Below are 72,089 nucleotides of genomic sequence, written 5' to 3'. Positions count from 1 at the left end.
ATGCAGGATATCAGTGCCTGATCTCAGTTGGTTGGTAATGCTCGTTTAAAGAAGACATTCTGATGCCTTGTGTGATAGAGAGACCCAAATACCGCGATGCAGGACTACCTCCATATCAGGCAGCTCTCTGCTGCACTGCATCAGAAATGAGTCCTGGCTGTAGGATGATTGACAGGAGAGAGAGTGTGGAACATGTGTCACTGACGAAGGGGAGAGAAGCCATAGCGTCACTCGAGTAGGATGTGAAAGTGACTGGGATTTTTTATTTAAATCTTCTTTTGGGATGATTACCGCCCCTGGAAAATCTGCCATGGAAACACTGGTTAGCACCTTCTGTCACTTTCCCTGAGCTGTGACATGAGTCACAGGCTGAGAGCATGCATGTTGAACATTTTGCATCTTCTGTGTCTTAACTGTGACTGGCTCTTCTGGTCAAGGTCTTGATCAAACTGAGTTATGGTCTACTATGGTAGTGATGTCGTATTATTGGTCATTGCTATTATTACTAGAAATAAGAGGATAAAACTAAGACATGTAGCTGCAAGCCATCATTATGGGGAAAAGCCTAAAGCACAAATAAGTATTTGGTATTTTACACTTGCTAATAAAGTTACATGGAAGGTGAGTGCTTTCATTCGAAACAATTAAAGAGTAAAATGCTGCACACAAACACATATTTCTGACTGAAGGATCTTACAGATACAGTAAAAGCTTCAGAATAAAGGAAGAGAGGGCTGATTAATGCTGTATACGTGGTAGACATTACATTATTGGCATTTGGCAGACGCTCTTATCCTGAGCAACATACAGTTGATTAGACTAAGCAGGAGACAATCCTCCCCTGGAGCAATGCAGGGTTAAGAACCTTGCTCAAGGGCCCAACGGCTGTGCGGATCTTATTGTGACTTCACCGGGATTAGAACCACCAACGTTGGGTGTCCCGGTCCTTTACCTTAACCACTACGCTACAGGCCGCTACAGGCCGTAGTCCCTCAGACCTACATATTACCCAAACTAATGTAATTCCTCTGACTAGACTGAAGGACTGAGGGTGACCTAGTTTTTGGCATAACCTCTCTGAGGAAATAAAGCTGGCTAGCTAATTGACCTTAGCTCTTTTAAATCTCTTTAAAAAACTCATAAGGTAAACCTTGTTTTACCTGATGATCAGAGGTGAATTGTATTGAACTTCCTTTTGTATTTTATTAATCTTTCATCATCTTTTAAATGTGTGAATTAAGAGTTTGTAAATAGGACTGATTTAATTTGTCAAATATTTGTTAATCATAGAAATGACAGCACTTTTCATACGATTAAAATGACTAATTAAAAGATTCAACCCTTTCCACTTTGCCAGCCCAGCCCCCCAAGCTGTCCAAAGTGCTGAAAAAGCTCTCCAAGAAGGATTACTCAATGCTAACAAATCTGTGTCACATTTAAAATGGAATTTTATTTAAAAATTAGGTTATCCAGAGCCTCCTTAGCCAGAACAATTGCAGGTTTACATCTATAGCAAGTCCAAATCCTGTAAATACGTATGTCTGTACATTAATTCTGCTATGCAAAGACAGCGATATTCCTAAACTGTCTGTCGCCTGAATATGACACATTATACCTTGTTGAAAAGGGTAGGAAACCCCATCCAAGAAGTGTGCCATGTTTTACATTAGGTTGGTATTGAAATAACCTAACAATGCATTACGCAACAAGTCAAAATGGCATTTGCTTATCTATAGTCCCAGGATTTATCTAGAAAATGGCTGAGCAGATTACAAAATGAACTTCAACATTAGTCAGAAAACAGTGGTTGCCTCATAACCAGGTGGGATATGTGGTTCCATAAATATGTCTATATTGAATAATTAGCAAATAAACCTGTATTTCTACCAAATGTTGGCCGGATGTGGAATAAAAGTGAGCTAAGAAAAATGTTTATTCATGCAACTTCTTGTAGTTTTTATTTTGGAACATGATTCATGACTTAGAGATATGGTATCAAGGATTGTTAGAATATGCCTTTTATTGTCTGAGTCTGTGACTAGGTCAGGGTTGTAAACCGTTAGTGTGGGGGAGCCTGCTGTTTTATTGCCCTGCATGGCAAATAAAAAACTGATAATAATCTAGACTACTGTTCTTGCTAGCGGAGAGTCTTTTTAACAATCTGGCATCATTGTTTTGTGTTTTTATAACACCACAATTATTTGCATGATGAGTGTACTTATACTTGCATTTCAATGACGCAACACAAGGGGGCAGAGTGGATGGGGTTAAATCAGCTTGATAGCTTGCTTCACCCTGGGGAACAGGGATTGATATTTCCCCTGAAGCTTGCAGACTCCAGATACTGGAGGTAGCTTATTAAGCCTCTGGTGCCAAAAAGCACATTTTCCAATTTATGTCCATTCAAAACTTTCAAAATTCACCCTGGTGAAATTAACAGTACTTTCAAATTCAAAAATTTCTTCACACTGAATTAATTTCTTTCCAGGGACCATTTTCTCCTCTGGTAGACACTATTTTCATTCCTATTTATCATGCTGGTTGGGTAACATTTCCATAAGAAATTAATGAGCTCAATTCATTTTCAGTGGAAATGTTTTCATTTGAATTGCTAATAAAATTAACCATAATAAGTATGAGTATGTTTCTGAATATATCTGTACATACAATAGAATAATATGGCATGCATTTTTGTATGGATAGTATGAAAACATTAGGACTAGATAGTGTTTATAAAATGGGAAAGCAACAACAATGTTCCTGAGAAAGAACACAAGTTTGCATGTTCAACTGTAATAATGGCTTATGTTGGACTTCACCATGCAGTGCCACATTATCATTTCAGCATTGATATGCAGGTTAACCACTGGAGGGCAGTGTAGCACACATTTAAAGAAGATAATGTGGCTTCTTCTGTGTTTAACTGCTTTATTCTGCACTACTGACCTATTTCTGCACACCTGGAGAAACTTGTGGTTACTTGTGGTTAATCCAGACTGGTTTTAACAGGTAGGCCACAGGTAACAGGTGAAATTTATCCATACTGGTTACAGCAGGTAGGCCACATGTGACAGGTGAGATTTATCTGGACTGATGTTAGCACATAGTTTACAGGTAATGAAAGTTCTGTCAGCGAACAAGTTCTACCCAGGAATAGAGCAAGAAATTGAGTGTACTGTATTACATTTGCATGGATCTTCATGTTGCCATTTGTATTGAAGATAAGAATAAAATAATCTTCAATACAATTGGCCTTGTGACCTTAATGTGTTCTATGTTCTTTAAATATTTTTGTAAATAGCACTTGCACTTTGTATAATACACCGTTTTTCACTATAATTCTTGTGTGGCCCTCATTATTTTCACTGAACAGGCTCAACTCATTTTCACTGAACACGCTCAACACCCCTCAAAATATATGTTTACGCACTCCCTCCTACCCTAGACACCTGAAGGACATAACACAGAAAACAGCACCGAAAACATGGGAGAAGAGTCTATTTAGGTACTCTCAAACATGGGAGAGTATCTAAAGAATCACTGGAGCAGGGTTATTCCAACTGACAAAAGATAACCCAAAGTAATTAACTAAATCTAGCTCCTCACAAACAGGAGGGTGTTAGAAAGAGGTGAGAGAGAATTTTTTCGGGAACCGATATGGCTACCCGAATATGGGGCAACACGCCTTCAAAATATAAAGAAATGCAGTCTTCCAGGCTCTAACTGGCTCGGTGTCTGTAGCAAAATGCAACACTCAAGCATAGAATGGAGGGACAATGAGCCTTAAATAGTGTAGAGCCCGCCTACCAATAATAGATCATTGGTTTAGTAATTAGACTGCACCAATACTAATAAACCAAGGCAGCAATCTGCACACGTGAGGCAAAAAAAAGTGCCTTGAAAATGAGTTGAGAAACCCTGACAGTCACGCTTTTTTCAGTTGAATTTATTTGGATTAAATGCTTAAATTATGAGTGTAGGCATTTTCTAAATCACTGTCAGTGTAGCCGTTTCCTAAATATGGGGGAAAACTTCTCAAAACAAACACCTACACTGATGGTGATTTTAAAAATGACTACGCACATAATGTAGGCATTTAATCCAAATAAGCTCAACTGAAAAAAAAGCTGAGCCACCTCCATTGGCAGCAAGGGAATGAAAAAAAGAGGGCATTGCTATACTTTGACCATTAGGGGCAGTGTGGTGGCATTGCTCAACAAAGTGGAATACATGGCGGTCAATGGCGCTAAAGGCTATAAAATGTTCATCACATGTGTTTATCAGTCTGTTTGAATTATTTCCGAGTAACTGGGGTGTCGTCATTGGTACACAACCAAATGTTTATATATATTTAAAAAAAAACATAATTATAAGCTTAAATGCAATCAATGGTTGTTTCATGATCTCACTCTCAAAGCATTTACACTCTCATTGAGAGAATGGGCCCATCCCATTTGGCAAAGGCACCTAGCTAGCATTAGCTAGCTGCCTAGTATTACTGTCAAGCCTTAGTGGTTGAAAATTTCATGAATGAAAGTGCACAGACAATTGTATCTTGTTATCCGAAGTCTGCTCATTTTTTCTAGTTGACAATAAAAAATGATCATCTCTGACAGACCAACAGATTCTACCACCCTCAGCAGACTTCCAATGCTTCTTTCCCATAGGGACTTCAGGCCAAAATAAGTTCTGTGGTTAAAGTAACCTTAAGAGATTTTCACATTTTGTTCTATGATTTAACTCACATCCATTAATATCATTAATATTAGCCATGTATTTCTATACTGTTATGTGCTTTTAAAAAGAAAGTTGCTAACATGTTCCTAACACATTGCTACATTGAAACTACAACAGTTGTAATCCAGCCATCACCAGTATATATAGTTGTAGTTTCAATATAGCAACTTGTTAGCAACTTATTTTTGAAAACTTTTCTAAATTCACAATTGCAGTATTAATGAATCGTAGAACAAAATGCTAAAATCTCTGTGTACGTTAGTGTTCGTTAACCAGACTTTATATTCATGAGAAATCGAAATCCTGTGGGGAAAAACCATGGGGAATCTATAGAGGGAACCCATGACTGAAACATGTTAACTCTCTTCTGGGATTTAGGACGACAGAATGTAACACTATTGATACTCCTTGGTAGAATATCTGCCTTCTTATTTCGGCTGGATTAAATTTAAGATGTTACATTTTTCTACTGTCCTCTGGGAAATGGCATTGTGTGTATCATTGAATAATAAATCATTAAGGCTCAGGACACTTTATTGCAATGTTTTTATTTTTTTATTAATAAATAGTAAGAATAGTCCATAAGAATAATTAAAAAAAAAAAATACATAAAGAATTTTGTATAATGATACAAACATTGTATTTCTCATTATGAGATAACCTTTTTTTTTTTCACTGAGTTTAACTGGAGGCACACAAAGCTTGTTAAAACCATTTTGGACAGTTTGCTGATTTGCATCTCAGCAATCCAAAAAAGGTTAGTTTGTGCATCTCTGAAATAAATACACAAATAAATAGCATCAATAATAAATAAAATGACTAATGAGTGAGTGCATAAATTACATGAGTTGCAGACCAATTATGAGCTAACTGGACATGTCCATAGGTGGCGCTGAAGGAAAGGTTTTCAGAAGAGTCAGCTGTGGTTAACCCTGTGAATGCCTCACATTGTCCCAGAACAGTCATTTGCTAGGTTTGACTGTGCAGAGACAAAAAGACACTGTTCTATACCTATACAGATTTAGTTTAACAAAAATGACAGTATGATTCAGGTAATTGGAGTTCTATGCCGATACACTGATACAACATATTGAGAAAATAAGTGGCAGACATTTTAGCTTCAGGGAAGACATTCCCTCTGTACATCATTTTCAGACAGAAATCACACATAAATTATTATGTTATAAAATAATATCCTGCTCTGTAAAAAACATAACCTGCTTGTTCAACATCAATGTATAGATAAATAATGAATAAATATGAGTGGAGTACAGCTGAATGGACACAGAAGAGGTGGTTCCCAGTCCCCGCGCAGAGCCTGTGAACAGCGGCGTGTAAATGAGCCATGCCACGGAGGAAACGTCTCCCGTGTCGCAGAGGAAGCGTCTCCAGGGACCGGGCTGGTGAAGTAGTGTGTCGGGCTGATTCAGACATCACCGTCTGTACCCCACTTTGGCAGTGCACTGCAAAACAGGGTTTAAAGTGTTAATATTATACGTATGCTGCCATTATGTATTTAAATACTGTATGTGCTAGCATGGCTTCTCTGCACTATGCAGAACTCACCTGCTGAAGTAGTGTTTTGAGCGCTTGGACAAATGTTCTGCTGTCTCTCAGGGGGTAGGAGTCACATGCAGGGCAGTTCGCACTCTGTAAAACAGCAGAAACGTGGCTTAATAGCGCATAAATACTGAGAGTGATTAAGTACAAGCATGAAGAGTGTCTAAATACTGAAAGTGATTAGGTACAAGCGTTATTCAGGACTAACATGCCAGCTTACACCTGACGACAAGATACGGCCTGCAGTGTGACTCAATCAATCAGATCTTTCATTATTCCGTATCTAGGATATGAAAATGTTTCTGTTAGTGGCACAAATGCTCTCACCTTTGTGTCATCTTCACTGCAATCGTTGACACTCTCTCGCTAAAATGTCCAAAAAAAGAATTGGGCTTTGATTAATTCCAGAAAAGTGTAGTTTGACACACATATACATCAATTGATACTGATAACACAAATGCATGATTTCTTTTCAATAAAGAAAGGACTTACAATGATTCGTTTCTGTAAGCTCCTGCCAAGTAGTTTTTTGGTACTCTTTTGGCTGTCCAGCGCATCCAGTTTCTCACCGAAGCACAGCATTGCATGACCAGTGCAGCACTCCTATCAGGAGAAAAACACAAATTAATCAACACTGAAGAGAATATGTTACACAGCCATCAGCATTCCTCTGGGTCCTGCATTCAAGGTGCAGCTATGTCGCAAGGCTACAATCGTAAACAATCCACAACAATCCCCAACAATCACTTATTAAGCCAGCATAGCGAATGGCATGTTTCCCGTCCAAGCAGGGGCTGTTGTGAAGGAAGTGATGTCATAAAGTTGTACAGTATAAAGGTGTTTAAGTATAAGGTATAAGTATAAGGTCTGCTGGTCTAAAAGACAAGTCAAACAGGAACCAATACTGCACATTGAAATTGTTTTTTGAGAATTATTTTGGTACCAGAAATTACAATGACTTTGACTATACATGATGATATAATAGCTTATATCTACAGCCTAGTGACTCATGCTAGAGTGAGTTAATTCAGTCCTTTTTTGGGAGAACCGGTGCATCATCATTCCAGTCAGAGAAAAGTGCCAGTTTTCCTTTTAACGCTTGATCTTTCATGAAGAGTGTGTGGTGTGTGCATCTCTGCCCCTTCTCTACAATAACCATTCCGTTCAGAGCACCTGCATGTGTCTCACTAACCACTCGCCAGACTTTAAGAAGAGCGCAGGGTGTGGACGATTCTTTGCCCTGAGGAAATGCCCACGGTTACCCATGGCCTGCCTGTCCCTAATTATGTTTCCACATCAGTTAACGATGTCCTATGTACATGGAAATTTCACTGACTAACTAAAAGCACCTATGTTTCCACATCTGTGTATGTACTCTAATATACACACATTTCACTGAGAAACTATCTACATTTCTGGAAAGAGCTTTTAAAGTAGTTCCATCAGATATCAATGATGAAGATTTTAAGGATCGCATTCAGTGCTTTATAAAATCATGCTTTATAAAATTAACAGTGTTAGTTAGTATACACATACATAGGTCCTCTCTGTAAATGGTTAGTATTTTCAATACAATACTTATATTGTATAAAAGACCATATTTACTTTCCCACATTGCATCTAACACTTAAAGTTCCTCTGGGGTTTTTCATCAGCAGTGATTCCTCCCTAAATGTGTTTACTCACTGTTGAGGCTGTTTTTCCCTTCACTGTTTATGACTTCTGAAGCTGTTATTGTTTTAAAAGAAAAGACTGAGGTGTTTTTTAGAAAGAGAAGTGTTTTTTTTGTTTTGTACACCCACAGCACGCAAAGTGGGACAGAAGTTTGCTGTGACTCAGTGACTCTAAAGCATCAGTCACTCACTTCTACATTCCCACCTGTTTACATCTGCCTGTGTGCTACAAGATCACATCTGCATAATGTACAGAGCTAATGAAAGATTCTTGGAGAAAAAGAACAACCTACCTTTATATCCTCTGTCTGGGGTGTGTTCAGCATCAGGCCATGGTGCTGTAGAAAGAAGATTTTACACATTTAATAACAGCATTAAAGACATGCACTAGCATCAATCTCACAAACACAATGCACATAAAATCAAGAAAGTCAGTAAAGAAAACTGACCTGCACACTTTTGTTTAGGTTCTCCAAATCTTTCTGCATTTCTTCCAGTTTGAGCTGAATTTGCTTGAGTGGGACGCCCATCGCCATGTGTCCCAAAATTACTAGAAGGCAAAAGTTGAGCAGCTGCATTGTCATTGTTGAAGTGCGCGTAAGTGACAGAAATCTTTCTGAAGGTTTGAGAAAGGCTTTGATGATACTGCGTACAGGTGCATGTCTTACCTTTTATATATATGTGTGTATGTATGTTTGTACCAATTCCTCTGGACTCAGGAAAACCACTCCGTCAAGCTTGGAAAACTGTAAACTATGAATGACTAATTAATTTTTCTTTTCCACTGGCCAACTCTACGTTAGTTGAGAGGTGTGTCTGTGTGTACGCACGCACAGGCATGTGTGTGTGGGGGAGTGGGGTTGTAACGGTGTGAATGCAGGCAGAATTTGCACAGCAGGCAGGAAAGCAGAAAGATGAGAGAATTTCATTCTGAATCAGCAGCGGGTGCTGATTAAGGAATCAGACCTCAGATGTATCTAAACAAAACAAGGTAGTGCTCAGCCACCCACGCGCTGTACCTGAGGCAGCGAAAGCACACACTCATTTACAGAGTATCGTGATGACTGCAGTATGGCTGGCTCAGATACTCTCCCCTGCCTCTCTGTGTCTCTGTGTACAGACACACTGATGTAATCACCTATGTTTCCATGCTAAGGCATGCTTTAGCCATGAAATCATGGTCTGTAAAACACAAACACAACATACACACACATGCATACTCACACACAATTACACACAAACACACATGCATGCACACGTACACACAATTTCTGTGGTACAATTTCTGTTCTTTTGGCTTCACACTCCAGCACATTGGATTTGAAATGAAAGAATGAAATGTTGTATAATGTAAAATAGAAAGTATAATGTGGTTAAAGTGCAGACTGTTAATTTGAGAGTATTTATACATCCATATCAGGTGATCAGTGTAGGAATTACATCCCTTTATATACATCCATTTTAAGGGACCAAAAGTAATTGGACAGTTGACAGTTCTGAGCTGTTTCTGATTAGTCAGGTATATTCAATCGGCAATGACAGCCAAGGAAGCCATTATGAGGCTGAGAAAAAAAGAAAAAAAGTGTCAATTTAACTGGTTTGGACTGTGCCGTTTCCCTGGGTTTATGCAGCAGTTTAAACTACAGCTCTGCGTGCTCTCCTCTGTCAGTCACTGGGATTTAAACTCTACAGCTCTGCGTGCTCTCCTCTGTCAGTCCCTGGGATTTAAACTCTACAGCTCTGTGTGCTCTCCTCTGTCAGTCACTGGGATTTAAACTCTACAGATCTGTGTGTACTCCTCTGTCAGTCACTGGGATTTAAACTCTACAGCTCTGCGTGCTCTCTTCTGTTAGCCCCTGGGATTTAAACTCTACAGCTCTGTGTGGTCTCCTCTGTCAGTCACTGGGATTTAAACTCTACAGATCTGCGTGCTCTCCTCTGTCAGTCACTTGGATTTAAACTCTACAGATCTGTGTGCTCTCCTCTGTCAGTCACTGGGATTTAAACTCTACAGATCTGTGTGCTCTCCTCTGTCAGTCACTGGGGTTTAAACTCTACAGATCTGTGTGCTCTCCTCTGTCAGTCACTGGGATTTAAACTCTACATATCTGTGTGCTCTCCTCTGTCAGTCACTGGGATTTAAACTCTACAGATCTGTGTGCTCTCCTCTGTCAGTCACTGGGATTTAAACTCTACATATCTGTGTGCTCTCCTCTGTCAGTCACTGGGATTTAAACTCTACAGATCTGTGTGCTCTCCTCTGTCAGTCACTGGTGATGTGTTTATATAATAAAGTTTATAAAATCATGTTCTAAAAGCAGAACCCTGCACACAACCAGTTTAGATGAAAATGAAGTGTAATTAGACTTCTTTAATGCAGAAGAAGAAAAAAAAAAGCTCCAGAGACCATACTGCATCCTGTCCTTAGAGTCCTCTGTCAGCCTTTTACACACAGGCCCATATTCTAATCACTCTTTCTCTGGAAACAGAACTTGGTGGTGTCACTGCAAAAAAAGTACCTTTTTCCTCTGCCACTGTGATGCTGACATCAAAAGGTGAATATTAGTATTAAATCTGGCTATGACTCATATGCTGGCATGTTAATGTTGTGGGAATCTTTTTATGAGTTCATGACGTTAATGCAGGACCAGGAGACTAACACGGTGGGGGGGAAGTCATTGATTTTGTGCTGTATGGTATACAGTGCCGACACTTTAACCAGAGTTCACAACGAGCGTAGGCGGCCGCTGTTGGGAGTTTGACAACAAACTGCATGGGTGTAATCAAGCAGATGTAAACATTTTAGTGTGATCGTTTCAAACTAGCATTGCTGCTACTACGACTACAGGTGGTAACAGTAATGTTAATCTCCAAATGCCCACCAATTTTATTTAATTTAATTTAATTTTTATTTTTATTATTATTATTATTATTATTATTATTATTATTATTATTATTATATTATATTTTGTTTAGAGTAACTGCTGCTAATATTGTGGTGTAAAGTGAATGTCTATCATAATCATTCCATGGATGAAAGAAATGTTTAATTCAGTTTTATCTAATCGACTTAATCATGTCTCATATTTTTATTTATGTAACCAGTTCATTGATGGAGCCAGCCAGGATGACATTGCTGTAGTAACAGGCAGTTCAGTGTTCCAGTGGGGACATCAAACAGGGTGATCAGATCACTGTTTCTCTGAGATTCCTGCAAGCAGCCAAATCTCACAGCTGAAGGGGTCACTGACCCCAGAGGACATGTTCCTGTGAAAGGGAGCCTATCGGCGCTTTGATCAGAGGAGGAAGTGATGTCGTGACAGCGGTAGCACAGGATGCTGTGGGTGGGGGCCCGCGAGAGAGCCGTTAGGTCACACAGGCTGAGGCGGGGAATCTCTCTACCCATAGTGTCATCACAGGGGAAACGGCCTCTTGCGTCTGAGCCCAGGGATTTCGGCATGGCCCAATAAATTCCACAGCCAGGGAAGCCTGTGTGCCCCAGCTGGCCCCTGAAAGTAGGGGCTCCTCTTGGCAGGTTACACAGGAAGTGAGTCATGGAGACCTGCTTTGACACAGCCCAATGAGTAGGAAAACCCCCAGCCCTATGAGCAGAACTGTCGCCAAGGAAACCCCAGGAACCTGAAAAGTCATTGTGTCCAACCCATGACTAATCCTAACACTAACCCTAACATTGATCCTAACCATAACCCCAACACTAATGCTCACGCTAACGCTAATGCTAACCCTAACACGAACATAATCCAGGATTCCAAAATTATCTGAGCATATAAAATAAACAAGAACCTTAGACCTTCAGCTAAGCAGCAAACTACCAGAAATCAATACTATACACACACAAGGCCCAGTATTCTACAAATAAGACACTACAGTCAGGAGCACCACTAGAAACACAACATACATAATTAAACAAACTTACACACTTACATTCAATACAAAAAACTTGTCATCAAGTGTAAATACTGTGACATAAAATATGTAGGAGAGACATGGAATACAATTGTAATTCTGCAACAAGTAGACAAGCACAACACATATATAACATTAGAAATCATAATGAGTGTGGCACGGATGGTGCAGTGGGTAGCACTGCCGCCTCACAGCAAGGAGGTCCTGGGTTTGAATCCCCGTCGGCCGGGGCCTCTCTGTGCAGAGTTTGCATGTTCTCCCTGTGTCTGTGTGGGTTTCCTCCGGGTACTCTGGTTTCCTCCCACAGTCCAAAGACATGCAGGTTAAGCTGATTGGAGAGTCTAAATTGCCCATAGGTATGAGTGTATGAGTGTATGAGTGTGTGAGTGAATGGTGTGTGTGCCCTGCGATGGACTGGCGACCTGTCCAGGGTATATTCCTGCCTTTCGCCCAATGCTGGGATAGGCTCCAGCCCCCCTGCGACCCTGTTCAGGATAAGCGGGTTAAGATATTGGATGAATGAATGAATCACAATGAGATAGGCACACACCTGGTTGCTCATTTCCTTCACCACGGACTTGAGGCACTAGAAATATTGGGCCTTCATACAAATAATAACTTCACACCAGAGTAGAGATGCAGGGTAGAAAAACACATGGTCATAAAACTTTATTCCCTAGTGGCCTGAATAGAAGTTTAGAAGATAACACCAGAAGATAACATAAAACACCAGAGGGACCAAATTCTTCCTACTTAAAGGCTCCAGTACTCTGAATGGCCAGGGCAAACCTTTTTTTCCCCAATTGGTGCTAATAAGGGGCAACTTGGTAAAGAACGATATTTTTTACTAACCTGTATCTTCTGCCTGACAGAGTCATGGCATAATATGTATAATGCCACCTCAGGCTCCTGAAAGTATGGGAGGGCTACTCCAACAGATGGGATGGAGTTTCCTGGAAATAGGGAAGTGTCATCTTGTAAATTGGCAATTGTTATCTTCTAAACAGGGAATTGTTCTCCTGTAAATGGGGAATTGTTATCTTGTGAATAGGGAATTGTTGTCATGTGAATAGAGAATTGTTATCCTGTAAATGCATTATTTCTATCTTGCAAATCGGGAATTATCTCGAAAAAGGGGAATGGTTATGTTGTAACTGTGAAATTCTTATCTTGTAAATGGCTAATTGTTATCCTGTTAATATGGCATTGTTATCCTTTAAATGGGAATTGGTATGAAATAGGGAATTGTTATCCTTTAAATGGGGACTGGTATCTTCTAAATTGGGATTCTTAACTTGCAAGTGGGGAATGGGGAATTGCTGTCCTGCATATGGATATCATGTCAATGGTTTATAGAAAATAAAGAAAATAAATGTGAAAATGATCACTGCCTGAATGACCATGCCTTCTACAGGTGCATTCAATATTTGATATTCAACAGAGCCGAGAGCATTGTCTGTAACTCATTATAACCCTTGTCAGTACTAGGATTGTCTATTACTCACTATAACCCCTGACTGTACTAGCATTGTGTAAACTTCACTGCAATCTCTGACAGTCCTAACATTGCGTAAAACTCAGTATTATATACTGACAGCAAGAGCAGTGAACCTAAACCTCTTTTCCCCTGACTCATATGTCTGACTCATTAGCCTAAAGGCAAGGGATGTGGTCACTGTGGTAAAGACTAAGTTCCCTTTCCAGCAGAACTGGGCTAATGCCAAAAGAGCTAAAAGCATGACTAGGCAAATGCCAACAGAGCTAGCAACACAACTGGATCACAGGTGCCAAACTGTAACCTGTTGAGGAAAAACATCAATAAAACAGTCCTGGCAAATACAGTGTTAGCAATAATAAAGCAAGTATACATAAGAGTGTTAACAACTTTGATGAATATCTTACATGGGTCTAATCTACTTAGAAATTACAGGGAGGTAAGGAGGGGTGGAGAGAGGCGCAGCTTGAAAAGATGCATCTTCAGGCTGTGCTTGAATGTGATCAGAGTCTTTGCTGTTCTGACCTCACCACGGGGCCAGAACAGACAGCATTCGTGACCAGGAAGTCCAGGTGTAGTGCAGCCAAAGCAGTTCTCAGAGGCCATATTATCTCATATCCTTCATACACAAAAAAGGAAGAACAAGAAATGCAACAAGAACTTGAACTCAATCTAAAACATTTGAATTTGAATCTTCCCGACTCCCCCACTGAGCAAACCCAAAGCAAAATATAGAAAATTAAGTTTCAGCTTGAAAAAAAGCATACATCAAAAGATACCATTTCTAAAGCAAAGAGCTAAATTGAACATTTTTTTAACACAATGACAAAACAGGTAAATTCTTTGCTAATCAGCTTAAGAGAAACAATGAAAAACATTGATAACAGCAATCAAAGATCCACATGGAAATTTAATTCATAACAAAAACAACATAAACCAGAAGGGAACTGATATCAATCTGATAATGAACACCACACACCAATCATCCACTAATTTCTTGACAACATAGAACTTCCTAAACTATCCACAGAACAGGTCAACCCATTAGTCCAACCCATAACCCCAGAAGAAGCTCTCTTCTCCATACCTAACAATAAATCACCTGGTTCAGATAGCTACCCTGTAGAATTCTATAAATCGTTTTGGCAAATCATATCTCCCCTGTTTATAAGAATGGTTAATTAAATTAACCATTCTCTGCCTGTTTTTGGATTTTATTTATTTTTGTGCCTTCATCAGTGCGGACTGCCTTCATGTTCTTGAACTCTGCCTGTTATCTGACCACTCTTCTGTGTGCCCTTTATGTACCTGCCAGGCTGGGTTTTTGGCCATAGCCTGTTTCTGGAGTGTGTTTTAGATCAACCCCATGTTCATTAAAGCCTGCCTTTTTTCAGTTTCTCCCCGAGTCCGCTCTTGGTTCCTCTGTCCCACAATCCTGACAGTACTGTGATGTACTGTTCTCGGAGAGGGACAGACTGTTGTCCATCACCACTCTTAGGTTCTTTGTATGAGGTGATAACATCACAGAGGTGTCCCCTAGCGAAATGTTAGGAAGGAAGAGAGAGGTTAGAGCAGGAATGATGATTTGTTTTACCTGGGTTGAGCTTAAGATGATGGTTGTCTGCACCGGGAAGTGCAGGTGTGACAAGGTGGAGGCACCAGGCATCCCGAAGTAGTGGAATGGAGGGGTCTAGCTGGTGTATTTATGTATTGCATTTAAATCTGTCTGTGGAAAACAGTATATATAATACAAGAACACAACAATACAATATACACTCACCAAGCACTTTATTAGGAAGATTTTTACTGTATTACAACTACTCATTCATGCGATTATCTAATCTGCCAGTTGTGTGGCAGCAGTGCCATGCATGCAATCATGTAGATACAGGTCAGGAGCTTCAGTTAATGTTCATATCAACCATCAGAATGGGGAAAACATTCAATTGAAGTGATTTTGATTGTGGAATGATTGTTGGTGGCAGACAGGGTGGTTTGAGTATCTCAGAAACTGCTGATCTCCTGGGATTTTCACACACACTAGTCTCTAGAGTTTACAAAAAACTAAATAAAGTAATAATTATCCAGTGAGCAGCAGTTCTATAGGCAGAACTGTCTTGTTAATAAGAGATGTCAGAGGAGAATGGCCAGACTGGTCAAAGCTGACAGGAAGGTGACAGTAACACAACATTTTACCTTTCCTCAGAGACTCCTCGGTGTCTTTTCTTAATAAGATAGAGCCCAGTTGAAATCGCACTCTCTTGGTGGCTGGTATGGGATTGATTGAGCCCATCATTAGACCAGTTAACTGTGCTACAGTATGTGTCAGTCCGGAGCAGAACAAGCCACTGTTTGCCCTGCATTTCATTTCTCATTTTCTCAGCCAATGTCCTCACCCAAGGTGGCCAACACTTTTAATTTGATAATTTGCAGTGTCGTGAGTCAGTGTCGGATAAAGTAAAAGCTAGGTCTATATTTTGCATGAAGTATTCTATAGAAGAGGTTGTATTGTTGTCATACCTCACTGAAATGAAATATTGATATCATCCACTATCACCTCAGTGAAGGGAAACTTCAACAGTGGTATGCAGAAGAGCATCTCTGAACACACAAAGCATCATAACTCTAAGTGGATAGGCTACAGCAGTAGAAGAAAAAAAGTATAATACCAAATAAAGTGCTCACTGAGTGTATAAGATTATAATAAAATGTAAAAGAAAAGCCAATTCTAAACGTCATTTTTCAACCAGACAAGTGGGAAATCACATCTGATCATGACCTATAGTGAAATAAATTAATAAAAATCAGTTTGAAGTAATTTATGAGGAGAAATTAATTTAAGTGGAGAATCTGCAAAGTACATAAGGTTATATCCAAAATTGAGGGGGGAAGTGCTAAAATTCTAAACATGTATTTTTTCTCTGACAGAAGGGAAATCATGAAATCATGTTCAGTCAAACTACACGGAGAAAGCAATGAAGATGGACATGTATGACAAGAAAATGGATTCAATGGAAAATAAATGCAAAATAACAATAATCATATGTTCAAAATGGGAGAAAAGTGATAAATAGAAATATTGTGACTATATAGAGCCAGAATATTTTAAAAAGTGAAAAATAAAAATGTCATTTTTTCATTCAGACAAGTTCATGCCTAGTCAACATATACAGCATGTTAACAAAAAACGAAAATTTTCATGAACAAATGTTTTCTGTGGAAAATCAACAAAATGACCATAGTCTTATGTCCAAAATGTGTGATAAGGCAGTCATTTTTTCTTTCAGATGGATAGGAAATCTATCCATGTATCTATTTATGTAACAACCTGTTGAACACATTGGAGAGAATTACTAAAAAATGTTTGCAAACATTTTTTATAAAAAATGGATTTCCGTGGACAATCAGCAAAATATACCAGGATATAGCCTTATGTCCAAAATCCAACAGTGAAGGAAATAAATTAGAAGGTGTTTGAAGACATTTGTGATGAATAACAGACTTCTGTGGAAAATAACAAGGCACATACATTAAGTCCAAATGTCCCTTATGAATAAAAAGACATTTGGATTAAAAACCTATTTCCTTTTTTTTTGTTTCACATTTTTCCCATTTTCTCCCAATTTGGTAGACAATTGCGCCCTATCTCTTACAATTACCTGTTTGTTTAGCTATGGAAACACCACCTACACTACATTTCCTGGCAAGCTATTCCACACAGTGACCACTCTCTGGATCTCTGTTAATCCCTTTAATTAATTTTAAAATCTCAATTAAACCCTTCTGAAGGCTCCTTTTACTATGAATAATAAAAGAAGGGATATAACATTGATCATCCAATATGGATGTAAATACCTTCAAATTAAAGGTGGCAGTCTGAACTTTAACCTCCTATTTTTCTAAATTGTCCCCCTGTCATATATATATATATATATATATATATATATATATACAATATACTGACTGCACTGTATATTTATTTGATTAGAAATTGCATTCAATTAAAAATCTACAGTCTACTTTGGATTATAGTCTAAAATGTGCACCATTCTTTGCAAACTCTAGAGACTAGTGTGCATGAAAATCCAGGAGATCAGCTGTTTCTGAGATACTCAAACCACCCTGTCTGCCATCAACAATCATTCCACAATCAAAGTCCATCCATCCATTATCCAAACCCGCTTATCCTGAACAGGGTCGGAGGGGGGCTGGAGCCTATCCCGGCATACATTGGGCGAAAGGCAGGAATACACCCTGGACAGGTGGAATGGCACACACACCATTCCCCCACACACTCATACCTATGGGCAATTTAGACTCTCCAATCAGCTTAACCTGCATGTCTTTGGACTGTGGGTGAAACCGGAGTACCCGGAGAAAACCCACGCAGACACGGGGAGAACATGCAAACTCCACACAGAGAGGCCCCAGCCGACGGGGATTCGAACCCAGGACCTCCTTGCTGTGAGGCGGCAGTGCTACCCACTGCACTATTTCGTATCAAATGTTTTCCCAATTCTGATGGTTCATGTGAACACTAACTGAAGCTCCTGACCCATATCTACTGCTGCCACACAATTGGCTGATTAGATAATCACATAAATAAGTAATACAGTAAAAATGTTCCTAATAAAGTGCTTGGTGAGTGTAAATTTTTATATTTGTTAATTTCTTTAATTAAATGAAAATAAATATGTTTAAAAATAAATATCTTTCTGAATATTTTATAGGTGTATATATTTGCATATTTTTCCATTTAAATAATTGTATGTAATAAATTACTTTAAACACATTTCTGTAATTTAATTGATAATATTTCCATTGTTTGTATTAATTGAACTGGTATTTAAAATAACTCCAAGGGCTATAATTAGTTTTTATCAGTCAATGCATGGCCTGGCTAGGGTTACAGTTAGGGTTAGGGTTTGTAAAAGCGTTAGGGTTGAAGCAGGATTAAGGATTTATCCAGGATCTTGGGAAAGGGGAAAGGGAGAAGGGTCTGCCTGCAGGGTGCAGAAAGGACAGACTGACTGTTATACATGCCCATCAGAACAAAACACCCCTACCGTACAACACAGCAAAATATAAATACAGGGCAGAACTTTTAACCAATCGATGACATTCTCCACAATTATGTTGTGCCTTGGTAACAACACTTCTCCTGAAGACCCTAGAATGTTTATCCACCAGAAATTTGTCCATGGGGTAGTAAATGGGCTTTAACAGCCAAAATACTGGTATGGTCCTTTAACCAATTCATGTGAACTTTGAAAAGGTGTGTGTCGATTGGCTGCTAACAGAATTGTTGATGGTGGGAATACAATTTTAAAACTGCATTTTATTTGGCTGTGTTTTACTTTCATATGTTCTGGCTCTTGCAGAAGCACGTGTTAACACTAACAGTAATATACAGTTGTGTTCAAATAAATAGCATTGCATTAAAAAAAGTGAATAAAGTGCAAATATTTTTTTAATAGCTTTTTGTTCAATATTTCGCATGAAGTGGAAACATTACACATTCAATTCCAAATCAAAGCATTAGCAAATGTTATCAAGTCTGCATTATTCTTGTACAGGAAGCAAAGAAAAAGAATATTAATCTGTTCAAAAAAATGGCAGTGTCAACATTTCTCTCTTCAAACTCTCTTAAAACTGTATAAACTGAATACATTTTTCCAGATTTAACTTCACTTTAAATTACTGAACTAATATTTAGTTGCATAACCATTGTTTTTAATAACTGCTGCGCATCTGCGTTGCATCGAGTAACCAACTTCTGGCACCGACAAACAGGTATTTTATCCAGGATGAACAAATACATTCCACAGTTCCTGTGAATTTTTGGGTTTTGCTCCCAAAACTGCTTTTTTAATGTCACCCCACAAGTTTTCAATGGGGTTGAGGTCGGGGGATTGAGCTGGCATATCCTTTTTGTCTGGAACAAAGATGTTGCTTGCTTACTCGTGTGTTTGCGGTTGTTGTCATGTTGAAGCACCCATTTCAGGGCCATTTCCTCTTCGGCATATGGCAACATAATCTGTATTCAAACTGATCCATGATCCCTGGTGTACAAACCCAACACTGTAGTATGAAAAACATCCCCATACAATCATTTTTCACCACCATGCTTCACTGTCTTGACAGTTTACTGTGGCTTGAATTCAGTACCCGGGGGTCATCTGACGTACTGTCGACAACGGCTAGATCCGAAAAGAACTATTTTACTCTCATCAGTCCACAGAATGTTACGCCATTTCTCTTTGGGCCGATCGATGTGCTCCTTGGCAAATTTTAGCTGATTCTTCACATGCCCTTTTTTAAACAATGGTGCTTTACAGGGGCTTCTTGCTGAAAGCTGAGCTTTGATCAAACGTCTTCTCACTGTAACAGCACTTACAGTTAATTGTAGATCATCTTTGATCTTTCTGGAGCTGATGAATGGCTGAATTTTTTCCATTCTGACTATCCTTTCATCCATTTTAACAGTAGTTGCTCGTATTCTTCCGCTTGTTTCGGGGTTTTTGAGATAATTTTAGCTGAGCATCCCATAATTTGCTGCACTTCTTTATACATTTCCCCACCCCAATCAAATTTTTAATTAAATTACATTTCTCATACCTATGTCGGCCCATTTTACTTATTAATTCAGAAGGAAATATATTTTATAACAATGTGTGAAAGATTTGCTTCCCTTCTTCCTTAATAAAGGACAATTACTGACACCCATTTTTTCACAGAATGAATGAATTCTCTAATTAAACTCTACACTGCTATTATTTTGAACATGCATTATTCAATTACTCAGAACAAGCAGCGTACATGTCATGACAGTTGGGTCTGTTGTTTTTCTATTACACTACTACATCTACAAGTAAAGTATTTGCCAAACAGAAATATCACTACTACTAATAACAGTGGTTCATCAGGTTACTGATGTTGTACTGCTATTTTCTTGGACACAACTGAAGCTATTATTGCAGAGAGGTTATGTTGTGATGGAAAGGTGATGTTGTGACAGGCAGGCGATGTTATGATGCAGAGGTGGTGTTGTGAAAGAAAGTTGATGTTGTGACAGATATGCAGGTGATGTGACCGATAGGTGATGTGACAGAGAGGATGTCCTGACTGTGGAAGACAGAAATAACTGCGTAAATGGAATGAGAACAGAAAGATGTTCTGGTCCGGTGCAAATGGCTTCACAGTTCCCTTCCATTCTATGACTGTGGAATCTTTTCTACAAAGTCAGGGTCACAAGTTTATATGTGGAAATTATTTTGCGTCACAGAGATGACATTTCGGTACCCAACCCTCACCCTTTCATCGGCGGCTTGAGCGGATGTGTTAACAGTTTTCCTTCTTCACTTTGAAGAAAGGCGTGAAACTGGCTGCTTTCTGAAAGAAAGAAAAACACTAATTTTGCAATTATCTACTTCCGTTCACACGTATATTTTAAGAAGATATGAAAAAGGGGGAGATATTTCGCCTTTTTAAATGTTTCCTTTTAGGGAATATTAATGTATTTATTTGAATAAGACAAAGATAATCATACCAACATGAAGGCTTTTCTTTTTTGGTCTTTCTTTTTAGTTTGCTTTTATTATGTATTTCCATACTCACATAATGACAGAAATGTTTAAAAGCACTGTTAAATTAGGGCCACATTTTGATTACAGCAACAATGTTATGCTGATTTGATTTAGCATGTTCAAGTCTGTTGCCTTTACTGCCTTTATTAAGTTTATTATTATTAACTTACTCATAAAAGTTTTTTAAACATATCTTTATTGATAATACATTCAACAAATCTTGTTCACATACACATCAACTTTTACATTTCTCCCAAATCTTTATTGAGCACCAAATTTAACTTTAAGATTACATTCGCCCAGAAATTCTGGATATGTGCACCGGTCCATATAGTGTGTATGTAAAGCTACCAGTCTCCATAGTACATTTAATGCACATGGCCGACCTACTTGGGTCCATCCTATTTCTATGTTGAGGCGATATCTGAAGACGGTGCAGCAGTCTAAATTGTAGTTATTTTGCTTTATTGCATATGGATATATTATTTGCATACTTCCATATATCTGACCTTTATAAAAGCATTTTTTTTTTAAATGTTTCATTCATTTATAAACATTTGAGGTCATAGTAAATAATTTGTTTCACAAAATATGCACTAATATAAAATAGAGGTTATGGGTCAGACTGACTCCTGGTGCGTGAATTAAATAGATTTTTTCTATCAGTTGACTTTAAAAACATGTGGGTGTGCCTTAATTTTGTAAAACCTTGCTGACAGGAACAGATCAAACAGTGTAGAATTTTTTCACAGCTAAAATATCCAACAAATATCAATGTGCACAATATACACTACTATGCGATTTCTACGTCATGATTCATGTAAGTAGTTTGGTTATCATAGCCAAACTGGTGACAAAAATGTGACACATTCCAGTGATACTTTACATTGTCAGAAAGATAACTATGAGAGCTGTTTCAAACATAATGTGACTGGACGTTTTAACTGGGCTGCAGCAGGATGACTAGCCAGCCCAAAAACTAAAATAAATCAAGGGGAAAAGAGACACGAACACCTGAATGAGGAACAGGTCGGCCAAATAGAAAATTTGGCACAAAAAAAATACCTCCATGGCCATTGCCATTTTGTGAGACTGGCTACAACCACAGACATGCCAGCAGATTTTGACAGCTACAGTCGTGTAAAATTCAACTAAGCTTCAGTTCAAAATTGGAAGGCCAGCCATAGCCTACGCCATTCAGTATGGCACTGAAGTCTGGAATACAGTGTCAAAATTCAATAAATTGCTCGCCATTATTTTGCGAGCTAAAATGAGTTAATAGTCTAATGTTTGCTTTTGGTGGTGGTGAGCAATTTAAGGCTGCAAAAAGTTTTTCTTGTGTTCCATTGTGTTTCAATTAATAAAGTTGTTTCTCAACTCAAAATAAACTATCCATAGCTACATTACGTTGGAAAGTTAGCCATGGTATAAGCAGGATAATACCCAATGAACAAGTCAGTTATGAGGAAATAACTGCCCTTCAGGCCCTCCGCAAAGCACCACCCTGTCGGTAATCCCTTAAATATCTGCCAGGGCTGAGTCACAGGTGCACTCTGTAAAAACAAGTGTTTACAGAACAGATCTGTAACAGAACAGATCTTTTATCCAGATGAGACTCAATGCCCATTGGAGGATCATCTCTAATCTCTACAGTCTCTGAGGCCCTTACACAGCTTGCTCCAGAAATGGCTTATTTTACTAATCAAAATGCAATAAGAAGAGACGTTCAGCAGCCAATGAAATGAGAAAGTGACAACAGAGCGTAGGTGCCCGTGTAGGAGAATTAGTCACGACTTTCTTGAAAATCAACCCTTTCATCGCCACCACGTCCGCAAAATCAAAATGTTAGGGGATGCTTTCACAATGAGTGAGTCAGCATTTGATTTTGAACAACGAAAATGCATAAAGGCATACAATTCTGTCCTTTTTAACAAAAGATTTTATACTCAAACTTTTAAGCCTATTCTGTTCATCTTTGTCGTGAGAAAAGTTGCTTTTATAAATTAAAGACATATTTTATAATATATTGCACTGAATTGTAATGCTACTATGACTACTAATAATAATACTCATTAAAAAAATAATAATAATTTAAAAAAAAAAAAAAAAATTTTAATAAAATAAAAAAAAGAATGATAATAATAATAATAATAATAATAATAATAATAATAATAAAAATAAAAATAATAATAATAACAATAATAATAACCAATCAAACAGTTCCGACAGATGCTTGTTTTTTTTTTACTGCCTTACACCCAAAGTGAGAAGGTGATTCAGTCTTTGAACCTCCAAGGTCACATGACCACTGTCCACTTTTCCGTCACTTGTTGATGCTCAGAAGTCAGGTGATCTGCATAGCATCCTTTATTAACATTTACTTGATCAAAACATTTTCATGTTCAAATCTATCTTTCATCATAAACTTTTTCCTACTCTAACCAAACTCAACTACCATACCTTACCTACCCATCTATATTATCTCAATTCTATATATTTAATTGATTCATTCATCCATTATCCTAACCTGCTTATCCTGAACAGGGTAGCAGGGGGGCTGGAGCCTATCCCAGCATACATTGGGCGAAAGGCAGGAATACACCCTGAACAGGTCGCCAGTCGATCACAGGGCACACACACCATTCACTCACACACTCATACCTATGGGCAATTTAGACTCTCCAATCAGCCTAACCTGCATGTCTTTGGACTGTGGGAGGAAACCGGAGTACCCGGAGGAAACCCACGCAGACACGGGGAGAACATGCAAACTCCGAACAGAGAGGCCCCAGCCGACAGGGATTCGAACCCAGGACCTCCTTGCTGTGAAGCGGCAGTGCTACCCACTGCACCATCCATGCCGCCATTCTATATATTTATTAGCCCCAAATATAATAAATATATCCCTAAACATAAACCTATTCTATACCATTTAAAGAGGGTGCAAAAACATTACTCATCTTGAAATGGCAAAAAATATATATGCATTTCATCCAAACACTTGAGTATGTCACAAACATTTATGCATTTTTCTCTTTTTTTCTTTCAAAACAAAAACCTTTTTCCTGTTATCTCCCTTTGCTCCTTCACAAAAACACACCTTTCTCGTCAGGACTTGTTCTACATGTTCAGGCTGTAGTGCTGTACTTTTTGTCAAAACGGTGCTTAGTTACAGTGATACACTGGACAAAATTAAATGTATCTGTGTGTCTGATGTACAGTATATCAACTATTCATCAGCTTCATTATGCAAATCATGAAAGAATGCCATGCAAACATGCATTACATTACATTACATTACATTATTGGCATTTGGCAGATGCTCTTATCGAGAGCGACATCCAGTTGATTAGACTAAGCAGGAGACAATCCTCCCCTGGTGCAATGCGGGGTTAAGGACCTTGCTCAAGGGTCCAACGGCTGTGTGGATCTTATTGTGGCTACACCAGGGATCGAACAACCGACCTTGCGGGTCCCAGTCATGTACCTTAACCACTAGTCATAGTAGAAATACCAGACAGTACACTAAAGAAAACATCCCAATACCAAATATACTGTACCACCAGGGAACAAATCAATTCAAATACAGGATAAAATAATAAAAACAGAAAATGTCAAAAATGAGGTTCAACATTTACAATGGATGAAGATTCTATTTTTGTTTTTGGCAAACTGTTCCATACGTCTGGTGCATACACACATAAAGACCACTTCATATAATTCACCTTTGGAACACAAGATCGTTGCTTCAGAGCTCAAAGTTCAGATTGGCAGATAATAAATTAAAAAATGAGAAGCTCAGACATGTATTCAGTCCTGAGCCATTAAACATGAGTAAAACAACCTTAAAATCAGTTATAAAACTATCTGCTAGCCAATGCAGTGACTAATGTACTGGGGAAATATGGTAAGAATGTGTAAGAATTCTTTCTGCTGCTGCAAGTTTCAGACCACTTATTTTGTTTAGAAGAAAGATAATTTTTCTATTTTTTTCCTTCCGGTTCCAATAATTAAGTCTTGATTTAACAGAAAATGTTTACACTTCATCCCCTTCGGAAATACTGATATTATCAGTACTGGTGTACCATATTAAGTATTGCACTATTGAACTTTATGGACACAATGTAGCTCCAATAAAGTGCCCCTATATTGACCTGTACGGGTATAATGTGGATATAATGTAGCTCCAATAAAGTGCCCCTATATTGACCTGTACGGGTATAATGTGGATATAATGTAGCTCCAATAAAGTGCCCCTATATTGACCTGTACGGGTATAATGTGGATATAATGTAGCTCCAATAAAGTGCCCCTATATTGACCTGTACGGGTATAATGTGGATATAATGTAGCTCCAATAAAGTGCCCCTATATTGACCTGTACGGGTATAATGTGGATATAATGTAGCTCCAATAAAGTGCCCCTATATTGACCTGTACGGGTATAATGTGGATATAATGTGCAAAGGCTCATCAGCACACTGACTTCTGGATGGATCCAGCACAGGATGGTGGCCAACATGTTTTAATTTAATTATCCTTCATATTCCCAAATGCAATATCATACTTCAACCATAAGCTCGTACAGTACTTTACCTATGAATCTGCAATGTTTCTGTGTATAAAGCAAGATTAACCCCAAGATGAATGTCCTTGCGAGTCCGTGTTTCATACTGTCAACTATCAGATTCACTCAATACCATACCAAACACACCAAAACTTTCATTATGGACTGCATCTTAAAATGACCACATTAATATCCAGTGACTATAACCATTCAGAACTATGTTCACAGAAAAACTTCTCCCAATTTGATTAAGGTTATGTTACCAGTCTGTCCCTCTAAATCACTTCTGACAAAAATCACAAAATTGCTGACTTCATAATCTCACAAATTGGTACAGGCTGCATGAGAGCGTTGCCAATAAAACCCTTTTGACTCTGAGACCTTTGTGATTCAAATAAAAACCATCAAGACTGGGAACACTGCAGATACGACCTAACCGCAGATAAGAGAGAACATATCTGGGGGGCTTGTTCTTGTTCTTGTGATTTCCTTTCAGCAGAAAAACCCCCCTCCATGTTGTCCGGGTGCTAACGGCACTGTAACAGCTGTAGAAAGTCAGAATCTGAAATTGCCCACGTAAAGGCCAAAGGCACCAGCTTTCGGAATGACTTGGAAAAAAAATATACAACAAAACAACTGCCATTTGTTACGGTAAGCAGACAGGAAAAAAGAAAGTTTGTAGGTGGGGGACAACCTCTCGTCAAGGAAATAGGATTTAATGTATTCCTGCGTGCCACAGAAGGGTCTGTCTGCACAGCAGGGATTTAAGAAATGTGCTTCACTTGGGGACCTTATCTTTCACATTACATTACACATGATGACGTTGACCAGTTTAAGCAGGTCAGTTCATAGCTGCATTAGCCAACCCTTCATCTGGATTGAGAACATGGGGCAACATTTACTGATTTTTACAATTTATCTGCACAAAATTACCGATAAGAAGTTTCTTGTTTTCACAATACCACAGCATACTGTAAATTAATCAACCAGTCATGATTATATACATGATTATATACCATATATATGATTTACACTCTACCAAAAGGCCTCTCAGAGATACCAGCCAGATGGCTTCACACAAATGTATGCACGCAAATGTATATTATCATCACACGTGTCAAAAACAAACATTTTTGTGATTTCATATTTACCTTTAGAAGTAGCACATATTGAAAAAGCAGAATTATGTGTGCTTTAATTTAGTAATATTGTAATAGTTACATTGTTCAGTCTCTTATGATTCACTATCCGAGTGATTCTAAGTAAACAGCCGAAGAGTGCTATCATACTATACCTTCGGAGCACAGACTCAGTGACCAATTTATAGGCAGACCTGTTCACCAGCTTGTTACTGCAAATATCTAATCAACCAATCATTTGGCAGCAATGCCAAAGATAAAATAAAAACATGCAGACATGGTCAAGAGGTTCAGTTGTTACTCAGGCCAAACATCAGAGTGTGGAAGAAATGCAATCTAAGTGACTTTAATTGAGGAATTTCACGCACAACAGTCTCAAAACATCCAGTGAGCAACAGTTCTGAGGGCGAAAATGCCTTGTTAATGAGCGAGATCAGAGGAGAAGGGCCAGACTGGTTCAAGCTGACAGGAAGGTGACAGTAACTCAAATATGCATTACAACAGTAGTATTCAGAAGTGCATCTCTGAACACACAGCATGTTCAACCTTGAAGTGGATGAGCTACAGCAGCAGAGGACCAAAAGGCTAAAAAATACGGTTGTGTGCAGTGATGATTATACACTCAACACAATGAAGATAAATCAGAAACCAAGTACTATTCAAGTATTTATGTAATATTTATGTAATATTGGTTCATGTGGATGAAAATAAGTAAACAGATAACAATAAATTGTGAAAATAATAGTCCCTTTGGAAGAAAAAAGTCAATATCTAGCGTGGCCACCCTTTGCTTTGATTACAGCATTTAATCGTTCACATATTCTTTTTATTTCTTTACTCGTTAAACCATTCCATATGGTTTGAAGTTCATTCCAAAGAGATTCTTTCGATGTTACAGCAGATTTATTTATCTTGGTATCCAAGAAGTAATATATTAGGACCCCTTTTAGACAAACGTGGTTGTGTATAATCATCACTTCACACTACTGTAAATCAAATAAATACCTAATAAAGTGGTCACTGAGTGTATATTCCATATTAAATAGTTAAATGCAACCCAGGATACTGTCATATTGCAGAGACATTACTGACAGGAAATATTACTAACGACACACATGCTGTAATTTAAACTGTCACTCAGTTACACCACTGGACTCAGTCAAGCCTATATTTGGTTAATGCTGAGTCAGAATATAACCGTTGACTGTATGCTAAATATCTTCCACCAAAATATATCCGTTCAAAACAATTGCCTCTGATGCAATAACAATTATTGTATATGCATATACTGTATGCATTCAAGTTGAAATGAAAATGTGACATTCCACTGGTGCTAGGGAAAAGAAAACCAATTTTGTGTCCTTTCAGAGGGATGATATTTCCATTTAAAGCATTGTTAACCACCAATAGTACAATTTTGTGGTAAAGAAGTAAAGCTTGTGACCCTAAGTTTAGTACCTCATACAATTCCATCCAGCACAACTGATATAAAAGTGTGAACTACAAAATAAAAGACTGAACACTTACGTGTGATTTATTGTGTTGATCCATACCTTTCTCAGTCTGCAGTGAGTATACAGCATTTACGCATTATGAACAGAATAAGTAAGTGTACAAACCAATAGGTCAACTGGCAACGGAAAATGACATTTAGGAGCACAAAAGTGTTTTTATAGTTATGTTTTCACTCGCTCTCTCTCTCTCTCTCTTTCGTTGTTGACCTTTATGATCACCTCTATTAAAGTACAGTGTGCACCCAAATGAATCACGTTTACGTGACAATAACACAGATCTATAGGAAAATGGCCAGCTAAAAATCCCATGTCAGTGGGAGTTTTTAACTGTTGTTGACAAAGGGGGTATATCATCACAGGGGCGAATGTGTGTGTGTGTGTGTGTGTGTGTGTGTGTGTGTGCATGCCTGTGTGTGTGTGTGTGTAACATTATCTAACATATTGGGATATATTTGTAGAGTAGTACAGATTATATGATACTTGCAAAATAAAAATACTAAATTATTAATAAATTACTTTATTTTATTAAACATATAAAAACTGTGCAAGGCCTCATTTCAACCGTAATGGAAATGTAACATCCTGCTATGGTTCACTGTTATAATCTCTTTGAAAAACTGCCTAGCAAATAACTTTGATGTGGGTGTTTGTTATTTTCTAACAGATTGATTTTTCTTTATTCTGGTAGAATGAGAGTTCAAAGGTAACCTGCTTGCCCCATTGCCACACCTGCAGCCTGCAGTGGCCCATCTGCTCACCTGCCCAGGTACTTAGAAGCCCCCTCATGTTAAAGCATGTCTGTTCTGCAGAGAGCAACACGGCGCTAATGTTCTCCATATCTCCTGGCGTTCAATAACCATAGCTGAACTCATTCCTGTATGTGTGGAATATTCTGGAATGGTTTCTGGTGGGACATATTCTACTTCCATCACCCTGAGCTGATTGGTTGTCTTTGGAAATTGGATTGTTGGATTGGATTGGTTGTTATTGGAAAGTTGTTTGGTATTCCTACAGCAGAATTCCATATCCCAAAGTACACAAAGTCCTTGGTGGCCCAAGACTATTAACTGTCTTTACGTTTGTGATTTCCGAGTTATTACATTTTTTTACATAACATAAAAAACACGATGCTGCTTTATTAATAATAGTAAGCTTATGAGATAGGAAACAGGTCATTGTTTATATCGAACATTGAAAAATGCGTATCACCACACTTTCCATGCTGTGACGCACAGGCCTGTTTCTGCCGTTTCACATTTTCCAGCGTGTGTGTTTGCTGCTTCTCTGCCGGATATGGCGCTCAGCTTATATAGCGATTTGGGAAGAAAACAGTAACATTGCAGGGCTCAGGAGAGTTTATAGAGTTTCCTTTTTTCCACTGGACCAAAACCCTCCCCCCTGTCAGCACTGAACCAGTTATAGAAGACGGATTATTCCAGAAGCTAGAGTATAAATCCCCAGCATGTGTTCTGAGTAAAACTGTACGTAAGAGTGAATGAGCTTGGACAAGAGCACAGGACAGAACAACAGACTGTACGACAGTGTCATTTACACCCCCAAAACTTACTTTACTCCAACCTTAAAGAGTACTAACCTTACTTTAACGAAACATTTCTATGTAACCATAACCATAACACGTAAAGGGCATTAACCTTACCTTTAGAAAAAGAGAAGAAAAAAAAATTTACTGACAAAACTGTAACTTAGAAACGAATTGCTCATCTGCGTTCGCACCCCCACACAGATTTCTGGTAAAGAGAGCGCCCACTCAGACATCTCTGTTCATCCATAATACAGCAATCATCCAAGCCCAGCTCAGCGTGGCCTATGCTTGTCTCAGTTATTCTCTGACTCTAACAGAGTGAAGCCCTGCAAGCTGCAGGGTGATGTGTGAATACTGCATACTGATAGGAGCCTGTAAGGACAGATCCACTGCTGAGAGGCGGCCATGCTGTACGCTGAGTAGACTCGGCAGGGCACCCTCTTCACACAGGCATTATGGGGGAACAACAGCCATACGGTGAGAAAGAATTGTCCACCAGGGGGCTCAGTGCTTGCATCAAAGTATGCACTTTGCCCTTTGTTGTATGTCGCTCTGGATAAGAGCGTCTGCCAAATGCCATTAATGTAATGTAATGCATCTGAACAAACAATTAACCACGTTAATAACTGGAGTATTCATTACAAGGTTTATAATTATTCAGATTAGGTCGTTTTGTATAAAAGCGTCTGGTGAATAAAATGTAATGTCATGTGCATTAAAGGACAAATGCCGCTCAGGCCATGAGGACCAATAATTCATGCAATTTACAATGAGGCTGAATCGTTTTTAAATTAATCAAGCTAATACCATCTAATGCTATTAAAGGTGGTGTGTTAAAAAGTTGTGAGAAATGGATAGCCATGAAACAATTGACATCATTATTTTAAAATATTACTTAAAAAACAATATTAATAATAATAACAATAATAATAATAATTAATTAATAGAATATATATATATATATATATATATATATATATATATATATATATATATATTTATACAGTCACCCTGAAAGAAGCGTTTATTGAGGGCAGATTCAGAGCGGAGTATGGGGATCCCCCAAAACCTCAGCGTGAACGAGCGCTCAAACGCGTTTCCTCCCGTCAGCAAAAGGGCTAGTGTCCCACCGCACCCCCGAATCCTCTCTGTTTAAAACCAACTGCACAGGGGCACTGCTGACTCTTTCATTACTGACTTACTGATGAAAGATAAATGAGTTTCATATGTTTATTAGGTGTAAACCACAGAAGTGAAAATGGCCTATAAGGCAGTGGTGACAGTTTTGCTTTATGTGTCAGTACGATGAGTAACACACGAGTGACTTGGCCTCCTGCCAGAGGGAAACATTACAGCCTTGAAGCAATCAAGCCAAGTAAAGTATTTCATAATTCCAATATTTAATAATCTCCTTTCTTTTATGAATAAAATAAAAACCTTTTAGGAGACAATTGAGGTGTGGAAGAAAAGGCTGAAAATGTCTGAATTTCCTAAGTGAAAATTATGATTTTTTTTAAATTTAATGTATATGATGATATTCAGATAATTTAGCCGTCTAGGTTATTGATTTATAAATAATACATATTTTGATTACTGTCTCAGGACTACCTAGGACTATGTCAGGCCAGGTTTTGAACACTTAATGGTCACATGATTAGGGGAACTACCTTAATTGTCCTTCTGTCTACTTGGTTCAGATTGGTTCAGTGTGTGTGTGTGTGTGTGTGTGTTCGCAGGCTCATACCCTGTAGCAGCGATGCTAACACATCAGCATTGTAGCAGCAATGCTAACACAGCATTGTAGCAGCGATGCTAACGCATCAGCATTGTAGCAGCAATGCTAACACATAAGCGGTTAAATGCAGAAGGGTTGTGCGTGGGAGGGGTAAACCCCTCCTGCAGAGAACAGAAGCTGCCCCCATTTACCTTTTCTGACTCATGAAAGAGGCTAAACAGTTAATAATAACTGCAGCATATCTAATTCACAATTATCCCCAGTTTTCATGTCTGTGAAGCTCAGAAGATTACACGTTCTCCTCATAAGAGTACAGCTGCCTACAGGTCAAACGTTACTAATAGTGGACATGACATTAGATCAATTTAGTCACTTAGCGGCTGCTATGGCCCTTATTCTGTCTCGACAGTGCTACTGGTTCTTAGCGAAAGGTTTTCTGTCAGCATTTATACTACTGTATTTTTCCCAGGAGCTCCTCTCATGAGCATGTTTAAATGAAGCTGGCCCACACAACTTTACAGTATTAACTGTGAAGTCAGATCATTGCTACTGAGACATACAGATACTGCCCCCTGTTGGTTATCAATAATATTTCTAGTAATAATATCAGACATAAATAGAACATTTTATATAATAATTCAAATGATTGCTGTATTTCCACTGGCCAACACCTTCAGTTTCACCCAGTGAAATGCAAAATGAAAATGCAACTTATGTACAAAAAAACGGTGCAATTTCAAATGAAATGTGTTTTCACTTAAAGAGAACATGTTTCTCATGCTTTCATTCGTTTAATCCTTTTGATGAATCAGTTGAATCTGAATGTATTTAATGTTGACATTGCAAGGCAAGACACAAGGTTTTAATCATGTCCTATTAATCAGAATGTTGGGATTACCAGACTTTAAACCAGACTGTAAAGGTCTATTTTACACTGGCCAATAAAGTTTAGATCAATAAATTAAGTTCATGGACTGGTAAATCAGAATTTTAGGACAAATGCTACAGATACAATTTTGACATGGAGGCAAGAAAAGCCCGGAACCTCTTTTGGTTGGCCATATAGTACTGGCTTCACAGATATTCATTATTAATAGTTATTTATTTTAATTTTATAATTTTCTGTGTAATGATCATTTGAAATGGCAAAAATGGCATTTCTCCAAAAATTTGCTTGTGTAGTTCCACAAGGGGGTGATATAATATAGACAATTAACATCAAGAGGGGACAGTGAGTGTAAAGATAACTCAGTCATATTGATAAAGACACTGTAAATAACTTGGCCAAATTACATGCCTATTGGTTAGCATTAGCCTTGTTTCAGGGGCCCTATTGAATCCAAGTCCCCCTTGCTGTGGACTTTAGAGACCAGATGTGATCTGTGTACAGGTACACTGAACTAGCCACTGGGGGAGCTACAGAATGGCCACTGAAACAGCTTCAGACACCCAACAAAGCTTCAGTTAACAGATAATGAAGCTTCAGCTTCAGACTGCCAATACAGTTTTAGCTTCAAACTGCCAATAAAGTCTCAGCTTCAAACAGCCACCATTTTCACAAAGCGATGGAAGTGCTGGATTAAAATTACCCCCCTCCCCCCATGCCCAGAAAAGCCAAATTCTTCTTGACAAGGGGTATAGGGGTGTGGAGGATGGTGTTCTATGGTGAAAGTTGGTTTCAATCTTCTGGTAGTTAATGGCTTGTTATTATTATTAAACTATACAATATTTAAAAAAAAGAATATATGAATTATACACAACCAGGGGACACACCAAATACGAATACATAACCTAGCTAGAAAATGCAGATTATTTTTTATTTTTTTCATTGTCCTTGAAACATGGCTCAGGCAGTAAGAGCAGTCGTCTGGCAGTCGGAGGGTTGCTGGTTCGATCCCCCGCCCGGGCTGTGTCGAAGTGTCCCATAGCAAGTCACCTAACCCCCAAATGCTCCTGATGAGCTGGTCGGGGCCTTGCATGGCAGCCAATCGCCGTCAGTGTGTGAGTGTGTGTATGAATGGGTGAATGGAGAAGCATCAATTGTACAGCGCTTTGGATAAAGGCGCTATATAAATGCCTGCCATTTACCATTTGCCATTTACCATTAGTGGCCTCCATTAGCAGACAAAAATATATATCATGTACACTCACCAAGCACTTTATTAGGTATTTATTAGACTTCTACTGCTGTAGCCTATCCACTTAGACTTATGATGTCTTCAGATGTGTTCAGAGATGCTCTTTTGCATATCACAGATGTAATGTGTGGTTATTTGCATTACTGTCACTTTCCTGTCAGCTTTGACCAGCCTGGCCATTCTCCTCCTCTCTCATTAACAAGCCATTTCTGTCTGCAGAACGGCTGGTCACTGGATTTTATTTAGTTTTTCCCACCGTTCTTTGCAAACCAACAACCACCAACAATCATTCCACAGTCGAAGTCCCTTAGATCAAATTTCTTCCCTATTCTGATGGTTGATGTGAATATTAACTGAAGCTCCTGACCTGTATCTACATGATTGTATGCATTGCACTACTTTACATTACATTACATTACATTATTGGCATTTGGCAGACACTCTTATCCAGAGCGACATACAGTTTTATTAGACTAAGCAGAAGACAATTCTCTCCTGGAGCAATGCAGGGTTAAGGGCCTTGCTCAAGGGCCCAACGGCTGTGCGGATCTTATTGTGGCTACACCGGGATTAGAACCACCGACCTTGCATGTCCCAGTCATTTACCTTAACCACTACGCTACAGGCCGCCCTGACACTACTGCCACACAATTGGCTGATTAGATGATTGCATGAATAAGTATTTGTAACAAAGTAAAAGACATATTGGTCTTCTGCTGCTGTAGCCTATCCACTTAGAGGTTAGAGGGGGCGGCATTGGCTCAGGAGGTAAGAGCAGTCGGGTTGCCAGTTCGATCCCGCCCTGGGTCTGTCAAGGTGTCCCTGAGCTAGACACCTAACCCCCAATTGCTCCTGATGAGCTGGTTGGTGCCTTAAATGGCAGCCAATCGATTGCAAGCATCAATTGTATAGCACTTTAGATAAAGGCACTATATAAATGCAGACATTTACCATTGACCATTTCTGCATACCAGTGTTGTAATGCATGGTTATTTGCGTTACTATCTCTTTCCTGTCAGCTTCCACCAGTCTAACAACATGTATTTGCCCACAGAACTGCTGCTCACTGGATGCTTTTTTGTTTTTTTGTTTTTTTTCTCTGCAAACTCTAGAGACTGCTGTTTGTGAAAATCCCAGGAGATCGGCAATTTCTAAGATACTCAAACCACCCTGTCTGGCACCAACAATAATTCCATGGTCAAAGTCACTTAGATCACATTTTTTCCCTATTCTGACATTTGGTTTGGAAAACAGCTGAACCTCTTGACCACGTCTGCATGCTTTTATTGATTTAGTTGCTGCCACATGATTGGCTGATTAAATATTTCCACTGTTGGTTCTGGTGTACAGGTCTACCTAATAAAGTGGTCACTGAGTGTATAGTAGGGAGCTTTAAAGCTTGCCGTCAATCACCTTCTATTTAAACAAATGTTACCCAAACTGCCCGGTGTGGCTGACACTCCCTCCCTGGGATCAGAGGCTGATGTGGCTGCAGTGAATGCCTCAGGGCAGGGTGGACCTGCATCTGCTCGGAGGTCTGATGTGGTTCCAGTGGTCTGAGAGGTCACTGCAGCTGCAGGGTTCAGAAACCCAGCTTGGAACTGCTGGAAGGCATTGGCTTCATTTGTAATGCTCACTTCCTGGTCTTTTTGAAAGATGCTGCCCACTAATGCCACGGCAGTTGGCACCAGTGTAGGCGTTTCAGCCACCAGCTTCAGCGTAAGTGAACAGTAACAATATGGCACAAATGTGAAGAAGGGAGCGACATGGCTCAGGCAGTAAGGGCACTCGTCTGGCAGTCGGAGGGTTGCCGGTTCGATCCCCCGCCCGGGCTCTGTCGAAGTGTCCCTGAGCAAGTCTCCTACCCCCCAAATGCTCCTGACGCGCTGGTTGGTGCCTTAAATGGCAGCCAATTGCCATTGGTGTATGAATGGGTGAATGAGAAGCATCAATTGTACAGCGCTTTGGATAAAGTTTTTGTGCTATTTTTATTACATTACATTACATGGCATTTAGCGGATGCTTTTATTGAAAGTGACTTGAATTAGACTAAGCTGAGGACAATCCCCACTGGAGGAATGTGGGGCTAAGGGCCTTGTTCAAGGGCCCAACAGGTGTGCTGATCGTGGCTTCACTAGGGATTGAACCACCATCATTGCAGGTCCTTGCGGGTCCCAGTCATGCACCTTGACCACTACGCTATTTTCTCAGCTATTATGGATAAAATAGGCTATATTATTCCATTAGAGATTTATGATAGCCAGCAGTATTTATGAAATAGGTGATACAGTAAGTAATCAGTGAGGTGCGAATGTGTCAGTCAGCTCAGAATATCCCTTGGAGAGCCACACACGCTCAGTGACGCTGTAGTGTCCAGCCTGGCCTGGGTGTCAGATTCCAGGGGCAGGTTGTACAGAGTCAGCAGTGCCCCCCCCCCCCCCCCCCCCCCCCCCACACACACACACACACAAACACACTTAGAGCATTTTACATCTCATCATCTAGGTAAATGGAGCAGGAGGTGTTTGTGTCCAGCTTGTTCCAGCTCCTGTGTCTGTGTCACACGCGTGTTCCAGCTCCTGTGTCTGTGTCACACGCGTGTTCCAGCTCCTGTGTCTGTGTCACACGCGTGTTCCAGCTCCTGTGTCTGTGTCACACGCGTGTTCCAGCTCCCGTGTCTGTGTCATACGCGTGTTCCAGCTCCCGTGTCTGTGTGCAGTATGGTGCTCCGGCTGCCTTTAAGAAGGTGGGGAGTCCCTGGGTCATGTGACCAAGCTGTGTTTATGAGCACACCCCCCCCAGTCCTGCTGCCCCTATATGGAACAGGGGGTGGATACGCAGGCAGAGAGAGAGTGTGAGAGAGAGAGGGAGGGAAGGAATGAGAGAAAGTTGACAGTGAGGACGTCAGGCATCTCGGAGCCGTGCTGGGTACAGTTACACTCTCTCCTGATGAGCAGGGCAGTGCGCTCGGGCAGGAGAACCGGAGGTTAATCTTGCCGAGAGACACACTGCTGGAATTTCAACCGTTGCTACAGCTCTGATAGAGAGGGAGAGAGAGAGAGAGAGAGAGAGAGAGAGAGGAGGAGGGAGAGACAGACAGAGAGAAAGTGGGAAAGAGAAAGAAGTGGTAAAGGAGCAAGGAGTACTCAGCATTCCCGGCGTTCCTGGACTCCCCGCTTCTCTACGTTCCGAGCCGCAGGAGTTAGAACTGGAGTCCGGGCTGGAGCGGAGGAGAGGGCCCCAGCGGCGGGGGGGGGTGGGGGGGGGCCCGGCAGAGCAGGTCCAACATGGCAGCCGGAGGAATCACCACCCTCCCGCCCACCCCTGATGATGGGGGCAGTACCTCCTTCCTCCCGGGCACACACAGGGACCTGAAGCGCCTCTACTGCAAGAACGGGGGCTACTTCCTCCGCATCGCGCCCCAGGGCCGCGTGGACGGGGCGCGCGACAAGAGCGACCCCAACAGTAAGTGCTTCCAGACGGCGTTCCCGCAGGTTCCATACGCCGTTCCCGCGGGAGAGGGAGAGGCAGCGGGGAAACAGAGGCCCTTTATACCTGCGGGGAAGTGGAGCCCAGGCCAGAGCTTTCCAGCTCTGTGTTTACAGAAGTGTGTGTGTATGTGTAACCCTCAAACATGGCTCTGTGTGTGTGTACCTGTCAAACACGGCTGTGTGTGTGTGTCTACCTGACAAACACAGTTGTGAGTGTACTCTCAAACATGGCTGTGTGTGTGTGTACTCTCACACACGGCTCTCTGTGTGTGTACTAGTCAAACATGGCTTTGTGCATGTGTGTGAATCCCTCATGCACGGCTCTCTGTACAACAGCTCAGAACTCTCCCCAACAATAATAGCATTTTAAACTAAACTGGCTTCCTGTCTGTCAGTAACTACATAGTGTTGCATCACTGTGTGATTCTGCATTTTTCTCTGTGTGTTTGGAGCTTAAAAGGTGAAAATGTTACCTTTTAGAAGTCAATAGGTCATGTGCCAACAGTGATACAGCATAATTGTACATTGAAAAAATGTATCACTTTTATTTGTCTTTCTATGAAAGGCACACCTACGTTCTCAGACAGTATGCAGTCTGACAGGAATTCACTGGATATGATGAAACCATCTGTAAAAAACTTTGAAATTGTCTGCGGGGGTGGAGTAACCCCATTAACAATGTGGAGCAGATGTTTAAAAACTGTCAGATGTTAGCAGATCACGTGGATCTTTATGTTCATTATATAAACAGATATGTAACAATTAGTAGTTATGCTAATCATTTTTGGAAGTATTCTTAAAATTGAAAAGTACTATCTGATTCTAATCTACGGGCACACCAACACTGCACTCCTTCATGGTCTTATGTAACTTACTGGTTAAAGTTAATCACATCCTGGTTTCATCCATTTCATTCAACTTATTTATAAACAAATGTGAGCATTTGAGCATGTACAGTATTTATATTTCAACTGTAAATAGCTGAAGTATTGGAAGAAAAAGTCTTATGTGTCCTCAGGTAGAGGAACATAATTTGCTTGCTGCCTTCAGTGAGAGGTGCAGTGTGGGTTGCAGGCAGTGTGAAGTGCATTGTGGGTTGTTGTCAGGGAAAGGTGCATTGTGGGTTGCAGGCAGTGAGAGGTGCATTATGGGTTGTGGTCAGTGAGAGGTGCATTATGGGTTGTGGTCAGAAAGAGGTGCATTGTGGGCTGTCAGTGAGAGGTGCATTGTGGGATGAAGGCAGTGATAGGTGCATTGTGGATTGTAGTAGACGTCTTGCTAAGCTGTGTATTTAAACAGGATTTCACAGTATGGTCAATATAGTTCTCAAACTGACACAATTGAACTATAATATCTTTATTATTACAGTACATGTGAATATGCAGTATCAGTAATAATATGTTACACTAAAATAGATTATAAAAACTACAGCTTCAGATATCTAAATATAAACAGTTTATGCTCACTGTGTTTTTGTGTGTGACTTATCGATCTGAAATATAGTCACGCTGCTTAACAAAATAACAACAAAAGTGACTTGAAAACTAAGACACATCATCTGTTCCCTGTAACATATACAGTTTCTATCAGATCGCTGATTCGGAGCACCATGCACCCTGTGCTTCTTCAGATTGATGTTGTGTGTCCAGCCTTTAAGCAGCTCCCGCTGCAGGATGTTTAGAGCGTTCAGGCTGGGCGGATGCACTGTTTGATCTCTGCTGCAGGGCCTCGTCTGTAATCTCAATCAGAGCTCCTCTGGTCATGCAGAGGATGCAGACATACACGTCCGCTTTGAAGGCTTCTGTGGTCCTCCACCAGAGGGCTCGTGATGTGCTCATCGCTGCAGCGTTGTGTATTTATAAAACTCTCCTTCAGTTGTGCCTGCCCCGTTTCACCAGAGACCGTAATTCTGGCTGCCGCCATGCTGACTCATGAGGGAACGCGTGTATACTTTTCAGTGATTTTCAGTGATTTTGGTGTCTTGGTATTCTTACAGTAAACCGTGAGGTACTGACTCGTGTCTCTCTGAAAAGAGATAAAGCAGTTTCACATCCATGTCCATGATGAACTGCGTAACTACTGATGAAAGAACAAAAAACTAACTTGTGGTGGAAAGTTCAGGAAAGGTGTCTCTGTCAGCCCACGTTTGTCCTGAACAATCTATAGGTTTGATGTTTGCACTCATAAAAAAGGCCCCATGATATTCTCTCTGTCTGTCTGTCCCTTCGTCTCCATGGCAGGTGGACTGCACTATGGAGTGTATTGAAGCTGATATTTCCAGAAATCTCTCACGTGTACTAATCTCAATCTTTATTTCAGCAAAGCTGCAGATCCAGGCGACGGCTGTGGGGGAGGTGGTCATTAAAGGCGTCTCCTCCAGCCAGTACCTGGCCATGAGCGCCGACGGCAGGCTGTTCGCCAAGGTGAGCCCCTACTGCCCCGCCCCTTCCAGAGTCCCCATCTGCCCCATCTCCCCCAGTGTCCCCGCCCCTCCCCCCCAGTGTCCCCGCCCCCCTCCCTGTGTGCCCCCTCTCCTCCAGAGCCCCCGCCCCCTCTCCTCCAGAGTCCCCGCCCCGTCCCCATCCAGAGTCCCCGCCCCCTCTCCTCCAGAGTCCCCGCCCCCTCTCCTCCTGGCATTATTGGCTGTTCCAAAGTCCAGGCTGAAAACAAAGGGTGATCGTGCTTTTTCGGTTGTAGCGCCCAGACTTTGGAACAGCCTTCCTTTGGATATCAGAACAGCTTCCTCCGTGTCCACTTTTAAGTCCCAGCTCAAGACTCACTTTTATAAAATGGCTTTTAATAATATTTCTTTTATATTTTATTGTTGCTGTCTTGTCTAATTCTTGTTTTCTTTTTGTGTGCTGTTTGTGAAGCACCTTGTGCTCTTATGCTTGAAAGGTGCTGATATAAATAAAATTGACTTACTTACTTACTCCAGAGTCCCCGCCCTCCTCCTCCTCCAGAGTCCCTGCCCCGTCCCCATACAGATTCAACTTTCACGAATAAATATGACATTTCAAACATAATCGGAACAATTGTGACTGCTGAATCAAATTTTGTGAAGATGAAAAGCTCTAGCTTTTCAGACATTTGATTGAGTGTCAATGTTGTTCTAAGTAAAGGCCGCTCAATGGCTGATGATGAAACGGGGTTTCCCCTTCTCAGAAACGTGCCACAGAGGAGTGCTACTTCCTGGAGAGACTGGAGTCCAACAACTACAACACCTACCGCTCCTGTAGGAATCCTGACTGGTACGTGGCCCTGAAGAGGACTGGCCAGCCCAAGTACGGGTCCAGAACCGGACCGGGCCAGAAAGCCATCCTCTTCCTCCCCATGTCTGCCGTGTCCTGATACCAAGCTCCAGTACTGTACACTACTTTCTTCTGTGGTTCCTGTAACGTTGCAGCAGCAGGACGATGTTGCCGCAATGCCAAAGCAACGTTGTGAGAATGTTATGTGCTGCCTTGTACCGAAAACATCTGAAAGCACTACACACTGTCTTCACCTTTCCTACAGTGTATACACTCACCTGTATAGGGAGTTTACTCGTCATATACTATGGCTTTAGACCACCCAGATTTACAGAATGTGAATTCATGAGTAAACTGTTCAGTTTAGTGGCTGTTTTAAAGCAGCATTCAGTATTTTGCAGTTATATAAAGTATATCAAAATATAATATAAAAATATATTTAACTTTAATGTTGTTAATAATAAAAATATTTGTTGTAAAGAATCCAATCCATTTTCAGATGTAAAGGCATTGTAAGATATGTGTACTAATGTTACTCTAGTCTGTGTGAAAGATCATTTCCAAAAGAAGCCCATGGTAGGTCATGGTAAATAATTTCTCAGTATTTTATTTTTATTATGTGAAAAACACCCTGTATGTATGATGAAAACTTTTCAGAATCCTTTTACACATTTCCCTGCACATCAGTTTGAATCCAAAATATGTAGAACTTGTTTAATTAAAGCATTTAATGGTAAATATCCACTGTCCTTCAGAGAAGACTGAATGTATGTATTAACATGTATGAACAAGATTTTATTGGAAAATCATATACATTTATTTGTATTTTTCACTGTGATGAGAGTAAACTTTGCCATGGTATGACTCCTGGTGCAAACCCCTGGTGTGGCTATTGCTGTGGCTGTACTTTACTGTGTAATTTTACATTTTACATTTTCTTCATGACTGTAAAAAAGATTAGAATTCCCACAGTGAAGAGCTGTTCATAAAACAACAAAAAGCTTTTGGAAATGTTTCATCAGATTATTGTATTTCATAACACAAATGTAACGTCAGAATGTATTTATTATGACATATTAATGTCGATAGGAGCATAAGTGAATATGTGGAATCCATCCTTTATTCTGCATTTTCTAGCTTCAAAAAGTGAAGCTTGCAGGTATTTATATACATTTGAAAACGATTTTTGACCAAAGAGAATATATCTCATATGAAAAGCTGCTGCAACACTAAGCACATCATCGAATTGAACATGGTGACTTGAAAACATTTCAAAGACAAAACATTACATTACAACATAACATTAAATAGTCCAGCAGTGTTAAATCTACAGGATGAAAACATGCTTTGACTTCAGAAGAACTGTTAAATTGCATATTCTTTGGGTATAAATCTGATGCAAATATTTGTTCATCATTAAGGAAGTTTAAGATTAAAAGTATGCACTGAAAGTTGACAAAAATTATAAAAGGGTTTTGGTAAGAAATGAACAGGCTAAGAAAAGATTATAATGACCACAATCAGTGTCAGAAGCAATCCTTATGCAATGTATTCAGTCTTTGTGTGGTTCTGCTAAAATAGTGCATTCGTGTAATTGAAATGATTATATATATATATATATATATATATATATATATATATATATATATATTTATATATATATTACATTCATAATTGTAATGTTATTTTATGATTTTTTTGCTTTTATTCAATTGATAAATGAGTTAAAATTGATAGATTGGTGTTCTACTGATTACTCTACTGATGTATGTGCCTCACCTTCCTTAAAATATATTTAAGACAAAATGCTGCTGGAAAAAAATTATAATGGAGATTTATACTTGTTCAGAATATCCTTTACAATCTCCTAATTTTTTGTATTTTATTATTAAATAATATTGTTACCCATAGTATAGATAATCTTAACTGGCGTGATGTACTTTGTTGTATTAAGATCAAAGACATTGATTAAATGTATCCACTTTTACCCTTGTTATATTATACAGCTGCTTTTGTGAAAACTTTATTATTTTAATAAAATTAAAGTATTTTCATCAAAATTGTGGTCTGCTCAGGTATTGAAACTGCAGTTTTACATTCCCAAACTTTATATTTCCCATTTCCCAAACTTTACATTTAATTTACATTATATTTCTACGATTGTGCCTACTTTTGGATTATCTCTATTCTTGATCTACTGTATCTTAGCAAATACTAGTTTCTAAAAAAGTTTGTGTTTGTTTCATTACATTACATTACATTACATTAAAGGCATTTGGCAGACGCTCTTATCCAGAACGACGTACAACAAAGTGCATACCCATAACCAGGGATAAGTGCACTGAAAGACCCTAGAAGGAAGTACAATTTCAACTGCTACCTGTACAACAAAGATAAGGACCAGGGCTTATTTGAATATTATTATTATTATTATTTTTTAAACAAACAAATAAACTAACAAACAACAAAGCCAAACTAAAAATACCGATACACAAAAAATGAAATCACAGAAAGACAAAAATTAAGGTTCACAGGGAGGTAGGGAGGGACGGGGAGAGGTGCTGCTTGAAAAGGTGTGTCTTCAGTTTGCGCTTGAAGGTGGGAAGAGATTCTACAGTTCTGACCGGGGAGTTCATTCAACCACCGTGGAGCCAGAACAGACAGTAGTCGTGAGCGTGAGGTGGAAGTTCGGAGAGGGGGAGGTGCCAAGCGGCCTGTGGAGGCTGAACGAAGAGGTCTGGCAGGGGTGTAGGGTCTGATGCTTTTTTGTAGGTAAGCTGGGGAAGACCCCTTAACTGCTTGGAAGGCTAGCACCAATGTTTTGAATTTGATGCGAGCTATGACAGGCAGCCAGTGGAGGGAAGTAAGCAGGGGGGAGACGTGAGTATTTGGGAAGACCAGACGAGCTGCTGCATTATGGATAAGTTGGAGGGGTCTGATGGTGGACGCTGGGAGGCCAGCCAAGAGGGAATTGCAGTAGTCCAGGCAGGACACAACCATCGCTTGGACCAGGAGCTGGGTCGAGTAGGGGGTAAGAAAGGGTCGGATTCTGTATAGGAAGAACCTGCATCACCTGCAAGAACCTGGTCACCACCGCAATGTTCTCGGAGAGGAACAGTCTGCAGTCCATCACCACACCGAGGTTCCTTGCACTGGGTGATGGCGTAAGTGTGGTATCCCCGAGGGAAATTCTTCAAGGGTTCTGAATTTCTGTATGTTTACACTAGGACTCGGAACTGTACTGTCCTCTCAGGTGTACTTTTGCACTTGTTCTTGTGATTGATTTGCACTTTGTTGTACGTCGCTCTGGATAAGAGCGTCTGCTAAATGCCACGTAATGTAATGTAATGTAATGTAATGTAATGTAATGAAATGGAGAAATCCAGATGGGGAGAGGTACTAGCAGAGATTAATATCATTTCAGTCTTACCTGGGTTGAGCTTTAGATGGTGGTTGTCCATCCAGCTCTGGATGTCACTCAGGCAAGCAGAGATACGGGCTGAAACCTGTGTATCAGATGGTGGGAAGGAGATGAAGAGTTGGGTATCGTCCGCATAGCAGTGGTAGGATAGCCCATGTGCAGTGATAACATGGCCAAGGGAACGAGTGTAAAGAGAAAAGAGAAGCGGGCCTAGGACTGAGCCCTGGGGAACTCCTGTGGCAAGGGGCCGAGGTGTCGATACCGTACCAGCCCAGGCAACCTGGAAGGAGTGACCAGAGAGGTAGGACTCAATCCAGTCGAGGGCTGTGCCACAGATGCCCGTTGCTGACAGGGCGGACAGGAGGATGGAGTGATCCACAGTGTCGAAGGCAGCAGAGAGATCTAGAAGAATGAGGACAGAGGAGAGGGAGGCTGCTTGTGCGGCATGGAGTGATTCACTGACAGAGAGGAGCGCAATCTCTGTCGAGTGGCCCGATCTGAAGCCAGACTGATGGGGGTCTAGCAGGTTGTTGTTAGAAAAGAAAGAAGAAAGTTGAGTAGAAGCGGCTCATTCTATGATTTTAGAAAGAAAAGGAAGAAGAGATACCGGGCGGTAGTTCTGGATGATGGAGGGATCCAGAGTAGGCTTTTTCATCTAAAAAATCAGCAAAGTCATCAGCAGCAAAGGAGGACTGAGGTGGAGGAGGCAGTGCGCTGAGGAGAGAGGAGAAAATAGAGAACAGTTTCCGGGGGTTAGAAGTGGAGTTCTGAATTTGTGTTTGATAGTATTTTACTTTGGCAGCAGAGACAGCAGAGACATTACATTACATTACATTACGTGGCATTTAGCAGACGCTCTTATCCAGAGCGACGTACAACAAAGTGCAAATCAATCACAAGAACAAGTGCAAAAGTAGACCTGAGAGGACAGTACAGTTCCGAGTCCTAGTGTAAACATACAGAAATTCAGAACCCTTGAAGAGTACAATCAACATTCAAACTAGCATACCACTGTTGGCAGCTAGAATACAACAACAGCCAATAAAAACAACAATACCTATACAAGTAACGATATCTATACGTAAGTGCCATCCGCATAAGTGCCATAAGACATCCGCAAATGTCACTAATTTCAGCTAATGTCATGAAAAGCATAATTTTGTGTTTATCAGAACGTGTCAGAAATGTCCTGATAATTCCTTCTCAGAATTAGAAATGAGGAAACTTCCAGGAAATGAGGGAACTTAACTGGAGTCACTGAATCATTTTTTTTCCCTTTGCAGGGACTGACTAAACTGATAATCCAATACTCCCACCACCATACCGACACATATCACCACTCATATAGGAACTTAACACTATGTGTACGGATACTTTTAATTGTATAAATACTTGACATTATGTGTACTGATACTTAACGTTAAGCCAGCACTCCCACCACACAGATATGTTAAGTGGCAGTTTCCTTCCTCGGGATATCAAGGAGAGTTTGACACATCTGGCTCCAGTGACAGATGAATTCTGGTGGCCTGGATACAGACGGTTAACTGAAGGCCCCTTTCCAGTAAATGCACACACACACACATACACACACACACACTCATTGAGCACCAGAGACTTATAGAAACCTCTGTCTTCATCCTCCATTTCAGTCCAGGAGAACTCCACAGATTAACTCAGCCTCACCTGGTTTAACCCTCAACTGCTCACCTCTGTGGTCAGAGAGCAGATCTGCTCATACATCTGATCAGTACACTGCTGAGTGATCTGGTCATATATCTGGTCAGTACACTGCTGAGTTCTCTCTGCTCATACATCTGATCAGTACACTGCTGAGTTCTCTCTGCTCATACATCTGATCAGTACACTGCTGAGTTCTCTCTGCTCATATATCTGATCAGTACACTGCTAAGTGATCTGGTCATATATCTGATCAGTACACTGCTAAGTGATCTGGTCATATATCTGGTCAGTACACTGCTGAGTTCTCTCTGCTCATACATCTGATCAGTACACTGCTGAGTTCTCTCTGCTCATACAGCTGATCAGTACACTGCTAAGTGATCTGCTCATACATCTGATCAGTACACTGCTGAGTTCTCTCTGCTCATACATCTGATCAGTACACTGCTGAGTTCTCTCTGCTCATACATCTGATCAGCACACTGCTGAGTGGACTTAGAGTGCAGTAGAGCTGGGTATTTATGAAGCGCTTCACATATTTCAATGGTTTGGAGGCTTCGCTACCTACAGGCTTTAGCATCTAATATAAGGTTTGATTTGTCAGAATGGTTGGTGAACCCATGTAATCTTCCAAGTCAAAAGACTGATGAAGATTATTATTGTTTATTTTGTTATTTCCGATAGCTAGCAGCCATAAGCAGTGAAACTTAACCAGTGTTATTTTTCAAAAATGGATTAGCGGAATCACACACTGCTTATAAATACTCTTTAGATGTTCATTTCTCCCAGCTAGTAGTACATTTACATCGAAAGGTTACACTGTTCTCTGAACATTTTTCTTTTCTAATATATTATTGTTCCTATTTCCCCAGTGTTGTAGAAACGCATGTTGATCTTAGGGTGAATGCTATCTGGGAAATATGGAATAATAAAGAAATGTTTGTCCACCCCGTCATGAAAGCCAAGCAGGCAAAAGGCTGAAGTTTAAACTATCTTTGTGGGAGGCCTGAATCCTCCCCCGTGCTCTTCTCAGAGTTTAATCTGCTCCTGTGGTCGGCTGTCATAGCTGGGCCCTGGTTTCAGGAGCAAATTAAAAGACAACCACCCTTGAGCTACTGGTGCCTCCTGTTACCCAGGGGTTCAGTCAGGCTTTCTACTTTCTATTTATAGCATCCTCTCCTACATAACTGCTCATCAACTACACCTACAGCTACAAGTGTTAGACATTTATTTGTGTAAAATAATAGTTTAATTGTGCTCTAATATGCAATAAGTCTTCGTTCATGTGATTATAAAGCAGTTCAGAAACAGTTTGAATAGAATGGGAAATTGTTGCTGAACAACAGCCCGATCACTGAACTCTGAATATGAGCAGGGCATCCCTGGAAATGAAGGGTGAAATAAATATTTAGAAATCAACCAGTAGACGGATGTGAATGACTTAACACTGAAAAAATGTGGGGATTTATCCAGAGGAAACTGCTGATAAGTTATCTATAAGCAACCGAGACAAGTTTGAACATGTCCGTTTCTCTGCTGTTTGATGGATCGGAGTCTATAAAGACGACCTCTGCTGGTCATCTTTATAACTGCAGCTCAGAACGCTGAAAACGTATCCAATCTATTCAATTATTTGTTGACAAAGTACATATTTCATAAGCTGTATAATTGGAGTTCTGATGTTCAAATGTACGCTGTAGGGATGTTCCAGAATCTAAAAACAATATTTGGCAAAGCACAAATCATGCATTTTATGTAAATATTTGTTCCTTCCAAATGTTTTCAATATTAGGCCCTATTTGTATTTGGAAGCCTATCCATATATCTACAATCATGAGGAGAAAAACACCAGCAATAGACTGAAAGTTAGATTTTCTAAACTAACTTCAGATGGTAGGGCCAGGTTTGTTTGTGCTCATGAGTCTCCTTGTCATATTTGTGTGAGTGGGAGTGTCTCTCACTAACAGTTTGTATCAATCATGGCGAATTGGGATGCTCTCTGTCAATTCACTTAATTCATTTCAATTAAAAAAATGTTGAGTGCAGATCTTTTCTGAATGCTGTCCCTGAATTTCTTAGATCAGCACCACTGTTTTTAACCTAAAGCACCAATCAAATAAATGTAAGTGTGTGCAGTTCATTACCTCACTGTGGCCAACTTTAGCTGTTTCTATGGAAGTTCTGACATTTCTGTGAAAACTGAGGATTCTCATTGGGTAGACCTCCATTCCAGAACTAGGCTGATGCTGCCCCCTGGTGGACACATGATGCTCATGAAGTGCACTTTTTATGTAGTCTTCTCAAATGTTTTATGATGATATATTGGCTATGGAATAGTATTTTCTTATTTTCCCCCCTTTTCTCCCAATTTGGTAGCCAATTGTACCTATCTATTCCAATTAGTGTTAGCTGGGGATACACCGCTTACGACCCCATCCCTCGGTGGCCCAGATGGATCTAGCGATCCTGAGAACAACACTCCTTCTACAAGCCGTCTCGTCTCATAGCCCGTCCTGACCGTGACTCCGAGGCAACCGGGGTGCCGTTGTACGCGGTGATCCTACTAGTCCCCGCTGAGTCCCTCCCTCGGAGCAGCGAGCCAATTTTGCTGCTCCATGAGAGTCAGCCAAACTCAGCTTTGACAGGACCGGGAATCGAACCCCGGTCCTTGGTGTGCCACTGCAATTAACTGATGCCTGCATAGTAGTATTTTCTAACTAAATGTAAGCAGACGAAAGAGGGTTAGATAATGGATGGATGGATGGATGGGATGAGAGGGAGAGGAACAGGAGGGATGTGAATCCTCTTTTTTCTTCTTAATTGCTGGGCTTTGGACCTTCCAGCCTCTTTGTCAGCAGACCTGCTAATGGCTCCCCCTGGTGGCCACTAAAGGAGTGACATATAAGAGCGCATCTCTCATCTGAGTCAGGAGGTGCAAAATGTATGGAGGAGCCCAGGAGGAACTGCAAGTGACGAGGATGCCAATGAGGTCCCTGAAAAACACTCACAATACCTCTAGGACTTAAGAAGATGCAAGCTGTTTTTGTAAAAACTTTGTGGATCACTGACAAGGCCTGTAATTTACATCACTACAGCAGTTAGAGTTTAAAAATGGACTGTAGGACTGCAGTTCAGGAGCTGTAAAGCACAATGCAGTGGCTCAGTCCAGTTTAATCCAGTTTAATCCAGTTTAAACAAGCGACTGCTTCCATTACAATGCCGAAGCACCAACAGGGCAGCATTGACATGCCAGACCGGAGAGGAAATGAGTGCTATTCCATCAGAGACCCAGGCTGCTTGTTACTCCAGTTAGCCAGCATCGTTAGCCATGATTGATGTGAAATTCACATTAATTCCCTGAAATGGCGGATTGGAAGTCTTGCCTGTACGTTTCCCGGTCTGTGGAATGTTCCGGGCCCTGGATTTGGCAGTAGGCCTGGCCGGTCTGGCAGCAGTCAGCGTGATGAGACCTGCGGCGGAGGTATCCCACAATCCCTCAGCAATTGGTATCCCACAATCCCTCAGCCCGTGCATCTGCAAAGGCCATCACGCCCGCCTCCCGCCAAAACCGCCATTATCCCGCCGTGAGTGGATCTCCATGCAGGTCTGGCATCCTGTGTCATTGAGGAAGAAAAACCTGCTATCATCATATTGGTTATCCAGAAGGGCCGCCTGGGTCTTTGAACCGAGGCCATGGCATTCCCATCATAGACTGTGGGCCTGGACGTGGCAGGCTGAGGTTGAGCAGTAACTCATCTGCACTTCAGTCCCTGGGGGGGGGGGGGGCGGCATCATTCCGATTCTGTCACTGAGGCCGGAATCTCCTGGTGCTGTGTCTCTGCTCCTGTGAAGAATTGCACACTGAGACACAGCTCTTCTGTCTGGCCTGGATCAGATCTGCACTGAGACACAGCTCTTCTGTCTGGCCTGGATCAGATCTGCCCTGAGACACAGCTCTTCTGTCTGGCCTGGATCAGATCTGCACTGAGACACAGCTCTTCTGTCTGGCCTGGATCAGATCTGCACTGAGACACAGCTCTTCTGTCTGGCCTGGATCAGATCTGCACTGAGACACAGCTCTTCTGTCTGGCCTGGATCAGATCTGCACTGAGACACAGCTCTTCTGTCTGGCCTGGATCAGATCTGCACTGAGACACAGCGCTTCTGTCTGGCCTGGATCAGATCTGCACTGAGACACAGCTCTTCTGTCTGGCCTGGATCAGATCTGCACTGAGACACAGCGCTTCTGTCTGGCCTGGATCAGATCTGCACACTGAGACACAGCTCTTCTGTCTGGCCTGGATCAGATCTGCACTGAGACACAGCGCTTCTGTCTGGCCTGGATCAGATCTGCACTGAGACACAGCTCTTCTGTCTGGCCTGGATCAGATCTGCCCTGAGACACAGCTCTTCTGTCTGGCCTGGATCAGATCTGCACTGAAACACAGCACTTCTGTCTGGCCTGGATCAGATCTGCACTGAGACACAGCTCTTCTGTCTGGCCTGGACCAGATCTGCACTGAGACACAGCGCTTCTGTCTGGCCTGGATCAGATCTGCCCTGAGACACAGCGCTTCTGTCTGGCCTGGATCAGATCTGCACTGAGACACAGCGCTTCTGTCTGGCTTGTATCACTCTCCCTGACTGATAGAAGGTACTGTAGCTGACTGACAGTATTATTACTTCATTTAGCGCTGTTGTAGCGCTGTTTACCTGAGTTGGTGTAGCATGGTTAGCTCAGCTAGTTCGCTAGTAAGCACGGATGGTGCAGTGAAAGCGAAGGCTGGTAGCAGGTTATCGCGACAACACTCCCCGATGACGTAACCCTCAAATTCAAAAGAACGTTGTTGCCCTTGGCTAGAGGCATGTCCGTCTTTAGCTGACAGGTAACGCGTTCATTCAACAAATATTTGGACAAGTGAGAGGCCGGGGTTCAAATCCCACCTCGGACTCAGGCAATTTCTCACCTGTTACATTGGTGCCGTGACTCGGATCTGGGTGGGAGTAAAAAAAATAAAAAAATAAATGGTTGCTGCGGAGTTTCACATGGATGGGAAGTCAAAGGGGGATGAGTGTAGCATGGTTAGCTCAGCTAGTTCGCTAGTAAGCACGGATGGTGCAGTGAACGTGAAGGCTGGTAGCAGGTTATCGCGACAACACTCCCCGATGACGTAACCCTCAAATTCAAAAGAACGTTGTTACCCTTGGCTAGAGGTGAGTTCGTCTTTAGCTGACTGGTAAAGCGTTCGTTCAACAAATAATTTGGACAAGTGAGAAGGCTGTGGTTCAAATCCCACCTCGGACTCAGGCAAATTCTTCACCTGTTACATTGGCATTCACTTCAGCTGTCCCTTGCAGGAGTATGGTTGTCCCATACAGGCAGACTCATAGCCTTCATCTTAAACCTATGCTTGCAGACCAATATGGGAATTGTCATTAATGGTGACTGTGCTATCTATGGTAAGCACGCACATAGAAGGTGTATAGGATGTCTATGGTGGGTATGAAAACAATGATGTCCCTGGAGAACATCACATAGGCCAGATCCACCAGTATGTGAGGTGACATTGGCTCAGGAGGTAAGAAGTAAGAGCAGTTGTCTGCCAGTCAGAGAGTTGCCTGTTCGATTCCTGCCCTGGAAGTGTCCCTGAGCAAGACACCTAACCCCCAAATGCTCCTGACGTTGGTGGTTGGTGCCTTGCATGGCAGCCAATCGCCGTTGGTGTGTGTGTGTGTGTGTGTGTGTTTGTGCATGAATGGGTGAATGAGAAGCATCAATTGTACAGTGCTTTAGATAAAGGTGCTATATAAATGGCCACCATTAACCATGAACTATTAATAATAACAGAATAACAGATAAAACTGAAATGCAGGCACACACACACCGACGCATGAACACACACACATAAACATCTGAATGTATGTGAGAAATGGCTGCTAAATCCTTTTCTCTCTCAGTGGTCTATCCACTGTCATTCTGGCACATTAGCTGTTGGTAATGGTCTAAACCATATGAGTTAATATATGAATTGTGTAGAAAGAACTGCCATGTTTATATGAACAGACCCAAAAAATCAAGTGAAAACCAAATTCAAACGATGAGTTTTAAACAGTCTGAACTGAATATCTGTGTATGTTGGCAATAACTCTTTTATACTCTTCTTATATATTTATTACACTTAATGATTTAACCATTTTAGTTCATTGATGCCTTTTTTTGTTAAGTTTGTTTCGTGAAGCGGCAGAGCAGTGTGGCGTAAACAGTAAACAGACCTGCTGTACAAATCATCCGGAAGGAAAGGACCCAGATCATGCTCTAATTCCGCATGGAAAAATGGGAGCATGACGTGCCGATATAAATTCTGAAGGAATGACTTGCGTGACGCAAACACAGAGAAAAGCTCGGTCCTGTTTGGGATGGTATGATGCCATATATAGCAATCTTACTGGCCACTGTAGCCTTGTAAGTCTGCCAGTGACATTTTCTTCCAACCAACATAAATATTACAGGGGTCAGCACAAGTTTATTTAGCTGTTCCATTTTTAAAAATCCCGGAAACTTCCGCCCGGTCATTAACCTCTGTCCGCACCTTCACCTGATGGTGGTGTTTAACGGGAATATGTTACCACGGAGCCTCCCACACCGTAAACACATACAGGTGCAGAGAGCTTTCCGGAAGCCTGGCCTAGTAATTACAACGTTCCGGTTTTCCTAATGTGGTCTTGCCAAAAATATAGGACACTCATCCGTGGCTGCTGCAGATGGTCGCATGTGGCGTTCTCTTAAGTACACAGTGCAGCCGTTTGTTCTCTTGCCCTTTTCTTTTTTTTTGACTAAAAAACATCAATGGGAATCGAGCAAAACATCACTTATTCTTCTGCTCATAAATGCCTGCTTTCTGATCACATCGCATGATTTGTGCTGCGAAATGATTTGTAAATGTCGGTGTCTCGTTGTAACCCAGCATACTGCAGAGACTATATATTTGTACTGCTGTAGAAAGAGGTCTTTAAAAGCCTGCTCCACATGTGGCCATGGTTAGTGTATGTTGTGTTGCTTTATGCTTTAAACAGGATGACGGATGTTTGGTTAACCAACTCAAATGTGAGCGCTGAGCCTGACTGCAGAGCCCAGAGGAAGAACTCAGCAGAGTGTGTGTGTGTGTGTGCGTGTGTGTATGGGTGCATGTGTGTATGGGTGCATGTGCCTGTGTGTATGTGCATGTGTGTGTATGCGTATGTATGCGTGTGGGTATGTGTGTATGTGCCTTTCTGGGGTGGGGGGGTATTTATCGTGGGGGGGGGTATTTCTGTTGGTGGGGGGGGGGGGGGGGGGGGTTGGGTTTCTGGCTGTCAGCGTAGTGCAATCAGGGGGGAGCTACAGAATACAAACAGACCCTGGTTTACATTTCCGCAGAGCTTAACTGAGAGGGTGACCTGAGTGTGTCACTGCTGTCAGACTGAACAGCCTGCATTCCTCAGCAGAGGGAAAGAGGGAATTATTTCTGAAGATCATTCCTAACATCTGCATTTGGCCAAATGGTCTGCATTCTGTCATTCGGTTGTGGACGGATGGTCTGTGAAGATGTGCGTTTATGAACCGAGATGGCCCCTGCCTGTGGCTCAGCACAGGAAGCAGTTACGCAAGACTCACTTCCTATGAAGAATCCATGTCTTCGCCGCGCTCAAAGGGAGCATGTGTGTGCATGTACATGTATGTATGCCTGGGTATGTGTGTGTGTATGTATGCATGCCTGTGCGTGTGTGTGTGTGCACATGTATGTATGCGTGGGTGTATGTGTGTGGATGTATGTATGCATGTGTGAGTCTCTGTGTGTATGTTTGTCACTGTCAGCATTTACTAAACATATATAAATATAAACTGCAATATACAAGTCCATGAAATGGCCTTTATTAGTTTGGTAGTCCCTTATGGAGTGTGTGAACAGTCCAGTCAGTGCAGACACACAGATTCACAGGGCTAGCCGCCCTGTACCAATCACCAGGAAGATGACAGATAAGATGGAGGTTTCTTCCACTTCCTCCTCTATCTCTTCATCCCTCTGTTTCTCCGCCAAGCAAAACACCATCCCAACAGCCCATGAAGCACAGCAGTAACAGATCCGCTGATCTAATCTGCCTCTCTACGTCTATACACACATACACACTCACACACACACACACAACAGCCCATGAAACACAGCTCTAACAGATCCGCTGATCTCATCTGCCTCTCTATGCCTGAAACAGGGTCACAGAACTCCTACAAGGCCATGTCTTTCCCGTAGCTTTCCGGGAAAGGTACAGATCCATAATAGGGAATAATGTTGAAGATCTGGGAAAAGTGCATTTCCATAATCGGGAATAATGTGACAATAATAATCGTGGGAGATATGGGATAGCTCCATAATACAGAATAATGTGTGTCCTCTTGTCTCTGAGGGCTGAACACTGGGCCTTGAACTGTCTTCAGTCTAAATCTGGCTCCTGTTACAATACAGCTACCCACACACAAACACACAACCAGTCTGACTTCTCTCGTTCACCTCAGCCCACAAAACTGCTGCTCACTGGATGTTTTTTTTCACACACCATTCAAATTGTTTTTCATGGATAGTCAGTGTGTGATGTAACAGGCACTTGGTCCATATTTTTTTACAGTCAATGACCTCTGCAACTGCATAAACTTTACACTTTATTGAACCCCAAGGGGTAATTCGTCCTCTGCTTTAATCAGTAATCCTAGTTACTTAGGAGCAGTGGGCAGCCACAGTGCAGTGCCCGGGGACCAGCTCCGCTTCTGAGACCAGTGCCTTTGTCAAGGGCAATGGCAGGAGCACACCTAACCTGACATGCATGTCTTTTGAGACACCTAGAGAGAGTTACTCCTGACACACCTGAGGCAGATACACACACAGGGTCCTGACACACCTGAGGCAGATACACACACAGGGTCCTGACACACCTGAGGCAGATACACACACAGGGTCCTGACACACCTGAGGCAGATACACACACAAGGTTCTGACACACCTGAGGCAGATACACACACAGGGTCCTGACACACCTGAGACAGATACACACACAGGGTCCTGACACACCTGAGACAGATACACACACAGGGTCCTGACACACCTGAGGCAGACACACACACAGGGTCCTGACACACCTGAGGCAGATACACACACAGGGTCCTGACACACCTGAGTTAGATACACACACAGGGTCCTGACACACCTGAGGCAGATACACACACAAGGTTCTGACACACCTGAGGCAGATACACACACAGGGTCCTGACACACCTGAGACAGATACACACACGGGGTCCTGACACACCTGAGGCAGATACACACACAAGGTTCTGACACACCTGAGGCAGATACACACACAGGGTCCTGACACACCTGAGGCTGATACACACACGGGGTCCTGACACACCTGAGGCAGATACACACACAAAGTTCTGACACACCTGAGGCAGATACACACACAGGGTCCTGACACACCTGAGGCTGATACACACACAGGGTCCTGACACACCTGAGGCAGATACACACACAGGGTCCTGACACACCTGAGACAGGTACCTTACAGGTGCCCTTACAGCTTCCCACTCAAGAGTATTGCAATGTTAAAATCACATCACCTTTATTATCAGCTGTGCTGTATACTGGGGTCAGAGGAGCATGATGCAGTCTATATGTTATGTTTCTCCAACATGGTAAAAATGAGTTTACAGGTGTATTGTGAGGGATGTCACTCATTGTTTATCATTGTCAGTGATGCAGGTGGGAGTAGGTAAAAATTAAGATTGTAATGTTGCTTTCATCCTGTGGATGGGTTTTCCAGACTTTAGCACAAAGCTGAACCTCGCTCAGTCAGAAAGATGAACGTTCTCTTTCCTGCTGCCTTATCTCACTGGGTTTGTACTGAACTTGGTTGTCACTCTGAAATGCCACATTTTACATTTTAGACATTTAGCAGACATTTTTAATCCAAAGTAGGGCATACATTTATCAACAAGTGAAGAGAATCAAATCCATGAATAGCAAATCACATGTAGCATAGTCACAAACAATAGTCATAGTGAGTGCAGAAATGTATTTATTTTTATCAGGTTATAGAAGAGGGATATGGGGAGTGGGGGTAAATCAGGAGGGGGGACTAAGGTACAGCCCATGGCTCTGTGGCCTCTGGCAGGGTGGTAAAGTCAAAGGATACAACCGCACAGGGAACATGAGGAGAAATTCCCTGAAGTAGTGGATAAAAACAAACCATTCACTCTGAAAGTGCAAAATTGAGTTCATTCAGAGGTCAGGGAGTAAATATCCCTGCCTGTACCCTGTGCCAGCCCTCTCCCTGCAGCAATATGGCCAGTTTATAGTCCCCCCCCCCAAATGGGGAGACACAGCCAACTGTGTGTGTGGGGGGGGTGTGTATGTATGTGTTTAGGGTGTGAGTGTGAGTGTGTGTAGGGGGCAGGGGTGTGAATCTCTGTGTGTGTGTGGGGTGTGTGTGTATGTATGTGTGTAGGGTGTGAGTGTGTGTGTGTGTGGGGGGGGGGTGCTTCAGGGGTGGGAGGACCTCAGATGACATTTTGCAGAGAGGGGTCAAAAGGGCACGACTCATACCAGCGATGACCTCTGGTCCTGTAGGTCCCCCAGTCTACCCTACATTACACACTGAACCCCTGAATGTGTTGTTAACTAAATACAAATACAACAAACATCCATCCATCCATCCATTATCTTAACCTGCTTGTCCTGAACAGGGTCGCGGGGGGGGCAGGAATACACCCTGGACAGGTCGCCAGTCCATCGCAGGGCACACACACTCATCCCCATGGGCAATATTTTCTACAAAAGAACACACATTAAAAATGACATTTCAACAGAACCAATGTCCAGTGGGGCTGAGTGTTTGAATCAAAAACGAGGCACAGCACAAAACTGATCACTCTTACTGCGATACTGAGAAACCTGTCCTCAGTGTCCCTCTGGAAAAATTTGCCTGCCAAGGAGATGGAAATGTAATCCAGTGTCCTCTCTGCATTTTGGAACTCAGACATACTTTTCTGTCTCAATTTCCAGGCAGTTATTAATAACTCGCTGTTCATCTTCTCTCTGTGACTGCTTTGGGCCGAGTCCTGTCCCTGGATGAGCAGCTACAGCTGTGGGGTGTGGAAACCTTCGCTGTTCAATTCTCACCGGAGCATCTGATATATGAGCCCAACGACCCGAGCCATACTGCTGGGGATGTGTTCAGCCTTCCTGTATTGGACAGCTCTATCCCAGAATCCACCTCTCCTTACCCGGTCTCCCCCATCCCAAACAAGTGTTTATGTTAGGGTGACAGCACAGTGAATTGGTCAAGAATCAGAGGGATATTTCAGAAAGCAGGATTATGGAGTTAGCTGAATGATTGCACTGAGTAAAACCCAGAACAGATCTTTCTCCTTCAGTGCATGTTCCAGATTTTTGAGGGTTTCGGGTTTTACCCAGTGCAGTTGTCCAGCTAACTCAGTAATCCTGCTTTGTGAAACAGGGCGCAGCTAAATCAGTAATCCTACTTTGTGAAACAGGGCCCAGCTAAATCAGTAATCCTGCTTTGTGAAACAGGGCCCAGCTAACTCAGTAATCCTGCTTTGTGAAACAGGGCCCAGCTAACTCAGTAATCCTGCTTTGTGAAACAGGGCCCAGCTAACTCAGTAATCCTGCTTTGTGAGACAGGCCCCTGGTTTTGTAACACAGGCCAGTGTACAAACAGCTGTGAAGAATATCCAACTGTGTAACTGAACATTGTGCAATCAATGTCAGCAACCTTGGCTTTCTGATAAAGAAACATTGAAATAAAATATTTAATGCCCACTAGAAAATGGCAGCAAATGAAAGTAAATTCCCTGTTCAGCTGTTAGATTCATATATGGAAGCCTGAAGGCTCTCATTCAGTGAATCACTGATACATGACAAACATATGAGGGATTTGTGAAGTACTGGTAAATAACGAACCTCTGAAATGGCCAAACGGGCCCCAGTTCAGGAATCTCCTTGGAAATCCAGAGTCGTTCCTATTATTCCTAGTATTTTTCTTTCTCTGAAATCCCCATTATCACTTTATTTCCTATGCCGAGCTCACCTCCTGTGTGTGTATCTGTGTAAAATGTGTTATGTATAAATGATAAATTAACAACTTTGTTTTTAAAATACAACATTTCATGGGTAACATGCTTTTGATGAATTTGGTTGAAACTGAAAAAAAAAAATGATGATTCACTGAAATTGTTTGAGAAGTCCTACCTTGGTCATTGTTCCTTATGAGGATCAAAGTGAAAGCCATGAAGGGATGTGATGAGAGATAATCCAGACCTATTTCCTTTTAAAACACCGTTCGCTCATTTGAACAGAAGCTTCCGCTGACACAGTAAAAAAATAACAAATATTTTCAGTACTCTTATGTCAGGCATTCCCAGCTCAATCATTAAAAATCCCCACAATGCCCTGGGGTGCTCTCTGTGTGAGGTTCTCTGATGGCCTCTGAGTGCTCGGGGTAGAGCCTCATTCCCTTTGGCTCAGGCTGGGAGCCCACAGAAGCCCAGCTTAATCTGCTACCCACACCAGCAGCTTCCATATTCCATAGGAATAAATAATCAAATGCTTGTGGGCTAAAATAACATAGTAACTAGGCTACTTTTTGTCTTTTTGTCAAATATACTGAAGGTAATTAAATATTGCATTTTTTTATAAAAATGACACTAATTGTTCACTAGAATACAACAGGATTGCTTTGAAATGAACTTGAAGCCTACCTTTCTCTCTCTGTACCCTGATTGGATGCCTAGCCCCCTCTCTCTGTGGCCTGATTTGATGCCTAGCCGCCTCTCTGTATGCCCTGATTGGATGCCACCTCTGTCAGTGTTCATTAACCTCCAGTGACTCAAAGTGAAAGGGACATCCAGGTTCTCCCTGGGTCAGATTCTCCTGGCTATGGTTTATCCTGCATACTATCCCCAGTCCCCTGCAGATGAGACTGTATCCCAGTTTGGGGTTTAGATCTGGCTGTAAGTAGCCGGGACATTACTGTCTGTCCCCCGAGGAGAGGAGCTGGTGGCAGGGCCTCTCCTCTGTTCTGTCCAGGGTTCGGTGGGCAAGTGTTTCTCTCTAGTTTATTGGCTTTGTTTGCTGTGTTTGTGTTGTGTTGTACACAATCACTGTTGGAAACATGTTTCACACGCACACGCACACCCACACACACCCAGTTGCTAGGTAAAAGCACAATCAAATCCTCCACATCAATGTGTCCCTAATTACTACAGTAAGGAATTAAATCTCTCGTGGTTTTGATGCTTTGTGATACAGTTGTATGTCTTCTCCTTGTTTCAATCACTATTTCCAAGCCTGTCTCCTTTCTGTTTGAAATCCAAGACTGGAAAGACCCTAAAAATGTCCCACCAATTCCACCCCCCCCTGAGGGCACTGTCTAGATAGTGCTGTGTAGTACAGTTTCAGACTGTTTGCTCCAAATATGCTGCAAATTGTTTGTTCTAAGCCTATTTGTTTGGTGCAGCCTATAGCCTAGAGGCTAAGGTACATGACTGGGACCCAGAAGGTTAGTGGTTAAAGCCCAAGTGGAGACACAATAAGATCAGTGCACCTGTTGGGCAAGGCCCGTCACCCCTCTGTAGTAGTGGATAAATCAACTGTAAGTTGCTTTGGATAAAAGAATTAGCTATATTACAAATTATTAATATATTATGTTCCATGAGTCTGGAGGGTATAAGAGCAGTCCTGGCGGAAGCTCCCTCTAACACAAAGCCCCCAGTGTGTAAGGGCTCTGGAGATAGTCTTAACTTTTGGCACGAGAACGGATGGTGAATATTTTGGGATAGAGTGTGCAAGATGTTCTCCCCGACATTTCTGGAGGGTGTTTAGTTGTGTATGAGATGCCCATGCAGAGACCTTGGGATGAAACCATACCCAGGGAGAAAGACTCTGGTATTAGCAGTCATTTCCTGTTTTGGCCAGGCGATAATTGGCAGCGATGTCCTTCAGCTATCTCAGCCTCTCTGGTTTCTGGATTGCATTGTACGTTCCTCCGTCTGACCCCAAGACCTTCCAAATACGCGTCCCCCTTTCCTTCAGAATAAACTTTTTATTTCCTGTGAGGACAAGGACAGAGGTGAAGGCCATAACAACCCCCCCCCCCCCCCCCCCCACCCCCTACACACACACACACACACACACACACACAAACCCCTTTAAGATGGGGGGGGGGGGGGGCAGGAGGCTGTTATCAGGGCAGGGTGACCCTCTGGCTTATAAGGCTGATGAGAGATGAAACATAACAGTCTGAATCTCACAGCGTCCATTACTGCACCACATGTATTGTGCTCCATGATCTATATAAGCATATATTTTTGGAAATGTATTACCATGACAATTAATTAAACCCAGTTCTAAAATGCTGCCATGGACACCAAACTAATGTATTATAGTTCTTACCTGCCACACTCTCACATATGGCAGCTCCTGTTACTTAGTTCTCTTATAGAGTTACCAGACAGGATACTGTACCCATTTTTTTTTTAAAGGAAATGTTTGTTTGCAATTTTCCATATGGCTGTCATTGTTCCTGATTTATGGTTCACAGCCAAAATAAGAGGAGTTACACACGGGCTGGAAAAACATTTTACTTTTTGTTTGTTTTTTTCCCCGCTGCTTTTAAGAGCTTTCCATGATTGTCAAATATCTGCTGAACAGTTAAAAAACATGAATGATTTAGTTCTGTGTGAATGGAAATATATTTAGAAGTGTGCTGCATAGATTTGAAGTGAAATGCTTAAACAGTGGAGAAGAGGGACTGTTTTGGAGTCAGAGAGAGACAGAGAGACTTTTTGGAGACAGAGACATAGAGAGATTATTTAGAGGCAGGGAGAGACTTTTTGGAGGTGGGGATTTCAGCTGACTCTGTGATTACTAGGGTTCAGGCTCATAAATGTAAGGACCGGCGTGCCAATTATTATTTAATCGACCAATAATCCTAATAATAATGGTAATAATTATGGTACCATCAGTAGTTCTGGGCACCACTCTATATACTGTAGAAGCTACACATAAGGACAAATATATTGGTTCCTGGTACACAGTGTAGAATTTATGAAGGGAGACAATGAGTCATCTGTTCAGGTTTAATGTACAGAACTGACCTGGGAAAGGAATTAGCAGAATTAACCACAAAAGTGCAAGACACTTCATGTGATCCAGTATGGAGGCCTTTTGAAAAATCCATACCAGTTTTGGTGGTAAAAATGGCAAGAGCACATTTAATTTTATTAATACACATTTTTATGTATTCTTAAATCCAAATTTTGGTATCTCATTATCTCTGAATTTTTTGATTAATGTGGACCGCACTCAAATATTTGAAAGGCAGGAAGTCAAAGGAGTCTATCATCTCAGTAAACTTAGAATATCTCTATTTGTGGCTCAGCACTTGACCTTCAGTCCGATGTAGTGATTAATCATCGACTTCCCAGTGTCTACTGACGAAAAATAAATAAAACTTGGAATTAATTAACAAAATAATACACATTTAGTTGTAATCAACATCATTCTTGTGTTCAGTTAATTTAGGAATTGTTGGGGGAAATTTTAAGAAAGGTATAATGTGTAATATCTCTTCAGGAGGAGCATGGGTGATATTTTATCCATTCACACTGCTGGATTGTCCAGCTCAGACTCTGCACCTCCTATAAGGACTCTGCACCTCCTGAAATAAGGACTCTGCACCTCCTGAAATAAGGACTCTGCACCTCCAGGCACACGGATGATCAGGATGGCGGCTGTAAATACTTACCCTGGCAGTAAAGCAGTAAAGCTGTCACACACCCCCCTACATCCTCCCACCCCACCCCCCCCCCCCACCCCCCCCACCCCACCACCTCACCACCACCCCCATGACAGGAGTCTGCTGTTTGGTGGGTAAACAGGAAGTCAGATTAAGCAGGAAGAGGGCTGTTCTATAAAGACACAGTGGGGGGGTTATAGTGCTGGCAGCTGACAGGTGTGTGTGCGTGTGTGTGTATTTCTGTGTGTGTGTGTGTGTGTGTGTGTGTATGAGTGTGTGTGTATTTCTGTGTGCGTGTGTGTGTATTACTGTGTGTATATGTGTGTAAGTGTATTTGTGTGTGTGTATGTATGTGTGCATAAGCCTGTGTGTGCATGAGTATGTATGTGTGTGTGCTTGCCTGCATGTGTGACTGTATGTGCAAATGTGTGTATTTGTGTGTATGTGTGTTTGTGTATGTGTGTGTTTCTGTGTGTGTGCGTGTGTGTGTGTATTTCTATGAGTGTGCATGTGTGTGTTTGTGTCTGTATGCGTATGTCTGAATATGTGTGTGTGTGTGTGTGTGTGTGTGTGTGTGTCTATGTGTGTGTGTGTATATGTATGGTTTCTGAGGACATGTATCTGCAGGTCCCCAGTTGAATGGTGCTTCCTGGCGTGTGAGAGTCTACAGCTCCTGAAAGCTCTGTTTGCCATTCCTGTGGCAGGGTGGGGGGGGCATCCGTGTTTATCCAGGTGTTCCTTTGTGATCTTCACCTTGTGCTGCGAGGGGATTCGCCAAGGGGGGAGGGGCAGAAGATCCTGCTTTTCTTCTCTGAGATCAACTGTGGCAGCAGAGAGAGAGAGTGAGAGGGAGAGAGAGAGAAGGAGAGAATTCCAGTGGACCTCCTGTCCTACAGACACTATATATACACTATATTAGTGCAAACACCCTATGCTCTACACGCACACACAGATGGGTACACACACACATGCACAGGCACATACATGCACACACACACACACACGCACACAGGCATACACAAATGCTCACACACGCATGCACACACATGCACACACAAGCGCACACAGACACACATGCACACACACACACAGGTACACACACACACACATTTCTCTGAGGTGGAGGATACTGAGGCACTCCTGGGACACTGTTGTGTCACGGCTGAAAAAAAAGTGCGTTTGGCAGCACTTGGCAGAAACAGCGTGGAATATTTTTAGAAACAAAAGGCCATCATCCGCCAAAGCAGATCACCTGCATCCGCCGCGCGGTGGTGTTACACAACCGGGCGGGGTGCACGGGCAGGACGGACCCGAGCCGCCTCACACACACACACACGCTGCACATCTCAGGACTTGGGATTGACTCCATAGAACAGTTTTTCCAAGTTTGTTTGATGAGTGTAAGGCTATAACCAGCAGGCAGGTCCACCCCTAGGTTTTAAACATGGATCAGAGTCACAGTTTCTTTTACAATTGATTATACCCACGTCTCAATACCGAGTACACTTTTTCAAAACTCTTAACGCAGTTCACACTGGCTAAAGGTATCACCCAACAAGGTCACTTTATCACTTATTACAGAATGACATAAAAACAACATAAACCTAAGTTTCCAATATAAATAAAATAAGAACGTTACTTTGTATGCAATATAATAAAATATTTTTTCAAGTAATGAATCGATAATTCAGCAATATTCCTCAATATGGTAGATTTTTGCCTCAGTTTTGCACATGCAGTAGTCCTCTTAAAGTTCTCATCTATGTCACTACTTCGTCCTCTCTTGCCATCCACCTGGGAAGAAACCTCTGTGAATGCATGATCCATCCCTAGCAATCTTGGATGGTCTTTGAACCACTCTGTGAGGGCACAGGTATGGTGAAATGCCTCGTTGTCTCATATGATTACGAATGTTCGCACATATCTCCTCACGTGCCCCCATTCCTGACCTGGGACAAGCCTTCACCCAGAAATGAGATGAGGTGCTCCATATTGTATGGGCCAATTACTGGTATGTGTAACGGCAATCAGATGCTATTGCAGTGCACATTGTTATGTTGTCTCCCCTCTGGCCAAGAGCATCCACTGTAGCACATTAGCAGCTTTGTTTTTGTGTTTCATTCTTTGTTTTTGTATATAAAAAAGGAAATAACTGGTTCTTTGAATATGAGGTGTTGCTCATATATAGGCCTGTTGATGCTCTGAGTGGTTAAATAAAAGAGTATCAAATGTCTCCCTCTCTCCCTCTCTCTCTCTCCCCCCCCCTCTCTTGCTCTCTCTCTCTCTCTGAAGTGAAGCCCCTATAAAGGCCCTGCCTGGGATAAAGCTGTGTTTTTAGCAGGAGGGAGGCCCTTTGTGATGGGATTTCCCAGCTGTCAGTGCGCCTGCAAACGCCAGGCGAGCAAACCAACACGACACTGACAATAAAACAAAGGGCCGTAAGCTCTCAAAGGGGATGTTCTCAAATGACTTTTGGAAAACAAAAGTGCAACCGGGAAAGGGAATCAAGCTCCCCCCTGAAAAACAAATCTCTAATAAAAGTGTGCTTCACACGCAGCATATGCTGAAAAGTCTTTTCTCTCTACAGTTATAGAGTGAAGAATCCCCTATGAATCTATTTATAGATCACAGGACAATAAAGCAGCAGATAGTTTTCATTTTATTCACTGTCATGCCTTTATTCCTGCGTTCAGGAAGATGGGAAGAATTTTGCCTGTGTTTTCACAGCCGTCATTAAGCCCACAGTGAGTGAACAGCCCAGAGGACTATATCAGACAGCTACACTCTCAGTGTGATACTGCTGAATGAGAGGGTGCTGAGCATATGAAGTAGTACAGGCTGTTATTACGTATTATGAATAATAATAAATAATATTGTCCTGATGCTGTGGGTTCAATGGCGATGGTGCAGTGCATAGACGGCGGTTAGAGACTGCATTAATCCACATTACTGTCCCTGTGATCCACATTACTGTCCCAGTAATCCTGATCCAGGAGCCCCTTCACTCCGTGACCATCTCCAGCTCCCTGTCGGAGCAGACTGCTCTGAGTTTCTGTGGGGGACAGTTCCATCCTCCTCTTTCATAGTTTTAATACCTGCCTGTCAGTCTTTACTGGCCCTGCCGCACAGACAGTGATTACCAATGAGATACCCTTTCATTTCTGCCCCGGCAATTACCCCCCCACAAATTACCCCCCCCCCAACCAGGCAAGGAGGGGAGGGGCTGTGTGCTCCAGTCTGTCACAAAGACTCTGAAGGAAGGTTCATAAATAAAGAAAAACTAAAATCAACCTGGAATTAATGAAGTCTGGTGGATGCCGTTCAGTGAAATCCATGGGCGTAGAACCATAATTGTCTGAGATTTTTCCCAGAGGTATCAAAACACTTTTCAAAGACAGAATAAGACCAGGAGAAAGCCAGAGATGACTACTGAGACATCTCTACCCCTGTACTCACTCACACCTACAAGAGAAACATAAATATGAGAATTTCTTTTTTTTTTTTTTTTTCTGTTGAGCGGCACAATGTGATTTGGGCCCAACTCTCTGTAGCATTAATGAGAGATAACAGGTTCAGCTGAACATGTGAAGGACAGCACACTGTGACCTTTGACCCCAGTGAGATCCCAGAGTGATGACGAGCGGTGACAGTTTGCAGACGGGGCCCAAGCCCTGGCTGAGACACGGTAAGCACTTTAATGTTTCACCTGTCTCCTGTTTGACATTCGACTACCGCCTGAGAGCCATGCAGGGAAAAGCCCACACCCAAAAGCCCAAGCAGACCCCAGACCCCCCCAAAACACAAAATTCAGTCTGCATCTATCCACTATACCTGCCCAACCCTGCTCCTGGAGATCTACATCCTGAAGGTTTTCATTTCAACCCTAATTTGGCACACCCAATTCTACTAATTCACAGCATATCTGATAAGCAGAAGATCACCTCCACACACAGAAACATGACATCATCAATGTCATCATGATATAATCAAAGCTCATTGGGGGGATTCCAGCAGGGGGCAGGCTGGAGTCTCAAAATCCATGAATGTTTACCTTCATAAATGGAATTTCTCCAAGCACAGAGACCTTTAGTGGCTGATGCAATGGCAGCAGAGCCTCATGCTAAACATTGCTAATCTCTCGAGTTCATTATGATATAGCTTTGTTATGTTCTTTATGATCTTGCAGTCATAAAAAAGAAGCACATTCTTGTAGGAATAAGGGCTAGTCAAGTGTGAACTATCATTTTTACCCTTCTGCTACTGTGCAAAGCATCGCTAGTTGTAACTGGCTAGAGGTTAACGACTGACCCCAGATCAGCTTTGCTGGTAAATCACTGGATTTCTGCTTGTTAATGTATAAGTATGAGAGAGAGAGAGAGAGAGAGAGAGAGAGATTGAGAGAGAGAGAGAGAGTGAGAGAGACATAGGGAGAGAGAGAGCGAGAGAGAGAGATTCCTAGCCTGGTCTGGGCTCTGGTCCAAGGGCCCGGTTTGGGAGAGCTGCTCTGTGAGGAATGTGGGGAGTTATAGAAACCAGACTCAGCACAGAGCTTCAGACCCAGCGCAGAGCCTCAGACTCAGCACAGAGCTTCAGACCCAGCGCAGAGCTCCAGACTCAGCACAGAGCTTCAGACACACTCAGCTTCAGACTCAGCACAGAGCTTCAGACCCAGCGCAGAGCCTCAGACTCAGCACAGAGCTTCAGACCCAGCGCAGAGCTTCAGACTCAGTACAGAGCTTCAGGCCCAGGACAGAGCTTCAGACACACTCAGCTTCAGACTCAGCACAGAGCTTCAGACCCAGCGCAGAGCCTCAGACTCAGCACAGAGCTTCAGACACACTCAGCTTCAGACTCAGCACAGAGCTTCAGACCCAGCGCAGAGCCTCAGACTCAGCACAGAGCTTCAGACCCAGCGCAGAGCTTCAGACCCAGCACAGAGCTTCAGACACACTCAGCTTCAGACTCAGCGCAGTGCTTCAGACACACTCAGCTTCAGACACAACACAGAGCTTCAGACACACTCAGCTTCAGACTCAGCACAGAGCTTCAGACACACTCAGCTTCAGACTCAGCACAGAGCTTCAGACCCAGCGCAGAGCTTCAGACTCAGCACAGAGCTTCAGACCCAGCGCAGAGCTTCAGACCCAGCACAGAGCTTCAGACACACTCAGCTTCAGACTCAGCGCAGTGCTTCAGACACACTCAGCTTCAGACCCAGCGCAGAGCCTCAGACTCAGCACAGAGCTTCAGACCCAGCGCAGAGCTTCAGACCCAGCACAGAGCTTCAGACACACTCAGCTTCAGACTCAGCGCAGTGCTTCAGACACACTCAGCTTCAGACACAACACAGAGCTTCAGACCCAGTGCAGAGCCTCAGACTCAGCACAGAGCTTCAGACACACTCAGCTTCAGACTCAGCACAGAGCTTCAGACCCAGCGCAGAGCCTCAGACTCAGCACAGAGCTTCAGACCCAGCGCAGAGCTTCAGACCCAGCACAGAGCTTCAGACACACTCAGCTTCAGACTCAGCGCAGTGCTTCAGACACACTCAGCTTCAGACCCAGCGCAGAGCCTCAGACTCAGCACAGAGCTTCAGACCCAGCGCAGAGCTTCAGACTCAGTACAGAGCTTCAGGCCCAGGACAGAGCTTCAGACACACTCAGCTTCAGACTCAGCACAGAGCTTCAGACCCAGCGCAGAGCCTCAGACTCAGCACAGAGCTTCAGACCCAGCGCAGAGCTTCAGACCCAGCACAGAGCTTCAGACACACTCAGCTTCAGACTCAGCGCAGTGCTTCAGACACACTCAGCTTCAGACACAACACAGAGCTTCAGACCCAGTGCAGAGCCTCAGACTCAGCACAGAGCTTCAGACACACTCAGCTTCAGACTCAGCACAGAGCTTCAGACCCAGCGCAGAGCCTCAGACTCAGCACAGAGCTTCAGACCCAGCGCAGAGCTTCAGACCCAGCACAGAGCTTCAGACACACTCAGCTTCAGACTCAGCGCAGTGCTTCAGACACACTCAGCTTCAGACACAGCACAGAGCCTCAGACCCAGTACAGAGCCTCAGATGCACTCAGCTTTAGACCCAGCGAGCAAGGAATAAATAATAATAACAGGGTAATATGATTGAATATAAAAATGATCACAGGATAATGAATGATCTCTCTCTCTCTCAGGCCTTGCTTTGAGTGAGTAAACACAGTCCTGTGGATTGTGGATGGACTGGTTGGGAAGCATCATACAGTAAATATCACATGGGACAATATAGTCATGCAATAAATACCGTAAGAGACAGGATATAGTCATATAATAAATATCAATAAGGAACAGGACAGAGGCATATGATAAATACCAAAAGGAATGGAATAGATTCATACAATAAATTCCACAAGAGACGGAACACAGTCATATAATAGGTGCCTTTGGGGAAGTTGTGGAATTCCTACATGGATTCAAAGGGCCACATCTGTCTGAGCAGGGAGGGGTCCTTCAGCCGGCTCTATCTGTGGACACAGCTGTCCTCTCTCCTGCCTGACTGCGGGTTCAGGTGGAATGGATATAAACCTGTCCATCAGTGCGGCCCTGCGTGCCAAGCCCAGTATTTCTGTCTGCTCACAGGCCTGCGGACAGGAAGCATCTCTGCTCCTCTCAGGAAGAAAAGAACCTTCTGCCTCCGGGCACTGGAATGAGTTCTGCAGTTATTCACTGTCTTAGAGTATGTGTGTGTGTGTGTGTGTGTGTGTGTGTGAATGTGTGTATGTGTGTTTATGTCTGAGAGAGAGTATGTGTGAGCCTGTGTGTGTGAGTATGTGTGTGTGTGTGTGTGTGCATGTGTGCAGCTGTGTGGGTGTGTGTGAGAGAGAGGGAGAGAGGGTGAGAGAGAAAGAGAGAGAGAGAGACTGTGTGTGTGTGTCTATTGTCTGAGAATCTCGGCATCTCTACTGGATCAGGTTAAAGCATAGCTTTTAAAATTTCTCATGCCTAGAGCTACCTTAACATGCAGGGAAGTATTGTTTCCCTTAATGACATAAAAATATGAAAGTAATAAATATAGACAAATGACTAATAAGACAATCAGCTTGCTGGGTCCTGTACAGACCCAGAGCCCTGCAGTGTTGCAGTGCTAGATATCTAGATATTGTTGTTTGTGGGCAAATGTTAAACTAGCTGAGTTGGGCTGAATGGCCTGTTCTGTTCGTTATGTATTCCTGCATTAATCTTATATTCTGATCAGGAATTCGGCAGACCCTGTAGTACGGAAGAGGCCCTTGTGTGGAGGAGAGGATTCACGGGATCCCCGGGGAGTACCCAAACCTACCATGCCACAGAGGCAAATCTAAAACAATATTAAACATATTCTCACAATTCGTTTTGTGTTTAGAGCCAAGTCACTGTACTCCTTTGCATGATGGTTCTGAAGTGAACCCAGGCGTGGTTTTACAGTAGTACATCTGGGATGCATTTGATTACTGAACAGCACTCTCTCCTGTGTGGGATTGGTCACTTCCAGGGTGAGTAACAGAAGAGCAACCTCTAAGAGAATGACTACTGTACACATTGGTCATACAGCCATTTTGAGCCATTATTTCCAGTTGGGGGTTAAAATCAATACTTTACAGTAAATGCTCCCAGTGAATATCGATGACCTGTATTGCGATTTCATCTTCTGAGGTCGTGCTTCACTGATGCCTCAGCTGCAATGAGTCATGGCGTTTGTCCCTGAACCAAAAATAAAATCAGATCTTTCTCCAACCTTCAGGCTTATTCACTGTGTTAGGCACTAGCAAAAACAACAGACAAATCAAAAACATACATGGTGAAATGGAAATTATTAAACTTTCACAAGTAGTCTCTTCTATCAGAACAGAACAGTGGTGGGAAGGCACCTCCTTGGTTAAGGCAGTATTTTAGAAAACTTAACCCTATCCACTTTACCCCTTGTGGTTGAGTCGTTGCAGTTCATATTTGTTCATATTAACATCAAACAAAAAACTGTGACGTAATAAAACTGCAAAATGGTGATGCCAGATTTTTATAAAGCTAGTGAGAACAGCAGTTTATTAGCTTATCAGCCTCTTATTTGCAAAGCAGAACAATACAACTCCAGCCTCCCCACGCCACACTCACAGTTTACAACCCTCACCTCAGACAATAAAAGGCATATCGTACTATCCTTGATACAATTTCTCTACGTCAAAAAATCATGTTCCAATATATAATTTTTTTTTTTTTCTCAAGTCACTTTTATTCCACATCCGACCACCATATTTCTGGCATTGTAGAAATATAAGTTTGTTATATTGTTATAAATTATTAGATATTAGACAGACATACACCGATCAGCCACAACATTAAAACCACTTGGGTAAACCAGATTAAATGCTGTAAACTGTATAACCTTGTCTATAAACACATAGTATTTCATTATATGTACTTACATCATATATCAACCCCACACATACTGGAAAGGACATCATATATCTACCCCACGCTTCCAGGAAATAACTCCACATATCAACCCCACACATAGTGGAAACAGTATTGCATATCAACCCCAGAACTACAGGACACAGCACCATGAGCAGTCATCATAAATCTCTGCTCTGTATTATTGAAATTGGAGGCCTGTGCACAGGCAAGTAGAACAGTGATCGTATTTCTCCCGAGCCCAAAGGAGACGGGCAGCTGGAAAAGGGAAAGTGAGAAAGACATTAACTTTTCACATAGTCTCACTTTCAGACTGAAGAGCACTTTATCTGCTTCAGCATTATCAAAGAGCATGTAAATAACCTGCTTTACATGCTCTGATAAAACGTCTGAGTATTTTAGAGTGAACTCAATGAAGTGTTATTTGTGTAGTGTAGTAATGTATTAGTATAAGACTGTAACAGTGTAGTAGAGAAGGAGTGTATTCATTTGATTTATTAGTGCATAGCAGCAATAGAGCAGTGTAGGTGTGTGGTAGTGTAGGTCTTTGCACAAAGTAGGTGTTTGTTCTCCCACAATTTGTCGGGCCATATGTAGCATCAGGCACAGGAAACTGGAGTAAGTGATGTCTGTGGGTTCAGTTAGTGCCCGTCCTAAGGACCATACCTCAGAGGCATAACATGGCAGGAGAGCTGAGTTCAGCTCAGCTCTGGGGCCTGAAGGCTCGTCTGAATCAGCTCTGATTCTGCAAGATCAGCCCCCGCTGCAACATCTGCTCATCTGAGATGGTTTCCTTCCCTTTGTCAGTCCAGAAGGGAACATCTAATACTGTAATTGCACTGTGTCATAGAGAGCCGTAGCTGCCAGGGATGTAATCCTTCTTGTTTTGAATTTTTATGATCAAGCTGGGACAGGAACCTTCTCCTCTGGTTTTGCCAGCCTGGGACTCTCTTTAAGGAACCTTCCCCTCTGATTTAACCTGCCTGGGACTCTGTTTAAGGAACCTTCCCCTCTGATTTAACCTGCCTGAGACTCTGTTTAAGGAACCTTCCCCTCTGATTTAACCTGCCTGGGACTCTCTTTAAGGAACCTTTCCCTCTGATTTAACCTGCCTGGGACTCTGTTTAAGGAACCTTCCCCTCTGATTTAACCTGCCTGGGACTCTATTTATAGAACCTTCTCCTCTGGTTTCACCAGACTGGAACTCTTTTTAAGGAATTAGGTGCAAACACTTATAACAGCTCTTATACACTGAGCACTTTATTAGGCACACCTGTACACCTACTTATCCATGCAATTAGATCATCATCTAATCAGCCAATCGTGTGGCAGCAGTGCCAGCAGTCAAAATCATGCACATATGGCCAGGAGCCTGAACACTGCATTGTCTCCTGCTTAGTCTAATGAACTGTACAGCATCTGCCAAATGCCATTAATATAATGTTATTTCTGTAATTGCTTATCTCCCGGGATTTTCACGAATAACAGTCTCTAGAGTTTATTCACAATGGTGCGAAAGACAAAAAACATCAAATTCTGTGGACGGAAATACCTTGTTGATGGGAGAAGTAAATGGAGAATGGCCAGACTGATTCTAACTGACAGAAAGGCAATGGTAATTATTGCTCTGTATACTTGTGGTGAGCAGAAAAGCACAACACGTCGAATGCAGATGGGCTACAACAGCAGAAGACCACGTCGGGTTCCACTTCTGTCAGCCAAGAACAGAAAGCTGAGGCTGCAGTGGGCACAGGCTCATCTAAACTGGACAGTGGGAGAAATTCTGCTGAGGCATACAGATGGTAGGGTCAGAATTGGGCACCAGCAGCATGAATCCATGGATCCAACCTGCCTTGTGTCAACAATTCAGGCTGGTGGTGGTGATGTAATGGTATCGTTGTGTAACCTCAAAAGGTCTTTGCCAATTGATGAGCAATTTGGATGCGGACAACAGGAGTAACACCAGGACTTGTTCTCCCGATTCGGGTATTCGCAATTGCGCTCCCCCGTTGTATTGTGGTCTGCAATTTGACTGAGTGAGTGTAGCTTTGCTTGCAAAACATATTGAATTTCATTTTTAGTGTGGCTTGGACTCTCCTTCCACATTTCCTATAGCAGGCCCCAAATGCCACAGGGCCTTCACCTGTACAGTAACCCAAAGGGGGAAAACCCCATGGAGGCTGGGGGAACCTCTCGGACAGCAAACAACAGAGGATCAATTGATTATCCCAATTTTGGATATCAGTGGAAACAAATTTACAAATCGTTGTCTTCAGCGTCCTATTATTTTGTGATATTCTGTCTCTCAATGTTAAAATGTACCAATGATTAAAATTCTACACAGTTCCATT

General features: G+C 42.0%; 2 protein-coding genes across 2 annotated transcripts; one reads left to right on the top strand and one right to left on the bottom strand.

Annotated features, from left to right (window-relative positions):
• Window positions 1–5,336: 5,336 nt before the first annotated feature.
• On the bottom strand, window positions 5,337–8,587 carry il21 (interleukin 21). The gene is made up of 6 exons (XM_061247152.1): window positions 8,420–8,587; window positions 8,264–8,308; window positions 6,790–6,900; window positions 6,625–6,663; window positions 6,304–6,387; window positions 5,337–6,200 (listed from the first exon to the last, which is right to left on the bottom strand). Exons 1-6 carry the CDS (start codon window positions 8,552–8,554, stop codon window positions 6,171–6,173), a joined length of 444 nt encoding a protein of 147 aa, XP_061103136.1. The 5' UTR covers window positions 8,555–8,587; the 3' UTR covers window positions 5,337–6,170.
• A 28,300-nt stretch (window positions 8,588–36,887) lies between these two features.
• LOC133131120 (fibroblast growth factor 2-like) lies at window positions 36,888–41,220 on the top strand. Its single transcript, XM_061246277.1, has 3 exons — window positions 36,888–37,079; window positions 39,425–39,528; window positions 40,271–41,220. The coding sequence occupies exons 1-3, from the start codon at window positions 36,902–36,904 to the stop codon at window positions 40,454–40,456; spliced, it is 468 nt and encodes a 155-aa protein (XP_061102261.1). The 5' UTR covers window positions 36,888–36,901; the 3' UTR covers window positions 40,457–41,220.
• Window positions 41,221–72,089: the final 30,869 nt, after the last annotated feature.

This window comes from Conger conger, chromosome 6 (genome assembly GCF_963514075.1).
Source record: "Conger conger chromosome 6, fConCon1.1, whole genome shotgun sequence".
Lineage (NCBI taxonomy): Eukaryota > Metazoa > Chordata > Actinopteri > Anguilliformes > Congridae > Conger > Conger conger.
Note: the sequence above shows the minus strand (reverse complement) of the source record. Positions and strands in the feature narration are given on the sequence as shown.

Bases quoted from the DNA above. Each gene is read 5' to 3' on its own strand.
- il21 (XM_061247152.1), bottom strand. From the start codon at position 8,554: ATGACAATGCAGCTGCTCAACTTTTGCCTTCTAGTAATTTTGGGACAC. The intron at 8,309-8,419 runs GTCAGTTTTCTT...TTCTTTCTACAG, and splicing joins ACCTAAACAAAAGTGTGCAG to CACCATGGCCTGATGCTGAA. The intron at 6,201-6,303 runs GTGAGTTCTGCA...CCTGTTTTGCAG, and splicing joins TCAAAACACTACTTCAGCAG to TGCACTGCCAAAGTGGGGTA.
- LOC133131120 (XM_061246277.1), top strand. From the start codon at position 36,902: ATGGCAGCCGGAGGAATCACCACCCTCCCGCCCACCCCTGATGATGGG. The intron at 37,080-39,424 runs GTAAGTGCTTCC...TCTTTATTTCAG, and splicing joins CGACAAGAGCGACCCCAACA to CAAAGCTGCAGATCCAGGCG. The intron at 39,529-40,270 runs GTGAGCCCCTAC...TCCCCTTCTCAG, and splicing joins ACGGCAGGCTGTTCGCCAAG to AAACGTGCCACAGAGGAGTG.